At 46.1% G+C, this 71,477-nt stretch overlaps 4 protein-coding genes and 1 non-coding gene across 5 annotated transcripts; 3 read left to right on the forward strand and 2 right to left on the reverse strand.

Moving 5' to 3' along the window:
• Positions 1-406: 406 nt before the first annotated feature.
• On the reverse strand, positions 407-2,332 carry LOC101775275 (protein trichome birefringence-like 19). The gene is made up of 2 exons (XM_022825694.1): positions 1,622-2,332; positions 407-1,377 (listed from the first exon to the last, which is right to left on the reverse strand). The coding sequence occupies exons 1-2, from the start codon at positions 2,198-2,200 to the stop codon at positions 604-606; spliced, it is 1,353 nt and encodes a 450-aa protein (XP_022681429.1). The 5' UTR covers positions 2,201-2,332; the 3' UTR covers positions 407-603.
• A 6,047-nt stretch (positions 2,333-8,379) lies between these two features.
• On the forward strand, positions 8,380-11,535 carry LOC101762972 (F-box/WD-40 repeat-containing protein At5g21040). The gene is made up of 2 exons (XM_004965151.3): positions 8,380-8,530; positions 9,526-11,535. Exon 2 carries the CDS (start codon positions 9,603-9,605, stop codon positions 11,256-11,258), a length of 1,656 nt encoding a protein of 551 aa, XP_004965208.2. The 5' UTR covers positions 8,380-8,530; positions 9,526-9,602; the 3' UTR covers positions 11,259-11,535.
• A 5,123-nt stretch (positions 11,536-16,658) lies between these two features.
• Positions 16,659-17,969, forward strand: LOC101763378 (protein trichome birefringence-like 19). Its single transcript, XM_022826080.1, has 2 exons — positions 16,659-16,799; positions 16,896-17,969. Exons 1-2 carry the CDS (start codon positions 16,659-16,661, stop codon positions 17,967-17,969), a joined length of 1,215 nt encoding a protein of 404 aa, XP_022681815.1.
• A 2,771-nt stretch (positions 17,970-20,740) lies between these two features.
• On the reverse strand, positions 20,741-37,111 carry LOC101776085. Its single transcript, XR_002677472.1, has 5 exons — positions 37,047-37,111; positions 34,867-36,437; positions 21,238-21,725; positions 20,975-21,187; positions 20,741-20,933 (listed from the first exon to the last, which is right to left on the reverse strand). It is a non-coding gene; the product is annotated as an uncharacterized LOC101776085 (transcript).
• Positions 37,112-68,327: 31,216 nt separating this feature from the next.
• LOC101777718 (tetraspanin-8) lies at positions 68,328-69,260 on the forward strand. Its single transcript, XM_022826081.1, has 3 exons — positions 68,328-68,488; positions 68,636-68,846; positions 68,928-69,260. Exons 1-3 carry the CDS (start codon positions 68,328-68,330, stop codon positions 69,258-69,260), a joined length of 705 nt encoding a protein of 234 aa, XP_022681816.1.
• Positions 69,261-71,477: the final 2,217 nt, after the last annotated feature.

The following is a 71,477-nucleotide window of genomic DNA, read 5'->3' on the forward strand; positions in this document are numbered from 1 at the left end:
ACTTGCCCCTCGTCACGGAGCTGGACGATGGCGCTGGTGTCGAGGGCGCGGCTGGGTCCGGCACCCACCTCGCCTCGCCGCTGGCTGATTCAGTGGTTCGTGTCGCAGGCCCCGCCCCGCCGCGCGTGGGACGAAAGCGGCCGGTGATATGAGACGTGCCGGTTCGGGCAGACCAGGGTACAGGTTGGAAAGCGCATGAGCCGCGACGAGTAGGAGAAGACAGGGATGAAACATCTGCCGCTGCTGCTGCTGCAGTGCTTCTTCCTCGGTCGCAGGGGAATTGTTGCACTGGGGATTTAGTCTGCGAAATGCGAGCGTGTACAGGAGAACGTACAAGCGATATGCATCGTTGCGTTTACTTGAGTCAGCCAGCAGTTTGTCGCTTATGCGCATTATCACTTCTGAATTTTTAAGCAAGTTCAGAGTTTAAGTCGTGAAGTAGGATATGTTATCTCTTATCAGACACGCTTGGCTTTGCTAATCCTTCTCTATGTCAAGAACGGATGTGCATCTATTCTTTGGATGCTCAATTAGTTTGGATCAATCAGGAACGGAGAAGAAGCACACGGACCGCAGCAGCGATGTGATGCCGCGTGAAATCAATCAGGACGGATGATCCGGCAGGAGCATCTGGAGCAACATCTCGTTCCAGGCGTCGATGGGTCCCGGCAGGCACCAGTGGACGCAGTCGTTGTACAGCGTCACGTTCTCGTGCGCCCAGTGCCCGTACCGGCTCGGGTGCCCGTCCGGCCGGAGCACCATCGCCGGCGTCGTGTCCATCAGCACCAGCCTCGGCCCCCTCCCGCCGGAGCCGGACGCCTCCACCTCCGCCTTGGCCCTGGCGAACTCCTCCACCTGCGCCGTGTGGTAGTCCAGGTCCAGCCCGCCCATCCGCACCTCCCCCGCCGTAAGCGGCCGCGTCCGCCGGCAGTCGCCGCCGCGGTCCCACGCGCCGCCCTCGAAGTGCGACGTCGGCGACAGTGTCCGCACGATCACCGTCCCGTTGAACCCCGCGACGAGGACCCGGAGCGCCGCCCGGAACGCCATGCGCAGCGAGTGCCTGTGCGTCAGGTCCGGGACGCCCGGGGCGAGGCAGTAGTGGCAGCCCACCACGCGGCCGGACTCGTAGAACATGGCGGGGCGGGTGAACCAGTTGGCCGCCGAGAGGACGACGCGGTCGAAGCCCGCGATCCCGGAGGCCCAGGCGGCGTCCGGCTCGTCCAGGTGGATGTCCCACATGTGCCGCCGGGGGTCCGGCTGGTAGCCCCGGACCAGGAACGGCGACCAGAAGATGGCCACCGTGAAGTTGTGGGACTCGTAGTGCATCGTCCTGAACTCCGGGTGCGTCGTCTTGGAGATGTCCTTGGGGTATGCCACCTGCCAACAAACAATTCGAGCAAATGGCATCAGCAGAGATCATAATCGAATCCCTATTCGGTGATCTGGTCGATTATTAATCGTCGAAATTAGTCGGAGCACAAATTTTTACTACATCGGCCATCACTGTTGCAAGATAAAATCATCGTTGTAAAAAGAAAATAATGCTCCATTGTTTCCTTGCAAGATTCAATAATGCAGAGTAGTTTTGGTCGTTGCGGTAGTAATAATTGACTACTCCTACCTTGGACAGGAGGCACATGAGCGACTGCATGTGGTTCCTGGCGAGCGAGTCCCCGACGAAGGCCATGGACGTGTCCCTGACGGCGTCGAGGAACGCGGCCGCGTCGAACCGCGGGAGCTCGCACCCCGCCGGCCGCCACCGCCACCTTAGGAACCCGGTGTCGGGCCGCCCGTACTTCATGCAGTTCTGGTGCTCCTGGATGAGCGGGCAGGTCAGGTTAGTGTAGTAGGGCGCGTCGTCGTCGGGGACCCACTCGCCCGGCCGGAAGATGTCGCACCCGCGGGGCACCCGCGCGGCGGCCGCGGCGGCGGCGCCCCGAGGGGGTGTCGACGGTGTCGAGACTATATCGACGCCGGAGCGGTAGGCGTCGAGGAAGGACGAGGCCGGCGCGCGGCGCGCGGCGGCGAGGAGGAGGAGGAGCGCGGCGACGGCGAGCGCCGGGAGCAGCGACGCCGCGGCCGGGGTGGCGGCGAGCTGGAGCTTGTGCACCGGCAGGTCCGACGCGATGCCCAGCAGCCGCTGCCGCAGGTGGCCGCCGCCGCCGCGCCGCTGCTGCTCCGCCGCCTTCGCTTGCTGCATCTCGCGTCCGCAGCGGAGTGACCCGAGTGAGCACTGGAGAGTGAAGAGAGCTAGCTAGTGGCGCAACGGGAGTAAGAAAAAGAGTGGCAGGAGGAGTTGGTGTAACAGTAAAAAAAAAAAGGGAGTGGTGCAGTGGTGCTACTGGTCTCGTTGCCGGCTGTCGTCGCGTGGCAGCGAGTAAATTTCTAATATCCAAGGACAGATATGATGGCCCGTTGGGCGCATGTGATGTGTGGCCGGCGTACAGGAGGCCCGGACACGCTTTATTCGGCCTGCTGCCTGCGTCCTCCTGGTCCTGGGCGTGCATTAATCCGTCAATCACGTGGGGGGCCGTGAGATCAAGTGGATAATGCAGCCAGGGATGCCTAAGTTTTGTTTAAACACTCTCGGGAGGCAAACCATCTCTCCCTCTCTCTGTGTGTTGATGGTTTAGAATTTTCGAGAAGCTAGGAGAGCACAAGGCACAAACGCTATGAATGCATGGGACTCATGAGTGATCAGGACGGCCGTGGAGATGAAATAGTATGGTAGCCACAGGTGGCCTGCCGCGTGCGTCCGGGGGTGGGGGGGCCTTTGTGGGCCGTGGCATCTCGATGTGTCACGTAAAGGGAAGCAGTCCCACCGCCGTGTCCCGCCTGGCATGATCAGAATCGCCCGCCGGTAATGATCGGAAGCATTACCGGCCGGCAATGGTCATCAGTGCTTAGTGGCGGCTCCGGCAAAGCGCCCCAAGCCATGACCAACCTGATGCTACCAGAGGAGCTATCAGGACTGCAGGAGCCCCAACGCCGCGCCGCTGCGTCTCGTTCTCATCTTTGTCCCAGAATGCGCCTCGTGCAGCCCAAAAAAGGGGAGGAAAGCCTCCTTCCTCGTGCCGAAATGGAACGGGATCCCAAGCCGGCCCACACATCTGCTAGAAGGCACAGCTGCGCAGCCAAAGCCCAAGTCCGTCCGCAGTTTATCGGCCCATCTGACGAAACCCACGCCATCAAAACTGCATCGGCCGCGGCCCGTGGGCCGGTAAGCCCGCCAGTTCAAGACGTGACCGACCCACACTGCTGCCGTCGCGCGGCTGCTGTGCCGTGTGGCCGCGTCCGTATGTTTCCAGGACAGGTGCTCCAGGTCTAGGGTCTATTTGTGGAAACTGTTTTGGTAAGGGTCTATTTGCAAAAACTTTAGTTTGGCAGCCCAGTTCCCCATGGGGTCCCTGACCTTTTCCCCGTGGAGGAATGCCACGCCGATTGTTTCCACAGGGCTCCCAACCGATGACTTTGGCAGCCCGCTAGAATGGGGACTTCAGCCCAAGCGAGCTCAATTTCCTCGAGGAATTGCACGACCTACGGAGATCAAGCAGTTCTCCCCGTCCACATCTCCCCGTGCTATCGTCTCGCGCACTCCTGCATAAAGCTGCCGTCGGCCGCCTCGCGACTTCCTCCAAGAATCCAGTCCAGATGCGCCTCCTCCAACCCTTCTCTGATCCCCATCTCCTCCGAATCGTCCCCTTCTCATCCCCTTTCCTTTCTTGGCTAGGGTTCTACTCCGGCGCTGGGGAGATGGAGTAGGGGTAGGTGGTGCCGCCCGCTCCTGTCGGAATCTGCCGCCACTGCCGATCGCCACCGTTGCTCCTAGCGTCTAGCTCGCATCTCACTCCTGGTGTTTTCGTCTCCCCCGTCATGCGTCTCGCTCGCGCAAGCGAGAGAGGGGCGCCTGCTCCTGCTCCTGCAGAAGCTGCTATCGCCGTGGCTCCCAGCTCTCGCGTGACCTCCTCCAAGAATCCACGTCCAAGTGCGCCTCTTCCACCCCTTGTTGATAAATGCTTCGTTCATTGTGCTAATTAAGAATATGATTTATATATACATACACTAGATAATATGATATTGGAGGAGCAAGTTAGGCAGTTCTTGTTGGAGGAGGAGGAAAAGGATGATGAGCTATTTTTTGTACTTGTTCCTGCCATAATCTCGTACCTACCAGAAGAGAAAATACCTATGCACACATCTTCTCTTCCTGGTGTCAAAAAGGTTAAGGAAATCCTTGAAGGGCACCCGAGTTGGTGTAAAGTTGAGTTCTGAATGGAGCTTGAAATATTTAAAGCCACAACGAATTTCCTTAGAAGAGAAAATTTGCTCCTTAACACACGAGGTGTTGCTGTTGAGGAGCAGCTTGGGATGTTCAGCTCTCACACAATGCAAGCAACCAAAGGCTACAAAAAAAACTTTTCAACACAGCGGCGAGACCATCCATCGGAAAATAATAGAAGTTTGCAAAAAAAATTCTGCCTTGACTCATCAATTTGTGAGACTTCCAAGTTTATTCCAAACTCATATCAGAATCGCAATAGATCATCATTTTATGCCCTTGTTTTAGGTGGGAATAATCATTTCCCCAATCTTTTCTTTCCTTGCGTACCAAGTCCTTAATTTCTTTCCTTCTGTGCAGAATGGCATTGGTGCAATCGATGGCACTCATATACCAAGTACCATCACAGAAGAGAAGGCCCCTCCCTATTTCCTTGCGTGCCAAGTCCTTAATTTCTTTTCTTCTATACAGAATGACATTGGTGCAATCGATGGGACTCATATACTAATCACCATCACATAAGACAAGGCCCCTCCCTATAGAAATAGGAAAGGAACCCTATCACATAATGTTATATTAGCCTGCAACTTTGATCTTAACTTCACATTCATTTCATGCGGATGGGAAGGGTTAGCATCAGATGCATGAGTCCTTAGATCTGTTGTTAGCAAAGAATTTATTGTGCCAGAGGGGAAGTTCTATCTTGTAGATGGTGGGTACGCAAATACATCATCCTTTATTGCCCCGTATCGAGGAGTTCGGTACCATCCCAGTGAGTTTAGAAGGCATCGTTCGTCTCAAAGTGGTTATGCAAACTAAAAAACTATTCAACCATCGCCATGCATTGCTTTGCAACCATACAAACAGGGCCATTGGTGTTCTAAAGAAGAGGTTCCTGATTCTGAAAGTAGGCATTTTTCATCCCATAGAAAATCAAATCAAGATTGCAGCTCCAGCAGTTGCATTGCACAATATAATTAGAGGGTAAAATGATCAAGAGATGTGGCTGGATGACCAACCAGAGTATATCCTAACAGATCAATATGTTGATGTGCTGGAAGGGGACAACAACTATCCAAGTGAGGCGGAGCCAAATGATGGCAGTACTCTAAGAGATCATATCGCACACCAAATGTGGGATGCTTATAATAATAATAATAATAATTAGTTTAGAATAATATTTTTTAGAGGAGTATGGTTCCTCCAGTTTGTGTATGATTTACTTATGTAATTTTTGGAACTTTCTACTGCAAACATTATTGTAATAAGTACTTTTTAATGCAATTGTTATCTTTATACTTGAATTTCTTTTTTTGAGACACCTTGATCTTACTTATGTTTCTTTGTACTTCATCTTAACATGTTTTGGGAAATGCAGCCATGGTAGGAGAAGCTGATAGAGCTGCTTGGAACTCCGGATCTTGTTGAAATATTGCATGACTACAAAGATAACCCCAAATATAAAGGTTAAAATGGTTGGGTATCGGAGGGCTGGAGGATTATCACCAGCAAGTTCAATGAGAAGTCTCCCGTAGCTCATTTCACAAAGAAGTAGGTGCAGGAGAAGGAGCTCAAAGCTAATTACAAAGCATTAAGAGATGCTAAAAGAGGTAGTGGTAATGGTTGGAATGAATCTTTGTGTATGATACTAACGGAACTAAAAGTATGGGAGAAGCTAATTGCGGTAAGGTATTTGAACTCTATATAAAATATGCTAAAAAATAGCTAAGTTATTATTGTTAACTAATTATCCTTTTCTGTTACATTCAATAGAATCACCCATACCAATTGGAATCACTATATGAAGGTGAAGTTCCCTCACTTGTATATCTTAATTTGTTACTTTCAACATTAAACAATTTATTAGTTCTTTGAAACTCATCTAATCTGAATTCCAATTATATCTATGAATAGGAAGTGTTGCTACAAGCAACTTAAACTTTATGTCATCTGCACCTGCAGCTTCTGCTCCTACTCCTGCTCCTACTCCTACACCTACTCCTGATCTTCCTCCTCCAGCTCCTGCTCTCCCTACTTCAACTCCTGTTGAAAGAAGTAATTCTGAACAAAGCTTTCATAATGATCTCAGTCTCTATGGTACAAATCCCTTTGCCTCCAATTTTGATGTCCAAGAGACCTCGAGTGCACCTAATGAAAATAATGAAGCTCGATCTGCCTCATCAAATCAAGATTCAAGGCAAGGAGAAGGTGGAAAAAAAGTATAAGCAAAGTCATATTGGATCCACTCTTGAGGGACATGTGGAGTACAAAAAGAGCCAAACTAGCTAAACTTTGGAAGCTCTTGAAGAAAAAAAAAGGCAAGCAGAAGAATTTTCAGTTGAGAAGTGTGTTGATCAAGTGGATGCTATGGTTAAATTAACCGATAAGGAGAAGTCATATGCTTTGGATATTTTTGAATCTGAGACACTCAGAAAGACATTCATTACAACTAAGAACCTAATGTTCGATTACTGTAGCTGAAACAAAAAATCAGGTACATTTCTTTGAATATGCTCAGTGTATGGTTCATGAAAAATTTACTTGTCTGATCATGTCTAACCATGTAAAATTTTGCTTTGTATGAACCTTCTACTGCTGACATGGCTAAATTATTTCATTTTTTTATTAATTGCAGAGCCCTTATGGGAAGCACTGCATGATTCGAGAGTCAGTCGCTAAGATCCCAAAGGTAGCTTTTGTGTTGTTTCTTTCATGCTAAGTATCATAGCTTTTTCATCATGTCAGTTTTGCTACAGTTTGCTCCACTGAAATGATAGTTTATTTTTTCTAAACTTGTCATAGACCAACTTATTTGCTAATCCTTGATTTGTTCCATTGATTATTGGTTGGTACAACAAGTTACTATTAATCAACTTGTGCTAGATATTACACTCTTGCTTTGTGTGAATCTTCTGCTGCTGACATGGCTGAATTATTTTAAAATTTTTATTCTTTTGGTAACTACAGTGCCCTTAGTGTGAGCACTACATGATCCTAGTATCCTGTGGATTGTCAAGATCACTAAATAATGAGTATCTGAAAGACCGAAACTCGAATATATAAGTGACTGTGCATGCAGATTTCTAGTTACTTGTGACATTTTTAATCTGGACAGATTGGACAGGCACAATGCATATAAGAAAAGTCATGCCCTGACTGCTTCCTGACAATCTACAAGATCTCGTGATAGATTTTCTTGACTGTCTTTTTTGATAGATTGTTGTGAACCCTTGCGTAAGTAATTCTGGACAAGTACATTTGCTGCAAGATTTTGTTTGCATTGTCGTAACAAAATTATTATGAGCTAAGCTAATCTGATTTTATTTTTAAGCTGAAGCTGAAGCCATATTTTGATCTTGTCTCGTCTAGTAGGAAACTGCAGCGGCGTTGTCTCTCTGGTCTTTGCAAACTTGTGCTAGATATTTACACACTGCAGCAGCGTTGTCTCTCTGGTCTTTGCAAACTTGTGCTAGATATTTACACTTTTGCTTTGTGTGCTACCAATTTGCCACCTTCTACTGCTGATATGGCTGAATTATTTCACAATTTTGACTCTTTTTTATTTACCTGCAGAGTCCTTGGTGGAAGCAATACATGATTTGAGAAAAATGAAACGATTTGTGCTGAATTGACATGCCATTTTACTGGCTCTTGATGCTTGCACATGTGTTTTTTATATGCTGAAGTGCGTTGTATCGTGCCACGATAACAGTTCTGAAAAATTTTGAGCATGTTGTGTAACATAGAAGTCGTATGGTGTGAATCATTTTAGCTGTCTTCTCATTTTAAGTATGTTGGTACTGGTCGAGAAGGGTTAAGCTTATATTTATATGTAATAGCATGTGCCTATTACCTCCGGGGACCATGGAGTAATATTCTGCTATTTTGGATAATATCTTGATAATATATACATTAAGCCTGTATGGACTAGTATAACGTCTAACACTAGATTCTCCGTGTGCCAAGTAAATACCAGCGGGGCTTCGAAATAGTAGAGGAGCATTTTCCCCCGCAGGGTTATCTTCCCCGGAAATTCCCGGTAGGGGCTTTCTTCCCTGGGTTAGTTTGCTCCTGCTGCCAAACTAAGCCTAAAAAGGGCTGAGCGCCTCGCGTTGCCTCCTCTTCCTGTCCGCTCCACGCCTTCGCCTCTCTGTTTCTTTCCTAGCGGCGACGGCGACGGCGACAGGGCGAGCTTCGACGCCCTTGACCAAGTCTTCGTCGGGCCCTTCGCCGATGACCAGCAACCGGCAGGTACGCCCACTCATTCCCTTCCCTTCCCTTCCCTTCCTGCCGTGCGAAATCGAACACCCCAAAGTTCAAAACCCTAATACATGCAATTTGTGTTCGGATCTGAATGCCTGTCGCTGGGGAGGGTTTGGCCACGCCCGTGCTTGCCCACCACAAAATCAATTCATCGATTGCCCCTTCAGCACCCTCCCCAGATTTGCCCATATCCATGTGCCCATTACTTATGTTCCAGCTTTCACAGGCAATTAATCAAGAATAGGCAAACAAATCGTGATCAATTAATTGGCAAACACCCATAGATCGAACGCAGGGAAAATATTTCTTGTTCCTCACGTATCCACGCTCTCAGAAGCAATCCAATTAAGGAATACTGAATCAATTCGTCGCAACAAAAACAAAAAGAAAGAATCGCGCAGGAGCAGCTAGCAATAGGAAAAGCGAATTTGTGGGATTTGTCTGCTTAGTAACCCATGTGCTAGGCCCTTGCCATACCTCTCATCACCGATGGTTTCTTCCAATCCTCTGTACCTGGTGTTTCCTGCTGCTAAATCTCACCTGGAGATGTTGCGATGCTTCCATTGGCGAGATTGCTGCAGCTATGAGCAGGGTGGGGGTCGGCGAGGTTCGGGGAAAGTAAGGGCAATGGCGGTTGCGGCAGATGCGAGTGCTATGTTGATGGGGAGCCTTGCTGGAGTCGCCGCTACTGGCGGCATGCCTCGTCAGAGATGGAATCACGAATGGGTGTGTACAGGGATTACCCTACCCTACCCTCTTATCAAACGGGTATATATCCATACCCTACCCGTCTTCTAATGGCTGCACGGGGATTAAGCACGTGTGGATTTGGGCAATGGACAAGGGTATCGAGTGGCAGTTTATAGATCTGACTATGTATTTACCTGCTAGCTTTTATTTTTTTTGCAAAAATTTATTGGGTGTACATGTGCACCCATGTCCTATACTGGATTTGAGCATTGATCTCTCCTTTTCTTTTTCAGCTGTCTGTGTTCTGATTCTCCTGGATTGAGGGGATTGCTCTTTGGAGATTCATCTCGAAGTTGGATTTCACAATTTTATGGCCTTTGACTGCAACAAGGGAAGAGGAGTTTCTTCGCCTGATAATTGCTCCAGCATTTGCCCTGAGGGTACACTCATCCAGGCAAATCCCTTATCTCACTACTGGAAGGCTAAAGGTTGGAAGAGCCGCAACAAATTAGGGAACCAGAAGTCCAGTTATGAATCAATTCCAAGAGACTCTAATCCAAAGAAAGATGATGAAGTGCGGGGTGAAGCAACTGCCTCGACCTGTGGTCTCAGGTGCTTCACCGATTTGCCAGCTGCATTGGTCTGTGAGGTCCTTGCACGCCTCGATGCAAAGGAGCTTGGAATTGTATCTTGTGTCTCCACCCTTCTGCATACTTTAGCCACAGATCATCACGGATGGAAGAAGTTGTACTGTGAAAGATGGGGGCTTCCAAATCTTCCTGCCACCCTAAATGGGCTTTTGGTTCCAGGTGGTCCCCTAGACGGGAAGTCCTGGAAAACATTTTTTGTGGAGCGGGAGTTTCGAAGTAAATCATTCATGGGGAAATTCAATGTGGATGTTTTTCGTGGCCACAATGAGGATGTACGTGCTGTGTTCCTTCTGGCATCGGCAAATCTGATTTTCAGTGGCGGTCGTGATTCTGTGGTTAGGATGTGGAACATGGAGGAAGGGCTCTTGATTGATACATCCCGCCCACTTGGTGGCACCATCAGGGCGATTGCAGCTGACACTAGGCTTTTAGTGACTGGAGGAACCAATGCCTACATTCAGTGTTGGAGGGCTGTTGAAGGGAATGATCACCTTTTTCACATCTCTGGAAATGGTACTGACCAGAATTCAGAGTTTCGCCTCTGGGGACATGAAGGTCCTCTGACTTGTCTTGCCTTAGATTCATTGAGGATTTACAGTGGTTCTTGGGACATGACTGTTCGTGTTTGGGACAGGACTCGCATGGAGTGTCTGCAAAAGCTCATGCATGCAGACTGGGTCTGGGATCTTGCTCCACATGGAAATACCATTGCTAGTACAGCTGGTAGAGATGTATATGTATGGGATATCAGGAACAGTGAGTTGACAAGCTTAATTTCCAATGCACATGTTGGAAACGCGTATTCTTTGGCTCGGACACACTTGATGGATGTGCTATTTACTGGTGGAGAGGATGGAGCTATTCGCTTGTTTAATATTTCTGATGTCTCTGATGATGAGGATAGTAAACCACTTGCTACTTGGGTGCCACATTCAGGCCCAGTTCATTCTCTTGCTTTTGAGTATCCATGGCTTGTCTCAGCCTCGAGTGATGGTAGGATTGCATTGATTGATTCGAGGAAGCTTCTGACCCCAAAAAAGTCATCAAAGGGCCCTTTCAGTGTTAAGAGCTTTGATGTGAGCACCATAGAGCCTCCACAGAGGATGCTTCATGGCTTTAGATGTGATCTCTTCTCCATTGCCATTGGTGCAGATAGGATTGTATGTGCAGGCGAGGATGGTGCTGTCAGGGTGTGGAACTTCTCAGAAGCACTGGAGATTGAGAGGAGGGCACAGGCTCTAAGGAGTTTGAGGCAGGAGAACCGCATGAGGCGGAGGAAGGCACAAGCAGAGATGAATGCAAATGGTAGAAGGCCCGACCAGTGCTCAATAGCCATGAAAAAGAACCAACTGAAGGGTGATAAGAGTGTCACTTAGCATAACAAGCATTCCATTAACGAGAAGGTCAAGTCTTAGATTAGGATTTGCACTATTCATGCAGTTGCAGTTTATCATGGCTGTACATTTCCATCATTTGATATTTCCTTGTTGGAAATTACGTAGATTTTAATTTCATCCAAGCCAGGTTTACTAAATATGTTGTTCAACATTGGCACATTCAGATTTTCAACTTTTATATGGTTACAAAGCGTTATGATTATCCATTTATGGCCGGTTGTATATTGATGAAATGGAAAAGAAGTTCCTTGCATCTTTGAGTTGTAGTTTCATCTGGTCTTTAACTTTCTATTTGCAGTTATGACAGGAATAATCAACTTTATTTGTTTGTGTAAAATAATTGCATCAAAATTTTCAGTGCCAAGACTACTACCGGATGTCTTATATAACTTTGTGGCCTTCAGCATGAAAATCTTGGGTTGTACTGCAGCCTTCTCAAGGGTAGATTTACAATTTTTGGAGTAAGTTGCTAAGAAGTTAGCTGAAAACAAGTGTTACTACACTAGATATAAAATTGAACTGCACACAGATCCTCTCTTGAGTTCTCATAGAGATTATTGAATGATTAACAAAAAGTTTTTTATTTCACTTTTGTTTGCATAGTAAGCACTGTTTCATAAATTGAGGGATCTTTAAAAAATTTGAGTGTGTTGTGTTCGCCTGGTGGACCAGGAACTTAGTTTTCAGTTGGTTTCGGTACACCATATATGATCAGGGCCGGTTCCAGCAGGTGGTGGGATCTTGAGCCCCCCTTACCGCTGCCTGAAGCATGGATCCCCTCGCATCGTACAGCATGGTGCAATACAGCGGTAGGCCAGCAGCAGTGCAGCACCAGTTTGGGAGCAATCAAGCAAGTGCCTAGGTATATAAATGCAAATATCTCATTCTCTGTAATCAGCTCCTGGAGTAGTTGGAATAGTTTACAGCTTCAATTGAGGATTACTTTGCCTAGTAATATTGAGCTGAACTTGAATCTGCATTTGGTTTGGTTTGAGCTGAATCTGAACCTCAATCTGCATTTGGTTTGGTTTGAGCTGAATCTGAACTTTGCTTAGTAATGTTGCATTTGGTTTGAGCTGAATCTGCTCCAACGATTTAGGAGCCAGAATGGTCAGGGCTCTAGTTTGGCAGTTCCTAGCTTCTGGCCGGATGGTTAATAGCATGAATGATTTTAGTATTGGAGTTTTGTTCAGCTTGTTAATACTTAATAGGTCAGTGTGCCGATTGGCTGGTCTGTTCAGTGTGCTAATTGGCCAATGTGGTCAGTGTGCTGATTGGTAGATGGCGATGTCACATCCCTGAACTTATCTACTGTTCTGAATCATTGGCAATGTCAGGCAGCATAATTTTCGATGCTTGTCAAGTTATGCTTTGTCCCTAATACAATTCTGCACTCTACACCTCCATTGTTTGTGTGTTATACACAACTGTTTGCATCTGACAGGCCATGCACTGGCCACATGCTGCAGGTTTTCACCAGGGACTGGGAATTTGCAGGGCAAGGGAGTTTTGATTCTTGCACAGGAAGCTTACTGGATGCTTCCATCCCAAATTGATCTCAGATTTCCATTTTCCTTCGCCGGTTTCAAGCGATCATTTGAACAGTGGGGTCATGGTCTGATGTGGAAGCCACTCGGATTGTGATTATTTTCTCCTCATGGGTCAAAATCAGGTCTTGGCTCGACTTGAAAAGACAATGTAGCGTTGCCTTTGTTTGAAAATGAAAGTGCAGGCTTCATGTGAGAGGTTGGCACTTGCTCCCTAAGGCCTCATTTAGAAGTCTCAAACTCCTCAAGGATCCCAGACCTTTCCCGGGGAAGGGAGGCCACAGGGGCAGAAGCCGCGGGCCAGCAAACCAGCAGGTTTATGTTCATATATGCATCCACAGATCTTAGATTAGTTTATGATATTCTTGCTTAGGTTGTGCTCAGATTAGATTGGACTATACCTATGCACTTCTTGATTGTGTGGGAGGAAGATGATAGCTTGCAAATTGTAATTATACGGATGCATCACCATTGGTAACCTGCTATCCTCCTAGCTGTGCTTACGTGAAGTTCATAAAAGGATTGATCTACAATAGAGCTTGGTTTATGTGAAGTGTAGAGATTTTCAATCAGTTTGATGAATGATTTAACTTTCATGTAAGACTAGGATAAATTATGCAAATCCTTTATATAGCTTTTCCAGACCAGGTGAAAGGAATCATCTGTAGGGTATATATCTTACTGAGCAGAGATATTGCATTGTTACATATATGTGCTTATTTCACTATATATTGCCATATAGTAGCTATGAAAATAAAATCCTAGATATTATGCAGATTTTTTTTGCTGTTTGGGAATGAAAATACTTTAGTTTAGGGATAAAACCCCCCGAAAAAAGAAACCTGATGAGTGGATAATGTTAATGCTAATTAGTGGAGAGATGAAAGAAATGCAGTAGTGCATATATTGGTTGGTTTCCTTTGTTTTCTTATTTACTGTTTGCTAATGTCACCCTTTTAGCTAGAGGTACTTGTCATCTGAATGCGGCATATAGTTTCAGCTAGTATAAGATTGGATGGTCGTTGAAAGAAAACAGTTATGCAGTTATGTTGGTGGTTGTTCAGTGCTGACAGTATTTGGTAGCAGCTATATCGTTTGCCGTGTTGCTAGAGATTGTTTGGTGCTGATATGTACTCTGTTTCTAGCCCATCCTGAATGTGCAAGTTGAATCAGCTGGCTGGTTGCTTGTTTGTTAGGGGCAGGAGAGGGAGCATCAAGTGATAGTATATTCTGAGCATATCTGGTCTGGTAGAGTGTATTGGCTTTAAAAAGCTACTCGTTCCGTTTCAAATTGTAGGTTATTTTGACTTTTCTAGGTTTATAGATATTATTATACATCTAGACATACACTATATCTAAGTGCATAGCAAAAACTATGCATCTAGAAAAGCCAAAACGACCTACAATTTGGAACGGAGGGAGTACATGTTTTAATATTTTTCCATGATATGTTCCAGTAGATCTCCATATCAAGAACATGTTTGTTTTTTTATCCCCTTATTGCTTGTTTTTAATTTGGCATATGATCATTTCATTGGCCGATTGTGATCTAACTGCAGATCTATCTAGGACCACACTTGCTGCAGGATGTCCCAGTGAACAGGGAAACAAGCAAGTGAAATTGTTTAGGTAGGTAATCAAGATGTTTGATTTTCCTATCTACTCGCTAGTTATTTAGAGCTATAGCCTACAGTTCATCCTGAGGTCCTCATGCCCTTTATAGCTTGCTCCAAAATGACTTTACTCATCTCGATTGAACCAGTACATTTCTTGAGATCGAAATGCAGAATGTGTAAATACAGTAATATCCTTGTCTTGCTTTCTTGTTGAAAAGATCACATAAACCTTTTCTCAATAACATGAAATATAGTGATAGAATCACAAAACAGAGCATTGGTAACCTTTTCTATAACTCACATGAATGAAGAATGATGCATATAGTTACATCTTAGGAATTTAGCTCGTATTCAGTAGTTCATAACTGCATTCCATGTTCTAATTTTGGTTGCCAGAATTGACCTGCACAGTATGAATCATACCTTCTCAATAGTGAGGTCCTTTTGCTGCTTGTATTTTAGAGGGTGTGGCTCAAACTGCTCGTCGTTTCAGAAGTTTCTAGTTGCGACGTGCATGCATCTTGTGATGACGAAAGGAAAGTGAAGCTGTGAGGGGGCAATCCCGTAATGGCAGCTATCACAGGGCACAGGCCGGTGACCTTCCAGCCGTCCTCGTGACCATGTGTTGCTGCACCCGGCATCTATCCCCTTTCTGTTTTAGCCAAGGGCGCGGTGTACTTGTGCTTCTAGGGATTCTAGAGGAGGTAAGTTGCATCAGCGTTGCTGCATTGGTTATTTGGTTTGGTTGGGTGGTGGTGGGCTTGTGGCGATGTCGCCAGCAGTGGACACCGTTTGTTGTAAAGTGACACTAGGTAATGACCTAAAACGTATCTCTACTGCCGCACCGTTAATGTCTACATAATTAAAAGGGTATCATAGTAATTTCTCACTATTTTTTATACTTGGTGTCATCAAATTGTTATTTCTTGATACTTTCTCCTTGCTCCTTAAGAACTTCACGGTACTTCTTTTATTTCCACTGTTTGCGGGATGGACGGATCTTATTTTTTTCAATCACTCTAAAATCGATCTTATTTTAATCCCCATTCCATTTCAAGATGTAGGTCGTTGTAGCTTTTACAGGTATGTAGATTTTACTATGCATCTAACAATCTAGACTTTGCTATGCATCTAACGACCTACATTTTAATTTTAAAACGGAGAGAGTAGATATCATAAGAAAGTGTTTTCCAATATAAATCTGACGATAACAAATTTGAATGACAATATAAGCTACTTCTTAGACGATTAAAGTGTTGTTCAAAGATTAAAATATTTCTTTTATAAAAAAAGATTAAAATAATTGGATTTTCACTTGTATGCGTCCACGCAAAGGGATCAGTAACAAGTGAATTGGCTTGAGGTGGTGTTGGTGATGCTAGCCACGGCCCACGGTATTGGATTATTACACATGGTCACGCTATTACTAAAAAGGGATCTTGATAGCGTTGCTCCGTTAGTAATACACACTAGCTCACGTACATTTTCTTGTATATAAATGGTACTAGCTCACGTACATTGCACTGGCCAAGATCAATAGAGCATACCATTCCCGAATATTGTCACGAGCCACGTCTCCATGGATCAGTCAACCACAGAGCACGTCTTGCTGAGTTGACTTTTTGATGTCAAGTGGGACCCTCCCCACTACTTATGCACTGGTAAACAAATATTTTAGGCCTTGTTTGAATACAAACTCCTAAAGTTTAGTAGTGTACTAAAGTTTAGGACCCTTAAATTGCTAGTCCTAAAGTTTAGTACATGGCTGTTTGGATGGACTACTAATCTTTAGGACCTTAGAGGGAAAATGTCATTTTTACCCCTCAATTACTCGTCTAAACTACCCCTGTACTGTTCACGTCATTAATGCATGCGAGGACAATAGGGGTAAAGGGGGACTTGGGGACCACTTTTAGGAGAAATAGGATCCATTAGGACCCCTTGGCCCTCCTAATGAAAATGACCCTCCTATTAGAAGTGCACTTTTAGGATCCATGTTTGGATGCACAAGTCCTAAAAGTGTCCTAAAAGTGAAATCGTAATCTTTAGGAGGGTGTATTGTTTGGCTTATATGCTTACGTATACGTTGACATTCATCCAAAATTATATTCACGGATAGCATTCTTCCTCCAATTAGCAAATGCACTTGAGCTCCCGTGCACTACGTACAGATCCACATCCACAGCCGCGACACCAGTGCTGTCGGCAGCCCACCCATGACGGCACTCCCGGTGATCCCTTCCCTCCGCGGCCTCCTCCTCACCGGAGCTCGCCGGACCCGCCATGCCGTCCCCAAGATTATCACGTCCGTCCCCGCCCTCGCCGCCTTCCTCATCCTGGCCGCCGCCACGTTCTTGGTCATTTCCCTCGGCCCCTTCCAACGGTCACCCACCTCCTCCTCCTCCTCCCTGTTCTCCGGCTCCGGCGCCGCCTGCGACCTCACGCGAGGCCAGTGGGTGCGCGACCCCGCCGCGCGGCCGTACTACACCAACGCGACGTGCGCCTTCATCGAGGGCTACCAGAACTGCATGAAGCACGGCAGGCCGAGCCTGGAGTTCCTGCGGTGGCGGTGGCGGTCCGAAGGCGCCGGCTGCGGCGACGGCGTGCCGGGCCGCCGCTTCGACGCCGGGCGGTTCCTCCGGCTCGTCCGCGGCAAGTCCATCCTCTTCGTCGGCGACTCGCTGGCCAGCAGCCACGTCCGGTCGCTCGTGTGCACCCTGTCGCAGGTGGATGGCTCCCCGGAGAGGTCGAGCTCCGGGGGGTTCGAGCGCTGGCGGTTCCCGGCGCACGGGTTCACGGTGGCCTTCTTCTGGACGCCGTTCCAGGTGCGGTGGCGCCTGACGCGGGGCCCGCCGGAGCCGGTCGGTCCGGACAGGCAGGGCGAGGTGTTCGCCGGCCCCAGCGACCTCCACCTCGACGAGCCCGACCCGCGGTGGGCGGCGGCGGCCAGGGACCACGACGTCGTGGTCATGTCCGCGTCGCACTGGTTCGCGCGCCCCGCCGTGTACTACCGCGGCGGCCGCGTCGCCGGGTGCCACGGCTGCGGCGCGGCGGCGCTGGCGAACGCCACCGCTCTCATCAAGCCGGAGCAAGCGCAGCGGGCCGCGTTCCGGACCGTGCTCCGGGCGCTGGCCGGGATGGAGGGGTTCAGGGGGACGGCGATCCTGCGGACGGTGGCGCCGACGCACTACGAGAACGGCGGGTGGTTCGACGGCGGGGAGTGCACGGCCACGAAGCCGGCGGACCCCGAGGATCCGGTGGAGATTGCGGAGCCGGAGGGCGAGTTCTACAGGGCGCAGGTGGAGGAGTTCGCGGCGGCGGAGGAGGACGCGAGGAGGAACGGCGTGCGGCTGAGGCTTATGGACGTGACCAAGATGATGCTGCGCCGGCCGGACGGGCACCCCGACCGGTACGGCCACGGCGCCGGCGAGCACGAGGGCTTCGACATCGACTGCCTGCACTGGTGCCTGCCGGGACCGATCGATGTGTGGAACGACCTTCTGTTTCAGATCCTCGCCGGTCGTTAGACGTATTTCGTTGCTTGTCTTGTGATACGCGAAAATTTTCCTCCGATTTTGATGATGTTCCATTGTTTTATTATTGTTCATTCATGATATCATCGATTGATATATGAAACTGACACTTCAATCGTGTGTTCTCTGTTCTCCTTCTACCTTGTAAACTGGCGCGATCTTTTACTGCTCTTTGCCACTAAAGGGCGGTACAACAGAATGCATCATATATATGTTCCCAATGAACTAAATTAAACACCTTTAAACATATAGCGGTAAAATTAGAAAAATATATGCAATCATTCCGTGGACTATTATACACATTTTTTTTAGTCGCTGCCACCCATGGAACAAACCAAAAGAATGGGCGTGTTTGGTTACACCCAGAGAAAGCCGAGCCAAAATTTTATTCACGACCAAACCTTGCACACGGCCAACATCTGTCTAAAATGGTGATGTTTGGATTGCAACCATGTAAAGTCCAAATATGGCAAAAAAGAAAAACAATAGTTGTGGGTATGACATGTGGACCCCACACAAAATTGTAGTTTTTAGCACGAAAACCTATTCAATATGGATCTTGATAGATTGATCGAATTGCAAGGAATAAGATAGTGCAAATAGTTTACAATTTGCTATGGAGGTTTAAGAGATTTGTTTAAGGCTTGATACAAAGCATTGCGTGCATCTGACTTGTCCTGTTGTCATCCAATATTTTTTTTAGGCAAGCTATAATTGGGCCTGGTTTTGACTTCGCCATCTAACGGAGTAAACTGTAAACCACGACCAATCAGGACCAGTAAGTTGTTTCATCTACGTACCAGCTGCTCATAAAACAAGAGAAGAGTATGTACAATGCATGTGAAAGCACGAGTGCCCGAGACCCAACATAGAAATTAAGAGAGAGCCTTTTGGTTATCATGTCATCCACTAAAACTCATAAATTGAGTGGGGGCATTTGCCCTCACTAGGTCGCACATGAGGTACACTCTAGTAAGTTTGAACTATGATTTTCTTTCATGTTTGAATACAAGCTATTTGATATTTTCCTTTACGAAACAATTCTGGTCTTTTAGTAGAACCGATTTTACATGGTGTATCGTCGAGTGTTGGTAAGATTTCACATATATGTTTGTTGGGGACTGCACAAATCGGAGACAATCCCTTAGGTTTGTTTTATTTTCTTTCAGTCTCTTTTTAGTTTTTTATTCTGTCACTTTTGTATGCACTCAAAATTTAAATATTCATTTCAACAGTTGTTCATGTCTTCACCAATTTGCACGCAGGTGAGGACATCTTACTCGTAACTTATTTAAACAACTTATTTATGCATTCAACACTATCTAAAACTTGAGAAACACATGTGAGCATGGCCCATGAGAACCAAGTTTCTCATTTTCCATTCTTTTTCTTTGTTCCGGCTGTTATTAACTTACTGAGAAACCAGGTAATGGCCCGTGCGTTGCTACGGGCTGACATCATGATGATCAGTATTATTATTTTGATTGATACTTGTTCACAATTTACAGCCTTTCAAACATATCTTGCATCACCGAACACATTCAAAAACCTTCATATACTCCTTACAAGAAAGAAAAAAAATTAAAGGAGGCTAATCAGTGCATCACCGAACAGCACAAACTAATTTCCAAAGCTTCGTACATGGCCCTGATCCAGTTCGCACACATCTAATTCCTAATTCCCAATGAATTAAACAGGGACTCGAGATTTCTATACCAAACAAATCATAATCATGAAACAACAAAACAAACCAAGAATTGCCATGAGACAATAGAGGAAAGAGAGGAAGGGGCAGCGTGGAGAGTGGAAGGCCGCTGGCCGCTGTTCCCTACAGAAATCAGCGCGAGGAACATGTTGCGAATCGTTTTCGCTGTTGACCGCGTCCAAAAGCTTCGAGCGGGAAAGATCCTGCGCGCGCGGCGTCAGGCCGCCAGGACTGCGCGACGTGCGAACGTCCGCCCATTCCGGACCAGGTGGAGCTGCCCACGATCGGACTCTCCCGGGATTATCCCCAATTCTTGTTGCTTAAACTAAAAGTCTAAAAAAAATCTTTTCCCAGAACTGACTATTGAGGTCTCTACTAAAAGTTTATTTCCTCAAAATCATATCACTCTATGGCAAATTCCTAACAAATAAACTCACCAATACTTCAAAACTAGCATGTCAGCACGTGCGGGCTCTCAGTGCACACGCGAGGTCAATGGCCTACAGCTCCTCCCGCACGCCCATCCGGCAGAAAGATGGATGTGGACCAACCTTGGTCAGAACTGTATGTGCGTCAGTGTTGAAATTGTTCATCAATGAAATTAACGACTGTTTGGGACTGCTCCGCTAAAAAAACAGCTCCACTCCACCAACTCCATCTTTTTGTAGCTCCACTCCATCAACTCCAGAAAAATAGAGAGCTATATACCTATTTGATTACCGGATGCAAATCCAGCTTTAGGAATTGTAGGAACACGTGAGAATAGTCACTCTTGCCCTTGAGTGATTTTTTCCCGCGCCGCTACCGTACCCGCCGCCGCAGGAACTAGCGCAGCTACAATTTTCACTGATGAATGAGAGAATACAATGGAGAGCCGTTTTATTTTTAGTTCATAAAATGCAATGTTCAGAATCTGACAAGAACATATTCCCTTGAAGCGGTATAACATGTTATAAATAAGGAACGCATTTTACTAGTCGAGGGCTTAGGCATTTCGGTGGCACAACAATAGAACACTGTGGAATACCAGGATCTCGACCGGCACGCACTACTTGAGCTGTCACCGATGGGCGACGACGTGCCGACACGCCCTCGCCAGGACAGCGTCGAACCTGGTGACGTTGAGCCGGATGTCCTGCTCGTTCCAGTAGTGTCTGAACGCGTAGGGCTTCCCCTCCGCGGCGAGGCGCCGGTACACACCCACGGGGTCGCTGATCACCGGGTGCGCCGCGCCGTACCTCTCCAGCAGCGTGCTCTCCTCCGCGGCCACCTCGTAGAGTCGTAGCCGACATACCGGAGCCGCAGCGCCCGCGCCGGCCGCTTGAAGAAGTCCCGGTACGTGAACGCCACCCCGACGAGGCCGTACGGCACCACCTCGAGGACCACGGACCTGGAGCGGAGGAACAGGAGGTGTGTTAGCCCCACGCCGTGCTCGCCCACCAGCACGTCGCACGAGTCCGCGAGGCGGGCCAGCGCTGAGAGCTCCTTCGCGGCGGCACCCTCGCCGCTGCTGGGCCGCGGCTCCACGGTCACCAGATCTCCGGCGTGGTCACGAACCTGCGCGTCTTGTGCCGGTCCACCAGCATCAGCCTCGGCTTCGCCGCCGCCATGGGCGCCGGCGCCAGCGGCAGCGAGCAGGCGGACCACAGGAAGGCGCGGAAGTCAAGCAGGGTATTGTTCCCGTTGTCGATAGCGAGGTCGCCGCGGCCGCGGAGGCCAACGATGGCCCACGGGTAGCAGCGCACCTTCGTGTCCAGGAAGGGCGTCCGCCAGGGGGTGCATGCCTCCGGCCAGGCCCAACTCAGCCAGGCCAGGGGGTGCATGCCTCCGGCCAGGCCGCGCCCGGCCATGAGCGCCGGCAGGTGGAACAGCCGGAGGGAGGGGAGATGTCGGTGGCGACGGAGGGAGAGGGCGGCGGTGAAAGAGGAGACGCGTCGCGAGGGAGGGGGCAGCGGGCGGAACAGGAGAAGCGTCGCGAGTGAGGGGGCGGCGGGCGGAGCAGGAGACGCGTCGTTACTTATGCCGTTTCTTTGACAAGAAGACCACTGTCATGGATATCACGAAGAAGGACGCCATACTTATGCCGTTTCTTTGACAAGAAGACCACTGTCATGGACATCACGAAGAAGGACGCCATAGAGTGCTTCCAGAACGGTCTCTATGACCGCCGGATGTTCCAAGACTTTGGCAAAAGACGCCCGAAGGATATCAAGCCTCTCAAGACCATGATCCAAGACTAGGCAAATGAAGAAGACAAGGAGATCGAGCGGTTTGAATCTAGTCATAACTGGGGCCAGAACAACAATAATCAGAGCAACGGCCAAAATAACGGCAAGAACAGCAACGATCGCCCCAACAACAACCGAGGCAACTATTTGGGTGGTCAAAACCACAAAAAGAAGCCAGACAACACTGTTGCGGCAATGTCTCTGTCCTCCAAAAAGAGTGGTGGAAACTAGGAGAGGACTCCTTTCAAGGAGCTCCTGAAAAAGTAGTGCCCATGGCACCCAAACTCCAAACACTCTGCGATGGACTGCATAAGCCTTCATAGAGTCATGAAAGATCTGCCGGAATCTTCTAGAGCTAAAGACAAGGGAAAGGCTTAAGAAGATGAAGACGGAGACAACAATGGAAAATTCCAGAACTCGTCCAACACCGTCAATGTCATATTCGGCGGCACTTCGGGTACTGCTACTAAGCGGTCCCAGAAATTAACCCTCCGGAAAATCATGTCCATTAAACCATCAACGCCTACATTCCTTAAGTGGTCCGATGTGCCAATCACCTTTTCAAGAAAAGATCAGTGGACTAGTTTCTACGGGATTGTCCTGGGTAACGCGGCTGTACCCATTGGTCAGGTGGTTTTGCCGGTTACTTTTGGGACCAAGGATCATTACCAAATTGAGTACATCCAGTTCGAGGTGGCTAACTTCGAGACTTCGTATCACGTCATCCTCAGAAGACCTGCACTGGTCACGTTCATGGCCATCCTGCATTACGTGTACCTAGTACTCAAGATGCCGGGATCCAAGGGAGTACTTTCCCTACGCGGAGACTTGAAGAGATCATACGACTACGACACAGAAACTATGGAGCTGGCAGCGACTACTCAGGTGCCAAACTCCATGATTCAAGTCTTCGCCGCTTCCAAGAAATTGTCCTCAATAGAACTCAAAATCCCAGAGAAGAAGTCGGGGGCAACCAAGGTTAAGCTGACAGGAGAGGTTGATCTCAAAGCAATTGACCTCGAGACCGGTGACAGCCCCAAGATAGCTCTAATAGGCTCAGGGTTGTATCCAAAATAGGAAGACACGCTCGTCAGCTTCCTTCGGGTCAACAAAGGCATCTTCGCATGGAAGCCATCTGATATACCAGGGGTGCTCAGGGAGTTGATTGAGCACTCACTGAACGTGGATCACAAAGCTACGCCCAAGCGACAACGACTATACCGGTTCACCCAAGACAGAAGATAAGCCATAAAAAAAGAGTTGGCTAAACTATTTGTGGCTGGCTTCATAAAAGAAGCCCTTCATCCAGAGTGGTTAGCTAACTCCATCTTGGTGCAGAAGAAGAACAACAACGAGTGGAGGATGTGTGTCAACTACATGGACCTCAACAAGCACTGTCCAAAGGATCCCTTCGGGCTCCCAAGGATTGATCAAGTCATCGACTCAACTGCTGGGTATGCTCTACTTTGCTTTCTTGTCTGCTACTGGGTGTATCACCAGATTGCACTCAAGGAAGGAGACGAGATCAAGATCGTGTTCATCACCTCGTACGGAGCTTTCTGCTACACTACAATGTTCTTCGGGTTGAAGAACACAGGCGCCACATACCAACGAGCCATCTAAGAGTGCTTCAAGAACCAGCTACACCGCAACGTAGAGGTGCAGGTGGACGATGTGGTCATTAAGATCAGAAATCCCAACGACTTCATTGCGGATCTGGAAGAAACCTTCGCAAGCCTGCGACCATACCAATGGAACTGAACCCAACAAAGTGCGTGTTCGGCGTACCCTCCGAAAAACTACTTAGATTCATCATCAGCCATCAAGGAATCGAGGCTAATCCTAAGAAGATTGCTGCCATCACCAACTTGCATGCTCCATCGTGCATCAAGGACGTCCAGAAGCTGACTGGATGCATGGCGGCCATCAACAGATTCATGTCAAGATTTGGAGAAAAGGGATTACCCTTCTTCAAACTACTGAAGCGGCAAGACAAGTTCTAGTGGACCAAGGAGGCTGAACAAGCCCTTCAACAGTTGAAGGACTTCTTATCAAAGCCACCGGTCCTCACGACGCCTACTCCCAATGAAGGCTTGCTGCTCTAAATCTCCGCGACTACTAACGTTATCAGCACGGCGATCGTGGTCAAAAGACCAGAACAAGGCCATGTATATAAGGTACAGAGGCCCGTCTACTTCATCAGCGAGGTGTTGTCAGATTCGTACCCGCCAATACAGAAGTTGCTATATGCAATACTTCTCACCTCGCGGAAGCTACAACACTACTTCTAGGAACACAACATCTCCGTTGTCACAGACTTCCCCTTGGGAGACACAGTCCACAATAGAGATGCAACTGGAAAAATCTCCAAGTAGGCAATAGAACTCGGAGCCTTGTCCCTGGAATTCAAACCAAGGACTGCCATCAAGTCGCGAGCACTAGTCGATTTCATGGCAGAATGGCGGGAAAATCAAGTACCCGCATCGGTAGAACGACCAGAGCATTGGGTCATATACTTTGATGGGTCACCCAAGCTCAAGGGCACCGGTGTAGGAGTACACTTAATCTCTCCTAGGGGCGAACAACTCAAGTACATCTTGCAAATCTTCTGGGAGGTCTCCAACAACGAAGCAGAATACGAAGCGCTACTACACAGGCTCCACCTGGCAGTCTCGCTGGGAATCAAATGGTTGTTGGTCTACGACGACTCACCGGTAGTCATCAACCAAGTCAACGATGAGTGGGATCGCCTCAAAGACAACATGGATGTGTACTTCCTTGAAGTACGCAAGTTGGAGAATAAGTTCTCTTATCTGGAGTTCCATCACGTGGCTCGTGACAACAACGTAGTCGCAGACGTCTTGTCCAAACTTGGGTCTACTCGTGCCCAAGTTCCAGCTAGGGTCTTCATCCATGAACCACACAAGCCATCCATATTGAAGCTGGCACCATCTAAAAACACTGATCGCGGCAATGATGCGCCAGACTGGGAGGTTATGATGATCGACGTAGATTGGAGAACCCCCTTCATCGACTACATCAAGGAGCACAAGTTGCCTCCCGACAAGACAGAAGTAGAGCAAGTCTCGTGGCGCGGCAAGAACTACATTCTAGTCGGGGACAAGCTCTACAGACGAGGTGCATCATCAGGAGTACTCATGAAGTGCATTTCACGCAAAGACAGCAAGGATATACTGGAGGAGATTCATAAAGGTATCTGCGACAACCACGTATCTTCATGAACGATTATAGGCAAGGCTTTCAGAGCAGGCTTCTACTATCCTACAGCTCTCAAGGATGCTGAAGAACTAGTCCACCAGTGCCAAGGTTATCAATTCTTTGCCAAGCAGCAGCACGTCTCTGCCTAAAAGCTCATCACCATACCGCTCTCCTAGCCCTTCACATGCTGGGGGCTAGACATGATTGGCTCTCTGCCTACAGTGCCCGAGGCTTCAATCGAGTACTCGTGGCAATTTCCCACTTCCGTCGGCTAATCTATATTTATTATCTTTTTACTCTTTCACAGGAACAAGATACCCCCAACAACAGTCTTTTCTCCTTCGCGGTCGCACTTTCCGATGATGAGGAGGTTGCTTCACGTCAAATCACACTGAGCTCAATCCCCGACGACGTCCGCACCAAGCTCAAGAGCATACGGACCCTCCTCCAAGTCGATTAGTGGAGGACGCCTCGCCGATTCGACAACTTCTCAGTGAAATCAGAGGCTGAGTCCCAGAAGAGGCGGAAGAAGCTCTGGCGCCTGCCGCCTACATTGAATCAATGCGGATCCTAGTGTTCAGAGCTTTGCGCCACGTGGCCGATCACGCCAAGCTAGCTAAAGCTCACGAGGAGGAAGATTCCTACAAACATTGAGCCCAAAAGGTACATCATCGAATCAATTTCCTCGAAAGCTCCCGCCCGGATATTGTTGGTGCTATAGATCGCCTTAAACGCCGAAGGGCAGAGCTCGCCAAGGAGATGGAGCAGGTGACCAAGGACATAGCCATTGAAGAGAAAAGACTCCAAGACCTCCCTTCTGTCATCGTCGAGCTGAAGCAAGAGAGACAAAGTCTGGCCCACGAAGCAATCAAGCTCCATCGCCACATGCCAGAAGTCCCAGGATTGGCCGACGATGACCAGCGAACTTTAGACTCAGCCGATCAGGTTAGGCAGCATGCGATTGCGGCTATTAATGCCCTCCTTGGATGAACTGTAAAAGTACTGGCCGCTCTGTAAAAACATTAATGTCTTTTGACCGTTTGACGTGTGGATCCAATCCTGACCCATCCTTCGTGGCGGCCTTTCATTTATTACCCCCTTTTACTCCGATGGGACGCGTCTTGCTAAACTCTTGCTCCTTTTCCTTCGATAAGTATGAGGCCCCGTATTGTTTTCAAAGGCATTCGCATCGTTCGTCCTCTTCTCCTCTAGTAGTTCATACCATCGAACCATTCACTGAGATGTCTTCTTTGTCTTCCTCCTTCTCCTCCTTTCCCATCAACCAGGTACGAAATGTTCCTCCGTCCTCCGTTCCCCCGTGTAACATTTTGATCAATCTGATGTCAAGCGGTTATTTGTTGATTTTCAGCCGAGACACCTTAGTCCTGAACTAGAACGGGCGATCGAGATCATGCACTCCGATGAACTGTTGTCGCAGGCAGACAAAGATTTGATCAGAGCTCATCACGAAGAACTCAGGGATCATGTTCCTACTGAAGTCCAGAAGATCTGGGATCACATCGACGCCAACTGCTCCAGGCGGCCGCCAATCGAAAGGAGTCATCCACTCCCTTGCCCAGTCGCCCTCGAAGACGCTGCAGCAGGAACGTCTCAACCACCACTTGACCAGAGCCACCCCCTTCCTCGTCAAGTTGAGGCTGAAGCCGCGATGAAGGATTTGGAGGAAAAGAGCATCCGCCCCTTGATAGAATTAGGTCCGGTAGAGAGGGAGATTAAGAAAAAGTGTGGTCAATAGATGTGTTGGTACTTTTGTTCTAAGGGTGACTTGTACCATGTCAGCCATGTACCCCGTCGTTTGTACTGAATAATAAATTGGCCAGCTCAGACGAATGTTTTGTTCTTAAGGCGATGTTATCTTTGCATTGGCTATAAAATCTAATAGGAGTTGGCCGCGCCATCTCGATACACTCCATCATTAGTTATGCATCGACCCATATACTAGGATAATACCTCTTCAGATATCTTTCATTCAAGGCCCTTGTGAACTCCTCTCCTTTGATCGTTTCCAGTATATATGCATTTCCCGGAGTGCATCGGCCGATTTTATACAGCCCTTCCCAAGTGGGCGACCATTTACCGAACTTGGGATCCTTAGACCCTATCGGCAGCACCAACTTCCATACCAAATCTCCTTGGAAGAATTGCTTGACCTTGACCTTCTTGTCGTACCACCTGGCCACCCTCTTCTTGTTTTCCTCAATGTTGATTAGGGCCCTCAGTCATTGACCTGCCAAATCATCGAGCTCTCCTTTCATGAGGAAGGAATAGTCGTCGGCCGTTAATTGATCTTGAAGCGATGTGCGTCTTGATCCCGTCCTTAATTCCCAAGGCAACACTGCCTCGTGACCATATACCAACTGATAAGGAGATATTTTAGTGGCCCCGTGGTAGGCCATCCTGTAAGCCCATAAAGCCTCGGTCAAACATAAGTGCCACTTTTTAGGTTGTTCCTCAATCTTCCTCTTGATCAACTTGATTATCCCCTTATTGGACGATTCGGCTTGGCTGTTAGCTTGAGCATAATATGGAGAAGAATTCAACAACTTGATTCCCATATCGGCAGTGAACTCCTAAAACTCTCCTGAAGTGAACATAGTCTCTTGATCAATTGTGATGGTTTGAGGGATACCAAAACGATAAACAATGTGGTCCCTTACGAAATCGACCATAGTGGCCGATGTTACGGCCTTCAACGGAATTGCCTCCACCCATTTGGTAAAGTAGTTGGTGGCTACTAATATGAACTTGTGTCCCTTGCTTGATGGAGGATAAATCTGTCCGATGAGGTCTATTCCCCAACCTTGAACGGCCATGGCTTGATTATCGGATTCATAGCCGATGCTGGCGCTCGTTGCACGTTGCTAAACTTTTGACAGTCCTGACACCCTTTATAATATTTAAAGCAATCTTCGAGTATCGTTGGCCAATAATATCCGTTATTCCTAATCATCCACTTCATTTTATGAGCCGATTGGTGATCTCCGCACACACCTTCATGGATTTCTCCCATCAGGATTTTGCTTCTTCCATCCCCAGGCATTTGAGCAGAACTCCATCAATCATTCGGTAAAAGAAATCATCTTCGAGTAGTACATACTTTGTGGCTTGAAAATGCACCCGCCGATCCACTTTCTTGGATGGATCCTTCAAGTAATCGGCGATCTCCTTTCGCCAATCATCGGCCTCAAGTTCCAGAGTCATGGCGTCTTGAATCGGCCGATACCCGGACGCGTGTTGGGCAAGCCTGTTGGCCTCTTCATTATAGTTTCTGGGAATATGCTCAATAACCGCGGACTTGAATTCTTTTAAAAGTTGGAGGCAATCCTCGTAGTAAATTCTCAAGACATCATCTTTGCATTCAGATCTTCCCATCAATTGATCTACGATGAGCATGGAATCCCCAAAAATCTCCACAACATCGGCTTTGATCTCTCTCAATAATCGAATACCTTTTAGGACGGCTCGGTACTCCGCCTGATTATTGGTCGCGGATGCTTCTATCGGCAAAGAGAAATCATAATTTGCTCCCCGAGGTGATATGAGAATGATGCCGATTCCTGATCCGGCCCTACATGATGAACCATCAAAGTATAGAGTCCATGGAACCGGCTCAATGACAGTGATTTCCGGTCCACAGTGCTGGGCCATGAAATCGGCCATGACTTGACCCTTGACAGCTTTGGCCGATTCGTACCTTAGGTCAAACTCTGACAGAGCTAGGATTCACTTCCCAATCCGTCCTTTCAAAATTGGTAATGATAGTATGTATTTTACCACGTCATCCTTGCACACGACTATGCATTCTGCCGATAACAGGTATTGCCTGAGCTTGGTGCATGAGAAATAAAGACATAGGCATAGCCGTTCTACCGGGGAATATCTTGTCTCGGCGTCCAGAAGTCTTCTGCTAACATAATATATTACCCGTTCCTTTCCTTTGAACTCCTGTACCAGCGCCGATCCGATAGCCCGTTCATCGGCCGATAAGTACAGTCTGAACGGCTTGTCAGCTTGCGGTGGGACTAATACAAGTGGTGAGACCGGATATTGCTTGATGTCTTCCAACGCTTTTTGCTGTTCTTCTTCCCACATGAACTCTTGGTCGGGCTTCAGCTTCAATAACGACGTGAAGGCTTGAATACGCCCGGACAAGTTGGATATGAATATTTTGATAAAGTTAACCTTGCCGATTAGAGACTGCAACTCAGTTTTGTTCTGTGGGGCCACGACTTTATTGATGGCCGCTATGATTTTCCGGTTGACTTCTATCCCGGGCTCATGAACCATGAATATCAAGAATTGCCCGGCCGATACACCAAATGCACACTTGTTCGGGTTCATTTTCAACCCATGCTTCCTTGTGCACTCCAATACTTCTCGCAGATCGGCCAGATGCTCTTGATGCCCTTTTGATTTGACTACGACATCGTCGATGTAGATTTCCACCAGGACGCCAATGAGCTTGTGGTAGATGTAATTCATAGCCCGTTGATATGTAGTGCCGGCGTTCTTTAATCAAAAGGTCATTACTACCCACTCGAATAAACTGAGGTGGCCCGAGCACCTGAAAGCCATTTTCAAAATATCCTCTTCGGCCATTAATATTTGATTGTACCCAGCATTACCGTCCATAAAACTGATGACTTTATGTCCTGCGTCGGCATCTATCAACACATCGGCTGTCGGCATTGGATAAGCATCCATCGGTGTAGCCTGATTAAGGTTCCTGAAGTCAATGCACATGTGCAGCTTTCTGTTTTTCTTATATACGGGTACAATATTAGAGATCAATTCGGCGTAACAGCACTATCGAATAAATTTTGCTTCAATCAGTCTTGTAATCTCGGCCTTTATATCAGGTAGAATTTTAGGATTGCATCGTCATGCGGGCTGCTGATACGGCTAATATCCTAGTTTTATAGGTAACCGGTGTTTGACAATGGACCGGTCTAGACCAGGCATCTCATGGTATTCCCAAGCAAAACAATCTTTAAATTTCTTTAATAAATTCATCAATTTACACTTGTACTAAGGATCTAGGTTAGCACTAATGTACGTCAGCCTTGGTTTGGTGCCATCACCTAAATCTACCATGTCCAATGAATCGGCCGACGTAAACTCGTGCCCCAGCTTCCCATCTTCCCAGACGAACTGATCCATTTAATCTGAATCTTCAGAGCCGACTGCTCGGATCGGCTGTAGGCCAAAATCGGACACTCTCAGGAAATCGGTGTCCCAAGTCCTACCAGATATGCACTTGACGTGTTCGTAGCTCCACTGCTGCGCATCGGCCTCGGCAACACTGTAGGCAGAATCGGCGGAGACTATCTCGATGTTGTCGCCGACCCATTGTACGAGGCATTGGTGCATTGTAGACGGGACGCAGCAATTCGCGTGTATCCAGTCATGACCGAGCAACATATTGTAGGACCCTTTGCCATTAATAATAAAGAAAGTAGTAGGAAGGGTCTTATTGCCAATGGTGAGGTCGAGGCAGAGTGCCCCGCGCGCGGGAGGCACGTTGCCTTCGAAGTCTTTGAGCATCATATCCGTCTTGGTCAGATCTTCATCGCTTTTGCCCAGTTTCCAAAACATGGCATACAGCATGATGTTGACTGCAATGCCTCCATCTACTAGTAACCTGGTGACAGGTCGACCGTTGACGTGTCCTTTGAGGAACAGTGCCTTGAGGTGTTGCTATTTTTCATCTTCGGGTTTCTCAAAAGTGGCTGTCATTGGCTCCAGAGCCAATTGTGCCATCTGTTCCTCCATCTTCGTCGTGTCATCCCGATCGGTGGGAGCCATGAACTCCATCGGCAAGATGAACACCATGCTGACGTCAGCTACCGATTCCTAATTGTCGCCTTCTTTATTGTTGTTTCTTTTGGGGCGCCAGACTTGAGACCTGTCATCCTTCTTATCCACCATCTGCCTCTGCTCTTCTTCTTGCTGTTCCCATTGGCGCAGTCATTGGATCCTTCGTTTTTGGGATTTGGTCAATCCATCAGGGCACCACCTGGGGTTCACCGATTTGGCCGGCGGTCTGGTGCACTCCAAGTCCGGTTCCCATCCTAGGGGATTTTCATCTAGCACCCTGTCGTCGGCCATCTCCTCTAGCTGATCGTGTGCGCTGACTTTGCCCTCCGGTCGCTTGTGCTGGTCAAATCTGCCCCCCGACCGATCATACTGTTCAAGTCTGCCTTTTGGCCGATCATACTGGTCAACTCTGCCCCCCAGCCGATCACGCACTGAAAGGCGCCGATCCTCTTGCTTGTGCCAGTTTCTGCTGATTGGCTCTAATCCTCTGTCTCTGGAGCGAGACCTCTTCAACGGGCGATTGTTTAAATTGTGATATGGACCGCTGCACTCCGGGCAATTATCAGTCGATGGCAACCTGAGGTTATTTTCCCAGCAGTGGATGAAGAACAGACATCGCCAATGATCTTCGTGTCGTCGCATTGCTTCTTCGCGATATCTCAAACTTTCTTGCTGCCGCTGATATTTGTTGAGTAAGAATTGGGAGGTAATAGGTCTACGCGGTCTTTCCGATCCTTCACCCTTTTCGTCAACTCGTCTCTTCCCTTTGACATCTTCGGCCGTAGCTTGATTTCTGGGGTCCACAGCGCTGCTCCTTTTAGCTGATTCTGACGTCAGCACCTTGGTTTGAAGCGCGTTTCTCCCCGTATCAACCATGTTAGTGGGGAAAGGGTGCTGATCAATCTTCATTGGCTTCACTGGCTTTGTCGGGACCTCGAACTTGAGCCTGCCTTGCTCGATGGCCGATTGTATCTGCTGGCAGGAAGATCTTGCACTCGTTTGTGTCGTGGGACGTGGCATTGTACCATTTGCAATACTTCATCTTTTTTAGCTGTTCGGCCGATGGGATCGTATGATAAGGCGAGAGTTTGATCTGCCCCTCTTGGAGAAGTAGATCAAAAATTTTGTCAGCCTTTGACGTGTAAAATTTGAACGCCTCCGGCTCCTTTTTCCCGAAAGGATACGATACCGGCTTTTTACCCTTAACCCATTCTGCTAGGCTGATTTCCGCTTCCTCCTCAGATTCAGATCCCTCTAAGTATGCCACTTTCTTCTGAAAATTCCTTCACTGATCAAAAGGGCGTACTTCTTGACTGGCGAATCGGTGAACGATCTAACTCAGACTCTCGAACTCCTGGGAAGCGTACTTTTCTTTGATGTGTGGCAGGAGGCCTTGGAAGGCGATATCGGCCAGCTGCGCATCGGTCAGGACTATGGTGTAGCATTTGTTCCTGACTTCCCTGAACCTCTACACATAATTGTCACTGGCTCATCGCTCCTCTGCCTGAGGCTAGTCAAATTTGAGAGCTTCATCTCATGGACTCCCGCGTAGAAGTATTTGTGGAACTGCTTCTCCAGGTTGGCCCAAGTAACGATGGAATTGGGCGGTAGCATGGTGAACCATTGGAAAGCCGACCCAAACAAGGATGATGAGAATAGACGTACCCGCAGAGCATCCTGTGTAGCGGCTTCTCCGCATTGGATGATGAATATGTTTACGTGCTCCACAGTTGAGGTGTCATCCAGCCCCGAAAACTTGGTGAAGTCGGGGACTTTGTACCGATGAGGAAACGGTAGTAGATCGTAGGCAGGTGGGTATGGTGTTTTGTACGTGTAGGTATGTACTTTCGGCTTCAAACCAAATTGATCTTGAATCAACTCCGCTATCCTTGCTGTCCAATCCACTTGCTACTGATGAACAACTGGTTGGGGAATCGGCACATGTTGGTGGATCGGCGGCGAGACGACCGGGTGATGAATCAAAGTGTGCGGCGGATTCTGCGGTAACGTGGCCGGCTGAGCGGTTGACAGTTGATGGCGTATCGAATCTGCCGTTCCATCATACATCATCATAGGCACCGTACTTCTGAGAGCTTCTGTAGGATCTGCCCCCCGGCCGATTTCTGTCGTGGCCGGTTGATACTGTAGAACTGTCGGCCGGGTGGCCGATTGGAATGGTGCCTGGATCGGAGAGCCTCCATAGCCGGCCGATTGATCCAGAACGGCCGCTGTCGCCGATGCCCCCCAAGGCACTGAGTTTGACGACGATGATTGCATGGAGGAAATTTGAGCAGGCTGAGGCGGTGCTTGTGATTGAAAGCATGGCGCGCCGTTGTATCCAGGATGCATTGAAGGCAGTGAAGTATTGTGTCCTCCATGCTGTGTCGGCATCAGCTGAGGAGCCGATTGAGATGTGCCTGGTAAGCTCCTGACTAGGGATACAATGGGTGGGGCATATGCTGGCTCCTGATATCCTTGAGACACGCCGTTGGCCAGGGAGCTGATGACGACATTGTACACCATGTTGGTCATCACTGGGGATTGGTCGATTAAAGCCTTGTAGACAGACTGTTGGATCATGTCGGACATCTTGCCCGAGTCCTCAACGATGGTGATCTGGCGGGGAGTTGGAAAAGGAGCTTTCTTGATGGCCTCCCCGCTCCTTGTACGACTGAAAGATTGCAGGTATACCTTCTTGTAGTCTTCGAGGTGTTTTGCCAATTCTTCTTTCTGGTCGTCCTTGAGATCTGCCTCTGTAACCTCGATGACATTGTCTTCGGAGACTTCGGCGGCCTTTGACATGTTGGATGTTGAGGTTGTCCCACCGAGCGTGCCAAAAGTGTGTTGGCGCTAAAACTCAGCCGATTGACCTTCAGCGTCGGACACACGACCCGGGAGAATCTGCTTAACTCCTGTTCGGGTAATCACCCTGGTGCGGTTCGCGCGGCGTGCCAGCCAATCTGACCTGTTGATTGGCAAGGAAGAAAACGTGTCAAATTTCAGGGGCTCCGATCGGCTAAGGTTCTGATCTCGAAAAGCGTATCAGCGAATCGGCCGATTTGCTATATAAAGATAATAGGCTATAATACCGCCGACAATCACTTAGCGATTACGAAGAAAACTACTAGAGTAAACTAGATGAAGCTACAAAAGAAACACTTGAAATAGATCTAATCGGCTATGCAATAATGATGAATGAAAATAACAACAATAGAGTTGATAGTTCAAATCTCAAGCTGGTTAATTGGTTATTAAACTAGAACAATAGATAAAACCTATAATTCTAGTAAATATCGATAACTTGTGAATAAATCTAAATGAAACGACAGCGATGCGCCAGAAGTTAAAGCTTAGATATTACTCGGAAACGGAACTTACAGAATCGGCCGGAGATCATGTCGATGCAGCCCTGCCGACCCGTACGAACTCGTTAAAGATAAAAAGTATTGGTGAAGTCACCGACTTGAAAGTAAAGTACGAGGAAATAGTAGATTGTTGTATTGATTGATGTGTTTCTTACAAATATCTAAAGATGGCTATTTATAGCCTGTTACAACCAACTTCCTAATCGACTAGGATCTATCTCTAATCTCAAACGAAAATGAATATTTACAAACACAACTCGTATCGGAGGTGGTTATTATACCCCACGGGCCAATCTATCTTCTTTCTCTGACCTACTTTAGGCCCATATTGGCCTAATCGCTCCAGCCTTCCAATCGGTCGATCTCTGTCCGCCAAAACACTGTAGCGCCAATCGGCTGATCCCCAACTGTAGCACCAATCGGCCGATTCCCAGTCGTGACCTTTTAATCTGCCGCATCGGCCAATCCTTTCTTCCCTTGACGCCGATTCCGTACATGTCAAAATCTGGCGTCAACAGCAGTCCATCAGCGCATACCCTATACAGGTATGGGTTGTCCCAGAAGTGACATCCGCTTTCATAGATGAGCTTCCTCTTGCTTTCCCTAGGTGGTACATATCCTGAAACCATAAAATTTACAATGTTTGCATACCACGGGTTGGAGTCCGTCACCTTTAGTAGCATGTTGTCGCGTAGGAAGTCTTTATAGGTAAATCCTGCATGTTAGAAATAGGCATATGAGACAAATGATCAACAATTGTATTATCTACTCCTTTTTTATCTATGTCAAGATCAAATTCTTGGTGTAGCAGGATCCATCTTAGCAAGCGAGGTTTAGCATCTTTCTTGGTGAGCAAGTATTTCAAGGCAGCATGATCAGTAAAGACAATAACTTTTGCATCAACCAAGTAAGATCTAAACTTATCAATTGCAAACACAACAGCCAAGAGCTCTTTTTTGGTGGTTGCATAATTTAGTTGAGCTCCTGTCAAAGTTTTGCTTGCATAAGCAATTGCATGATGCTTCTTATGTTTGGTTTGGCCAAGGACTGCCCCAACAGTATAATCACTAGCATCACACATTATTTTGAACGGTAGCTCCCAATCAGGAGGTTGAATGATTGGAGCTGAGATGAGTGCTTCTTTTAGGATATGAAAAGACTTTAAACACTCATTGGTAAACTCAAAAGGCGCATCCTTAGCTTGAAGGCTCGTTAGGGTTCTAGCGATCTGTGAAAAATCCTTAATGAATCGCCGATAGAACCCCACATGACCTAGGAAGCTACGAACGCCTTTTACATTTATGGGAGGTGAAAGCTGTTCTATAAGTTTGATCTTAGCTCTATCCACCTTAATCCCGCTCTCGGACACAAGGTTCCCGAGCACAATGCCCTCTCGGACCATGAAATGGCACTTTTCCCAATTTAGCGCTAGGTCCTTTTCTTGGCATCTCTGCAAGACCTTGTCTTAATTCTCAAGCCAATGATTGAAGGTCTTCCCATAGATGGAAAAGTTGTCCATGAAGACTTCCATGATTTCTTCGATCATGTCTGAGAAATAGACACCATGCACCTTTGGAACGACGAGGGTGCATTGCAAAGCCCAAAAGACATCCTACGGTAAGCGTATGTTCCATAAGGACATGTAAATGTGGTCTTGCTCTAATCATCGGGGTGGATGGGAATTTTATGATAGCCGGAGTACCCATCAAGGAAACAAAAGAAAGAATGCTTCACCAACCACTCTAATATTTCATCAATGAAGGGCAGCGGGAAGTGATATTTCTTAGTTGCCAAGTTAAGTTTCTGGTAATCAATACACTTTCTCCACCCCGTGACGGTTCATTGTGCGATAAGCTTGTTGTTAAGATTCTCAACGACTGTCATTCCTTCCTTCTTCAGCACAATCTGAATGGGGCTAACCCACTCGCTATGTGGCACTGGATAGATTATCCCGATGTGCAAGAGCTTAAGGACCTCCTTCTTAACAATTTCCCTCATCGCCTTGTTTAGCCTACGCTGAGGCTGCCTAGGTGTGCTAGATGGGTCGATAGGGATGCGATTGGTGCAGAGGGCAGGACTGATCCCTTTGAGATCTTGTAGCGAGTAGCTGAAAATAGACCTATGCTTCTGTTGACACTTGTTATTGACACACTTTTAGTGCCATTTAAGTGGTGTTTTCATACATATTCTTATACTAACCCGCCACTTGGCACCTAAAATAACCCCGTTTTTGCATATGCATTGTATTTTGGAGGACATTCTGTTTTTGCAGGAAATTGGACTATATTGGAGCATAATTGGACAAGGTCCTAGACGAGCAACAACCCAGAGAAAGACAAAGGCCAACGGGCCCAAAAAGGGCCTAGGTCGATGAGCCTATAGTGGCCCAGGCCGATCGGCCAAGGGTCCTCAGGGCCTCGATCATGCTCATCTTCGGTGAGGACTCCTCCAAGAATACTTATGGGCTAAGTTTCACAAGATATGGCAAGTTCACTTTAGGCTCAAAGATGGAAACAAGCAGGACTTTGGAAAGATATCAAGATCCATCCTTATCCTGAGGCTATCGATGTGCAATTCCCGCATGCAAGTAAAAATAAGTTATCATCAAAGAAGACTTGGCGACAAAGGAGAGCACAAGAGGCCACAAGGAAGGGCCAGGCTGATCGACCTAGACCCCCTAGGCTGATCGGCCTGAGGCTTTCCTTGCTCTTCTCGCCTTCCAATTTTCGCCACATGCTCCTCGGAGTATAAGTACCCCAAAAATTCACCGAGCCCCGGCATCCATCCATGATAACTCGACGAAATGAAGGGCATCCACCAAAGGGAGCTGAGGTCCGCTTCAAGTCTTCGAAGTTGTCTAGGAGATGGCTTAGTCCGACCCTAGCCACCATGGCCTCCCTGCGCGGTTGTGTCATGGTGGAGTTCAGGAGCTAGTTATGATCATCAATGGTATGTACTCGGTGGTGATGATCTAAATACATCTATTATTATGTCATCCAATCTATTAGTGACTCATTGTCTCCTTTTATGCTTTCTTCTTGTCATGAATATGCTTGTTCCTTAGTCTAGTTTGAGGTTAGACTTCATAGCATGCTTTATGTAATTATGGTGATTAGATCTAGTATATTGACCCTTCATGATATTTAGACATGTTCACTTGTGTTCATGCCCTTAAACTGCCTGAGCTGATAAAGAGGATCGTGACAGGATTTGGCTTGTGTAAGGTGGGGGTTTTTGGGAGGTTGACTAGAGCTAGTAGTTTAAGGATTGCTTTGGATGACATGCATGTTGTGCTTGCTTGTTAGCTATAATGACAACTAGAAGATGATAGGCTCTTACTACCCTTGGTAGTATTTTGTCATATACATATCTGTGGATGTGATCTACTTGTTCTCATGATTTACCTTTACAACAAGGTTACCCTCTTCATATCCAATCTATGCTTCATGTTAGGATTAGATCCGTTAGATTAGATGGAAATGTAGGGATACGAGGTAGGCTACTCTAGCGCAAATCAAAATTTCTACCGCGTAAAACCAGGAATAACTGCCGTATAAGGATCACGGGATTACCACTCGACGCACTACTGGTGCGGAAGATGTAGATATGCGTCGATGCAGTGAAGACGATCACGTAGTCGTACGTAGTCGATCAACGTAGTCGTACGTAGTCGATCACGTCCAGCAGCTCCTCAGCAGATCGTCCACGTGCAGCAAGATCGCCTCCGGTGCCGCGGCTCGTCGTCGGCTCGTCGTGGCTCGTCGGCGGCTCGTCGATGGCTTGTCCAAGTGCTGCAGGCGCAACACCTCCAAGGTATCTACACGTGCAGGGAGGAAGCGTCGCAAGCCGGACTGCTAGATCCGCGAGTTGCAACAGGCGAGGGCGTGGGAGGCGCGGCAGGCGTGTTTCGCCAAAAAGGTGTGAACCCTAGGGCGCCCCTACCCCTCTATTTATAGAGGTTCCTGATGGGCCTCTGGATCCGAGGCCCATTAGTACTCCTAAACCTAATCCAACTCGGATCAGATCCGAATTGGGCTTCCAGCCCCTTAAGTGTGTGACCCTATGGGTTCGGATACGTATAGACATGGCCCGAGTACTCCTACTCGGCCCAATAGTCGGTAGCGGCCTCTAGCAAGACGTGCCAACTCCTATACGCACACGAAGATCATATCAGACGAACCATCACAACATAATATACATGCTATTCCCTTTGCCTCACGATATTTGGTCTAGCTTCAAGCCGACCGCTCTTTCTCGATCCTGTGATTCGGAATCCCTTTGTAGGTTAACTCTTAACCGTACGTAGCATGGCCATGCATTTTCGGATCCGATCACTCGAGGGGCCCAGAGATATCACTCTCAATCAGAGAGGGGCAAATCCCATCTTGACTGACCATGTCTCATAGCATGCTTCTTGACAAACCCGAAAGCTACCTTTATAACTACCCTGTTACGGCGTAGCGTTTGATAGCCCCTAAGTAGGTCGATCCACATCTAGAATACATGCGACAGTCTCAGGTCTAAGGACAAAGCGTATATGTTGTTTAAAGAGAGAACTACTTCTTGTGTTGGGTCAGTCCTAGCACATGTCTCCACATGTGTCCACATTATTAGTTCAACATCTCCATGTCCATGACTTGTGAAACATAGTCATCAACTAATACATGTGCTAGTCTAATATTCATGTGTGTCCTCACATGAACTCCGACTAGGGACAACTTTAGAATAACCATACAAGTAACGAGTTTCACATACAATTCACATAATTGCAAATCAATTCAAGTAGCCTTCAATGGATATTCAATGAACACAACATACAAATCATGGATACAAATGGAATATCATCATCTCTATGATTGCCTCTAGGGCATACCTCCAACAGTCTCCCACTTGCACTAGAGTCAATCTAGAAGGTACCTAATACCCATAGCTCTTACATGCGCATCATGCTTAGCCTGCGGGAGTGGTTTTGTCAACGGATCAGAAATGTTCAGATCCGTGTGTATTTTGCATATCTTGATCTCACCCCGGTTAACGAAGTCTCGAATGAGATGAAATCGCCGTATTACGTGTTTGTTCTTCTGGTGGTTCCTTGGCTCCTTTGCTTGCGCAATTGTCCCATTGTTATCACAGTAGAGATTCAATGGGCTGGACGCATTCGGGAACACACCAAGCTCAATGAGGAAATTCCTTCCGAAGCCGCGATGTACTCGGCTTCTGTCGTAGAATCGGCCACCGTCTCCTGCTTGGAACTCTTCCAACTAACAGCACCACCATTCAGTGTGAACACAAATCCTGATTGTGACTTTGAATCATCTCTGTCGGTTTGGAAACTAGCATCGGTGTAACCTGTTACAACGAGCTCCTCCTCACCTCCATAGACAAGGAACATATCTTTAGTCCTTCTCAAGTACTTAAGAATGTTTTTCACCGCTGTCCAGTGACTCTCACCTGGATCAGATTGGTGTCTGCTTGTCATACTTAGCGCATATGAAACATCTGGGCGAGTACTTATCATTGCATACATGATAGATCCAATAGCCGAGGCATATGGCACTCTACTCATGCGATCCCGCTCATCAGCAGTCGAAGGACACTGAGTCTTGCTGAGATGTATGCCATGTGACATAGGCAAGAACCCTTTCTTTGCCTCTTCCATGCTGAACCGCTTCAACACTTTGTCAATGTAAGTATCTTGGCTTAAACCTATAAGCCTTCTCGATCTATCTCTATAGATCTTAATGCCCAGAATATATGCCGCTTCCCCTAAGTCCTTCATCGAAAAACTATTTTTCAGTGAAGTCTTTACGAACTCAAGCATAGGAATGTTATTTCCAATCAGTAATATGTCATCCACATATAAGATTAGAAATACAACAGAGCTCCCACTAACCTTCTTGTAAACACAAGACTCTTCTTCGTTCTTGGTGAAGTCAAACCCTTTGACCACTTCATCAAAACGAATGTTCCAACTCCTAGACGCTTGCTTCAATCCATAAATGGATCTCTAAAGCTTGCATACCTTTCCAGCATTTTTCGGATCGACAAAACCCTCGGGCTGTATCATATACACGTCCTCAGCTAGGTTTCCATTCAGGAAAGCTGTCTTGACATCCATCTGCCATATCTCATAATCGAAATATGCAGCTATAGCTAGAATAATCCGAATGGACTTAAGCATCACTACGGGCGAGAAGGTCTTGTCGTAGTCAACTCCTTGAACTTATCGAAAACCTTTTGCGACAAGTCGTGCTTTATAGATGTGAACATTTCCATCCATGTCCTTTTTCTTCTTATAGATTCACTTGCACTCTATGGCTTTAACACCATCAGGCGGGTCAACCAAGTTCCAAACTTGATTGTCTCCCATGGACTCTATTTCGGATTGCATGGCACTCTACCATTTTTCGGAGTCTGGGTCCATCATTGCTTCTGCATATGTCGCATGCTCATCATTGTCCAACAATAATATTTCCCGCATTTCGCGGAGCCTTGCCGACCTTCGTGGTTGTGGCGGTGCTTCTCTTGCCATGGGTATCTCAACTTGTTCTGCTACGTTAGCATCACTCATTGATTCTTGCCCGATTGGCTCATCTTGAACTTCTTCAAGATGCACTGTCTTTCCACTCTTTTCTCCTTTGAGAAACTCTTTCTCTAGGAAAACTCCGTTCCGAGCGACAAACACTTTGCCTTCTGATCGGTTGTAGAAATAATATCCCAAAGTTTCCTTTGGATATCCCACGAAAATGCACTTATCCGACTTGGGTGTGATCTTGTTCGACTGAAGTCGCTTGATAAACACTTCACATCCCCAAATCTTTAGAAAAGACAAACTGGGAACCTTTCCAGTCCATATCTCATATGGTGTCTTAACTACGGATTTAGATGGTACCCTATTAAGTGTGAAAGCTGCTGTTTCTAGAGCGTATCCCCAAAATGACAACGGTAGGTCCGACTGGCTCATCATTGATCGAACCATGTCTAACAAAGTTCAATTACGTCGCTCGGACACACCGTTTCTTTGAGGTGTTCCAGGCGGCGTAAGTTGTGGAACAATTCCGCAACTCTTTAGATGATTGCTAAACTCGTGGCTCAAATACTCGCCTCCACGATCAGATCGTAAGGCCTTAATTTTCTTGCCACGCTGATTTTCAACTTCATTCTGAAATTCCTTGAACTTTTCAAAGGTTTCAGACTTGTGCCTCATCAAGTAGACATAGCCATATCTACTAAAATCATCAGTGAAAGTTATGAAGTATTAGAATCCTCCTCTAGCCGTCGTGCTCATTGGTCCGCATACATCACTATGTACGAGTTCCAACAAGTCTACTGCTCTCTCAGGAAATCCTGTGAAAGGCGTCTTGGTCATCTTGCCTAGCAAGCAAGCCTCACATGTCTCGTATGATTCAAAATCAAACGAAGTTAGAAGTCCATCAGAATGGAGCTTCTTCATGCGCTTTTCACTTATATGACCCAAACGACAATGCCACAAGTAGGTAGGACTCAAATCAATAGGCCGAGGCCTTTTAGCACTTACATTACAGACAGGTGAACCATCAAGATTTAAAACAAATAATCCATTCACAATGGGTGCAAAAGCCATAAACATATTATTCTTAGAGATCACACAACCATTGTTTTCACTCGCAAATGAATAACCATCCTTCATCAAACATGAAGGAGACAAAATGTTTCGACTTAGACTAGGAACAAAATAACAATTATTCAACTCCATAATAAATCCTGACGGGAGGTGGAGTTGCATCGTCCCGACGGTCAAAGCAGCAACTCTTGCATTATTGCCCACGCGGAAATCAACTTCTCCTCTTTCCACGCTTCTACTTCTTATCATTCCCTGCATCGAATTGCAAATATGAGCAACCGATCCGGTATCAAATACCCAAGAATTAATAATTGTATCAGCGAGAAATATGTTGTCTATAACATTAACAACAAGCGTACCTGAGGTAGAAGTACTCTTACTTCCGCCATTCTTCAAGGAAGCTAGGTACTGCTTGCAGTTTCTCTTCCAGTGACCAAGTTCATGACAGTAAAAGCACTCTTTGTCTGGAGCAGGTCCAGGTCCAGCTTTAACCTTGGGCGGTGGGTTTGGCTTGGACGTTCCAGCCTTGCCCTTCTTCTTCCAAGAATTGCCCTTCTTCTTAAAGCTGGGCTTGTTCTGTATCGCCATCACATGGCTGGTACTAGCGCTTTTCTTGATGTCAGCCTCTGCTGTTTTAAGCATGCCACACAGCTCATTCAGACCCTTCTCCGTCCCATGCATATGGTAGTTCGAGATGAAGTTCCCATAGCTAGGCGGAAGAGACGAAAGAATGAAATCAGTGGCCAACTCTTGGCCCAGTGGGAAGCCTAGCTTCTCCAACCGTTGAGTGTAACCAACCATCTTGATTACGTGTGGTCCTACTGCTGCGCCTTCTGCTAGCTTGCTCTCAACAAAGGCCTTAGACACATTGAACCTTTCAGTCCTGGCCTGTGTTTGGAACATGTCTCTAAGCGCCACGATCATATCGTGCGCCTCATGGTTTGTTTCAAACTGCATCTGCAGCTCGGGTTCCATGCAAGCAAGCATAAGGCAGCTTACTTCGGGGTTAGCATCACATGCTTTCTTGTAAGCATTCTTAGCAGCAGCGGGTGCATCATCAGCAGGTTCTTCTGGTAGTGGGTTGTCTAGAACATCTTCCTTTTTCTCAGCCCTGAGAACAATTCTCAGGTTACGGATCCAATCCGAGTAGTTTGTTCCATTCAACTTGTCCTTCTCAAGGACCGAACGCAAAGCAAACGGTGTAGTGCTGCTAGGTGCCATTTAATCTACAACAAAGTAATGCAAAATACACTAAGACAAACGTATCCATGATAGAGCAAATTACATTAAACTATTTTAACAGAATCTACTCCCACTAAAATCAATATCCCTCTATTGAAACTTAGTGATTCAGGATCCACAACTAACAAGTCTACTAGTGAGCTTTAGCATCACCGCTAGCAAACGAGGTAGATCGGTAAGCAACTTTTGCTAATCATATCACATATGACTCCTGTTTTTGGGTGACATCTCTATGTCTCGGCGCCCAACCTTTATGCCCCAAGGTCCTTAACCGTTAAGATAACCTCGTTAAGCAAACCAACCCTTATGCGTGTAAGTGTCCGACACAAACCCGTCTAGTCAAGGAAAACTAGTGGCACCCTAATTTCATAGACCCACCACTAATTGTACAAGACATGGGACGGTGCAAGTTTTAGTTGGGAGGGCATACTAACTTAAAATTTGCGAGGGATCGTTCTACTTCTAACATCACAGCATGCAGAAAGTAAAACATAAACAGAATAGCATTCACACAGCTTGTGACACAGTATGGCCCGTTTTCATATGGTGATCTCCATCTCCATAGAACCTGTTCACCATGGTGATCTCCATCTCCATGTTCCATGTGCGCCATCCTCCTGGTGATGAGCCCTCCAAGAACTAGAGCATGCTATTACGCCTAATAGCTAGTAAAGAATCTAGTAATGAAGATTACATAGTTGCTTGGATCATCACAGATTGGTACGCAGACCATTAAATACAATAAAGTGACAACACATATGGCTCCTGCCGTGTTGCCGTACGCGCGACACGCAGGTCACGAAATGAGTTACACACATGCATCACATACACAAGGGGCCATACTGATCACAAGATACATACATACATCCTGCAAAACAGAGTTAGGCGTCCTAACGTTCCAAACTTGGGAGGCCCGAAACTCCATCTTCCAAGCCGAATTTGGGAAATCTAATCTCGCCGAAAACGGCGAAGCGGTTGAAATTCATGTGTAACTTTTTCTGTAGATCAATTTTCGTATAAAAATCGCCCTGATCCGAGATCGTACCGAAAAGTTACGGCTGATTTACCGAAGCATACGCATACGGCAAAATCTCGACCCCGGCAGTAGATCCCATCTACGATTGCACATCTAATGCGCCTGGCGTATGACCCTGGATTTCGATTTGACCAATCATATTGATCTTCCCTCACTGCAACTGGATTTACGTGTATCACTTAACTCCGATGGCGGAAACCGACCGGTAGGAATATGTCGTTACACTACCATTGCAGCAAGGGCACGAAACCAGGACATAGATCAAACAGAAAACTCGCATATCTCCATATGCACACATCCTGAATCCAAAACTAAGCAGCTACGGCTCTGATACCACTGTAGGGATACGAGGTAGGCTACTCTAGCGCAAATCAAAATTTCTACCGCGTACAACCAGGAATAACTGCCGTATAAGGATCACGGGATTACCACTCGACGCACTACTGGTGCGGAAGATGTAGATATGCGTCGATGCAGTGAAGACGATCACGTAGTCGTACGTAGTCGATAATGTCCAGCAGCTCCTCAGCAGATCGTCCACGTGCAGCAAGATCGCCTCCGGTGCCGCGGCTCGTCGTCGGCTCGTCGTGGCTCGTCGGCGGCTCGTCGATGGCTCGTCCAAGTGCTGCAGGCGCAACACCTCCAAGGTATCTACACGTGCAGGGAGGAAGCGTCGCAAGCCGGACTGCTAGATCCGCGAGTTGCAACAGGCGAGGGCGTGGGAGGCGCGGCAGGCGTGTTTCGCCAAAAAGGTGTAAACCCTAGGGCGCCCCCACCCCTCTATTTATAGAGGTTCCTGATGGGCCTCTGGATCCGAGGCCCATTAGTACTCCTAAACCTAATCCAACTCGGATCAGATCCGAATTGGGCTTCCAGCCCCTTAAGTGTGTGACCCTATGGGTTCGGATACGTATAGACATGGCCCGAGTACTCCTACTCGGCCCAATAGTCGGTAGCGGCCTCTAGCAAGACGTGCCAACTCCTATACGCACACGAAGATCATATCAGACGAACCATCACAACATAATATACATGCTATTCCCTTTGCCTCACGATATTTGGTCTAGCTTCAAGCCGACCGCTCTTTCTCGATCCTGTGATTCGGAATCCCTTTGTAGGTTAACTCTTAACCGTACGTAGCATGGCCATGCATTTTCGGATCCGATCACTCGAGGGGCCCAGAGATATCACTCTCAATCAGAGAGGGGCAAATCCCATCTTGACTGACCATGTCTCATAGCATGCTTCTTGACAAACCCGAAAGCTACCTTTATAACTACCCTGTTACGGCATAGCGTTTGATAGCCCCTAAGTAGGTCGATCCACATCTAGAATACATGCGACAGTCTCAGGTCTAAGGACAAAGCGTATATGTTGTTTAAAGAGAGAACTACTTCTCGTGTTGGGTCAGTCCTAGCACATGTCTCCACATGTGTCCACATTATTAGTTCAACATCTCCATGTCCATGACTTGTGAAACATAGTCATCAACTAATACATGTGCTAGTCTAATGTTCATGTGTGTCCTCACATGAACTCCGACTAGGGACAACTTTAGAATAACCATACAAGTAAAGAGTTTCACATACAATTCACATAATTGCAAATCAATTCAAGTAGCCTTCAATGGATATTCAATGAACACAACATACAAATCATGGATACAAATGGAATATCATCATCTCTATGATTGCCTCTAGGGCATACCTCCAACAGGAAAACCCTAGTTAGTTCACTGCCGATCCACGGATTGATAAACTTTAGATGGAATACTCTGAGGGAAAATCTACGATGATCCATGCGCTTGTGGTTCACAAACTAGCGTGCTAACTGCTGTCAATAGCTTCTCTAGAACGGCTAAGAGTTTAGCTGTCTCAGATAGCTTATCGCTAATGATGATGGGGAATTCTGTGTCATCCTCTAAGAAGGCATAGCGATTGCCAGAAGCTAAGGAAGGGGTTTTAGCTCGATTGGTGGTCGTGATGGCTTCTTGTGGGTAGGTAGCTCAAGCGTTTCTCCTAGATCATCCTCTTCGTGAATGAAAAGCTTAGCATCTTTTTCTGAGGACATCTCAGGGGGCTCAAAGGGTCAAACCGCCAACACTTCCTCAACTGGCTCTATTTGGGGGAGATGGTCTAAAATAGAATTCTTCGACCGAGAAATCGAAATAGAAAAGGCATCTCTCCCAAGAGTTATGACGAGGGTTCCTAGTATGGGTGCATCTAGAAACAATTTTTCAATGGGGTGCCCTATCAAAATGTCAAAATCATAGACTTCAAAGATGATTGGAACTCACTAATGTTCTCTTTAAAGAAAACCTTATCAAGAGGCCCTAGAGGGTTGATTGGAACTGGAGGTCTCTTTTGGCAAAATTAATTCAAGGTATTCCCATAATCTTCGAATAACTCTTCCTCGAATTCAATTGGGAACTCCGGAAGTTGAATTTCTTCTTCCTCTAAAGCTCTAGGTTCGAGGGAAGGCTCTGTGGTTGACTGTGGGTAGGTTAGCAGTAAGGGTATAGATTCAACCAAAGGCACTTCCTCATGGCTTGATGGTTTTTCTACTAAGAGGGATTCGGTAAAAGAGGTGTTTTCAAGAATGCGATCTAGAAGCGCCTCTCCTTCGATAGTGGTTTTGTGTGTGAACGATCCTCCAGCAGTGATATTGAGCTGTAGGGAAGACTCCTTGCTAAGCTCTAACCAGAAGTGTTGCAACAACACATGGTTGGGCATAAGCAGGTCAGGGCCGGTATGGGTCAACTTTGAAAACCTTGCGCAAGATGCACGTATGGTTTCCTTCTCGTGCTGGTGAAAGTCGAGAATCTCTTTCCGTAGGGGAGCAATACGAGATATAGGGAAAAAGGCAAGACATAATTTATCCCTAAGCTTATCCCAATCTCCACTTACCTTTCTTACATTATGGGTGTACCATTGCCTCGCTCTCTCATCAAGGGAGAAAGGAAACAACTTCCACCGAAGTGTTTCTTATGCCATGCCTGAGATTGTTAGGCACGAACACAATTGCTCAAACTCTCATAGGTGGTGGTAAGGGTTTTCATCATCAAAACTAGAGAAGGTTTGTTCCCGAACCATGGCAATGAAGCTAGGGCGGAGCTCATAGCTAGAAGCTGTGATTGGCTTCGATGAGGATATAGGCTCTAAGAACTCGCCCTTGGGAGCAGAAAGTTTTTGGACAGAGATATTTTCCATGATAAAAAAGGATAAAATAAAGAGAAAGGTAAAATAAAGGATACATGGGTAGAGTAGGTTCAAAGACAATTACATCAACCGGTCCCCGACAACGGCACCAGAAATACTTGTTGGTATTTCTTAATGTTTACGAATGAATCCACACGCGCACAGATATACCATTGTAGTACTTCACCCAGGGAGTATTTAGGGTATCGTATATTTGTCAGGGAACTTGTTTACCCAAGGATAAGGGATAGACCTGGGTAGTGTGGTTGTCTAAGGATAAGACTCTTGGTAGGTTAAACTCGATTACTACGCATTTACTTCGGGGCACCGGTTCACACCTGGTTTGCCAAGTGCCTCTAGCCTTTAGCTCTACTTTGTACACGAACGGGGAGGACTACAAAAGACAGACAGGGCTGTCACCATCTGCCACCTACCTTATTCTGAACCGTAGAGCACGGAGCAAACAAAGGTAACTTCTAGCCAAGACACCATGTCTATGCTATCGGTTATTACTCTATTGTTGTGCAATATTATCTGTCTTTATCAGGAGTCCTCTACTAGAGCAATCGTTACAAGAACGAACAATGAATCTGTAAACGAATAGGAATAAAAGCTTAGCCCTACCAAAGAACTCACTAACATAGATGAACTTGAATACTTACTCAAAAGGAGGTTCATATCCAACGAGTTACAAGGTAGAGTAAGGCTGACAAGTCTGGCTCTTCTCTTCTCCTTCTTCTTACACACTCCCTATCCTATACCACAAAAGTAGGCTAAGTGGTAGAGTCCCTCTTCTCTTCTCCTTCTTGTGTTGTGTGTTGTTGAATGGAGGAGGGGGTCCTTTATATAGTGGAGAGGGAGCCTTGTGAGAGTGGACATCCTCATGGAATATTCCTTTATTCCCTCCACTTGTGAAGGAACCGATGTCTAGGTACATTGCTTTGGGCCAAACCATCGCAATCGCCTTCTAGAAGGCGGTGGGAGAGTTCACGTGGAAGACGTGCGTGAGTGGGCTCACTGGTGGTTCGACCGACCCCATGGGTTCGGTCGACCCTAGGTCAGGCCTTCTCACGACCGCCTTTCTCTAGTGGGCTGCCAGGTGGGTCTTGGTGCCAGGCCTTCAGGACTGCCTTCGATTTGGCTGATTTATCTTGTCATGTGGACCCTTCTTTCCCTTGGGCTTGTGTAGATTGTTGTGTTGTATGTTCCTTGTTCATTTAAGCTCATTTTCTCCCTCTATACACCTATGGGTTCCTGTATACAACATTTCACCAAAGCTTATGGAAATAGTTAGGATAAGGCTCCTATCTGTAATTTGGTGATTGTTATAGAGTTATTTGATATAGGAGTTGACGGTTGAATTTGGTTATAAGTACCTTCAACAGAGATCTAACTAGCCGATATGATCAGATAATTGGTGAACGCTTAAACAAGGTTAAGGAGTCAATGAAGACAACCTAACTAGATTTTAGCCGTTCGATAACTGTGAGTGCTTGATAAAACTAAGAGATCGATACGAGCAACTTAATAAATCCATGTGTTGGGTATTTTACGATGCGAATAAATCTGCAAGCGCATGGATACTGTTGTAGCTTTCACCTTAGAGTATTGCTAGGTATCGAATCCAAGGGAACGTGTGTGGACTAACATCTATTCTAGTTGGTCCAAGGACACACCAAGATAGGTGGCTAGGGTAGAGAGGATTCCTAAGGATAGCACTAGAGATAAGTTAGAGGTCGATCTCTCAGGTCAGAATACTCGCTTTAGGCACTGGCTTACCCTGAATTAGTCAGGCACCTCCGGCCAACAGCTCTATGCTATATCCGAACATGGAGGATTACGAAGGACCAATAGGTCGATCACCACCTATGGCCTACCTTTGCGGCTCGTGGGATATAAGGCAAATGAAGGATAACCCTTATCCCAGACACCATGTCTACAGAGCGACGAACCCGCGAGTAAGAGAACTGATCTCACTTATATATAAGTACTACTAGTGTATACCGTATCAAGGTATCAAGGCACACATGAGAGCATGCAAGCCTATACTATGATAGCAAGGGTATATGACTAGCATACGAGCATATAAGCCAAACATATAAACTAGCAAGGATAGTAAACTACTCATGCATATAAGAACCAGTATAACACTATAGGAAGGAATCACGAATACGAACTTACTTTACTCAAAGGAAGCTAGCATCCATAGAGGTACAAGCTAGGAGGAAAGTGCTGACACCCTGGCACTCCTCCCAAACTACCCCTTAATCTCTCCCTATTCTAAGCACAAGCTAGGCAAGGCTTTGCCTTTGGAGTGGAGCTCTACTTCTCTCTTGGATGGTGTTTCTCCAAGTGGTGGTGTGTCCTCAAGGGAGGCCCCCCTCTACTATTTATAGAGTGGAGGTGCCTTGGGAAAGTGGAGATGCTCCAAGCATCTTAAGGGAATATTATTACTCCAACCTCTCTCCTTGTGCCACCTAGTAGGATCCGAGGCTTTGAGGTGGTAACTTCTGGTGGAACGGTCATAACCTCCTTTAGGAAGTCACCAGGAGTCGCCACGTGGAAGAAGGGCACGAGGGGTGCCACCACTGGTTCGGCCGAACCCCGAGCACCGCCTTTCGTCTAGGTGCTTGGTGGGCCATCGAGTTGGTGCAAGGTGCACACACCAAATTAAGGCAGTTTACCCCTTGATGTGGGTCCATGGATTCGTGTGCTCTTCTTTGATTGGCTAGAGTTATGTTTCTTTACCTCATGAGTGTGTTTCCTCCTCCTTTCTAAGAATAAGTTATCTGCATACAAATATTCACCAACACTTGTGGAAATAGTTTGTAATAAACTCCTACTACTAGGTTGATGTTCATCTTTCCGATGTTTATGCAGAAGTTGATGGCCTAGAATTGGTACTTAAGAGCCGTCAACAACACCCCCACACTTAGCCTTTGCTCGTCCTCAAGTGAAGGGCAAAGTATAAGGTGGAACATGACTTCTTATGGTAAGGATCAAACATGTAAGATATTCAAAGCCATACCTGTACTTATCAACTTTTGAAGTGTCTATCATGTTACCTTGGGTGGTTGATGGCTGGAACGGTCTTGATTCAAATCCCCTCCACTCTTTCTGTCTTAGTAACCTGGGTTTTTGACAATATGTTTCAAAAGATTTTCAAAAGAAAACCTTACCTAGCTCCTCAAATGATTTTCTCAGATCGCTCAATGTGTATGTTCCTCACCAAGGCATTAACTTACCTTTCTTCACCCTACTTCTAATAAGGCTTATGTGGAGCTCAAGGTAGGGATAAAGATGAGGCATACCTGCATCACATATGTTGCAAAGCCAAAGACTGGATCAAAGTAGGATACAAGTCATACAATCTGATCAAGATGTGCAGGTGTGTGGATGGAATATGGTGGAAAGGTGTATGGACTCCTTCTGTATGATTCCATCTCTCTCCTTTTTCTCTTTCTTTTGGACATGGGCTATCTTTTGGTTTTTCTCTCTTTTCCTCTTTTTTTTTCTTTGTCCTTATTTTCATCATGCTTTGAGCATGGTTTTTTTTTCCTTTCTGCATAGCCCATGTCTCTTTTGCAAGGATACATTTGGAGAGAGAGGTAACAACACATATGGAGCTTTATTTGGTGGATGGGATGTTACTAGCTTCTAGTGTAGAAGTCTAGTATGTGGAAGTGGAGTGTACATGATCTTGATCATGAAAGTATGAAGCATATTCCACAAGGGTCACAACAATTTGGCAAAGCTCAACATGATAGCAAGCAACATATGTGTATAGGTTTTTCAATAAGATCAACATATGACTTTCTTAGGATGGAGGCATATCATTGAGGAGCTAGCTGTTGACGATTGTTAAGTACCAAATATGACCATCAATATACTCAAGGATAAAGGAGGATTGGCATTTCTTGCATGCATATTTGATTTTGAATAATGTAGTTCCACTTGTCCTTGGAGAATATTTGGTTGCAAGTGAATAAGCACAAAAGGATGAAGAAAGCACCCTTTAAGGATCCAAGAAACACGCTTCTGACCAATGGGAGGTTGCCACATGTGCATCCCATGGATTGAAGGGCTCACAAACTACCACAACCACCTCAATCCACCGGAGAACACACATAACCGCCATTGGGACCCACCAAGCAGTCACCCGGAGAAAGGCAATTGTGAGAGGGGCCCACAGGGGGTCGGCCAAACCCTGAACCGCCCTTGCCTCCCCTCGTCTCCATCTTCCACGTGGAGATGGTTTAGGTCGGTTAAGGGATATTCCCTGAAGATTCCCTTGCAGAACCGCCTCGTGGAACCTATAAATATGAGGGGAGAGACTCCATTCTAGGACACACACAACTAGTGATTCTGATGAGGACATCACTCCTATGGCTACACATGACATTCCTCAAGTTACTAAGCAAGGACCAATCACTAGAGCACGAGCACGACAATTAAATCTCCAGGTGAGCTCGTTCCTAAATGCTTCCTTATGTAATATTGAGAATAGATTGCTACCTAATGAAGTCATTATCCTTAGGAACCATGGAGAGGACGAGCAAGCATTGGATGAAAGGTCTGGAGGCTGAGAAGACCGGAAAGGGCGTCCAAGACAAGCGGAGGCCCAATCCGTATCAAACTCGAGGCCCGCCTCGGACTCCAGGAGCAGCTTGCACTAAAATCGACGCCCAAATCGCATACGGACTCCGTTTTTGACGTTCTTTATATGGATGGAAAGATAATTTCATAACTTTTCCAATGGCACTAGTCCCACATCCAAATTCTGTCTGAGTCAACCGGAATCTTCGAAACAAGAGGTTGTCCAGAATCTGCCAAGGTGTTGCGTCACCGTCTTTTGGGCTGTTGGGCCGTGTATCATGTTAGAGTCCATTAGGGATGCGTCCAGGAGACTTGCACACCCCTAAACCTCCATAAACAGTAACCACCACCCCAAATTAGGGTTTGGATTTTCTTAGATTAATCTGTCATCGAACAGTTTCGCCGCTAGTTGGTTTGTGAGACCCCAACTTGTGTTCTTCACCTAAATCATCAATTTAGTTGCATCTTCTATGTTCTTGCTTATGTTCTTCGATTCGCATGCAGGGATTAGCCTTCGTGGCGAGGTCAATCAGATAGTGCACGGTTGATAACCAGAGGAGAAGTGTTGCTGCGATTGCAGGGATTCGATCTCGCTGATCGGAAGTCGGATCGCTTGTGTTTTGTCTCCGCATAATCGGTAGTTACCCTCGTCTGACGGAAGATTGGGACCCCCGTTCCCATCAAGTGGTAATCAGAGCTTCAGGTATTACCGTCAGGTTCACCCTTTCACTTAGTTTGTTTCGCCTTCGTCCTACAGTTCACGAAAAGCCCTAAAAAAATTTAATAGTCATAGTCATCCCGTCCTAAAACCCATTCGTAGCCTTTGCATATTTCAGTTTAGTCCGTAGTGTTGAGTTTGTGTCCTAGGTCAAGGTCTTGTTGCTGGTCTTAGATTTGTTTCCTCACCTTGCATCTCCATACACCTTTCCATACCAGCCACCACATCCATATTCTCTTTTCGGTTTGCAATTCGTTTGCAAATCGGTTGTTACAGAACCCTGACTCGGAGCGCCTTCCTTAAAACGGGCATAACTTTCGCATACGAACTCGAAACGGGGAAATTTTATATCTATGGACATTGCTAGAAAATTTCGCATTCATTGAAAGAAACGTGATTTTAGCAAAATTCCCCTCAAAAGATTGAGTACCCGAGCTCCGAAGTTTTAGCACGCTTTTTAAAGCAATAACATGATTTTCCACAGGTCACGTCTTACATCAGATTGAGCTGAAATTTTTTGAGCTTCTTATTTTTGTGCTCCTAGTGAAGAGAAAAAATAGAAGAAAAATAAAAGAAAAAAAACAGTGTACACAAAAAAAAGAGCAAAAAAAAAACGAAAGGGGAGTACGTTGTGAACACCAGGAAGATACTCGTGCTGATCTGTCTTGTGCTTTACCTTTGTCTACACTCTTTTAATGCCCTTCTTTTACTTGCCTTTCTTGTTTTGCCTTTGATCCCGTCTAGGCCAGCAATTAGGACAAGTACTTTGGACATTTATTCAGCATTACTATCTACTACTGATTTGTGTGCCACGTAATAATATTTTGGCCTTCCCAAGCTCCAGATATATACTTCGGATCAGTGCAGCTTTGACCCTTGCAATCGCCGCTCCACTGCCTCTTGGTGTCATGAACCAGCCGCCGGTTGTGCCGTCCACTGCTGTGCTTTTCGTAGGATCCTTGCAAGAGCGTGGTAAGACGCTTGAGCGAGAGCGATTCCACCTTCACTACCTAGTAGTTGATAGGGATAACTCTTTGTTGTCTTCTGTTTTCTTCTAACCATGTCAGACGCAGGAGATAAGAGGGATCTGACAAACTTCAACAACTGTGTTTCCAAGGGAGAACTTGCAGATTTTCTCACCCGTCACAATGAGCTCGCTGAACAACTAAACATCAGCCTGACCACCATGACAACCAGCATTCAAGCCCTGACTAGAAGGATGGATGAGCTGGAGCGCCGAGGGCAGCACTCAGGAGAGCAAGAGTATGACGACAATTTGGTGTACGACGCCAATGGACAGATTGACCAGCGAGCTAGCAAGACAAGCGACTGCGTCGATGCCTTCGCCAAAATCGTGCAGGTATGGGAGCTAATGACCAGAACTATCATGCCCATGATGATCCTTATGCTAAGGTAAAATTCAGTATACCTTCTTTTCATGGTGAATATGATGCTGAAAAATACTTGGATTGGGATTGACGGTAGAGCAAAAATTTAACTCACACCTTGTTCCTGAGCAACATAGAGTTAGAAAGGCCACAAGTAAGTTTAAAGATTTAGCTATAATATGGTGGAATGAACTAGGTAACACTCAACTGCAACCTGATACATGGGATAGACTAAAACAAGCTATGCATCATAGATTTGTTCCTCCTTCTGATCAACGTGACTTGCGTAAGAAGCTGCAGCATTTGGAACAAGGTAACATGTCTGTGCAAGAATATTATGTAGAGCTTCAGAAGGGGATGATTCGTTGTGGAATAGTGGAGGAAACAGAGGACAAGATTTGTCGCTTCTATGGTGGCTTACGGTGTGAAATTCAGGACATTGTTGATTATAAAGAATATACTACTGTCAACCGTTTGTTCCAGCTTGCTATGCTTGCAGAGAAGGAGCTCCCAAGCAGTGGGAGGGGAAAGTGATCTCTGTTTGAATTGCAGGGACATCAACAGAAGACAAGGAGCAACTTTGGTACCTCCTTCATGCCACGAACGATGACACCAGCGGCACCGACGAAGCCATCCTCTTCTTTGAACGTTCGTATTGCACCAGCACCTACGCCAGCACCAGCGAATGCATGGCGGTCTACCTCCACACGGACTGCCGATTCAGGTAAAAATTCCTCGTAGGTACCCGCCAAGAGTGCTTCACCCGTTGCTGCCACGGGATGCATTTCGGGAATTCAGTGCCACCGCTGCCATGGGATGGGCCACATGCAGAGGAATTGCCCAAGCAAATGGACATACAATTCTACAGATGATGGAGGCTACATTAGCACTTTTGATGTAGAGGACAACGCTGCTGACGTTGATGCCGACACCAACAATGATGAGGACAATGCATTTGGCAACGATGCCACGGTGGCAAATATGAGTGTCATTGTCCAGCAAGTTCTGAGCTCACAGATGGAGCAAGCAGAGAAGCAACAGCACCACAATTTGTTTCAGACTTTCTTTGTCATCAACAATAGACGAGCATGAGTCATTATTGATGGAGGAAGCTGCAACAATTTGGTGAGTTCTGAGCTTGTCAAGAAGCTTGGCTTGACCACACGACCTGATCCAGATCCTTACCACCTTCAGTGGCTTAATGATCATGGCAAAGCTAAGATAACACAAACAGTTCGGGTGCATTTTTCCATTGGTACATATTCTGATTTTGTGGATTGTGATGTGGTACCTATGCAAGCATATTCTCTTTTATTGGGTCATCCTTGGGAATATGATAATGATGCACTCCATCGTGGTAGAAGTAATAAATACACTCTTATGCATAAGGGTAAGAAAATTACTTTGCTACCTTTGACCCCTGACAAAATTGTTAAATCTGATAAGGAGAGAGCTGCTAATGAGGGTAAGCGACAAGATGCTAAATCTGAAAATCAGCAAGTAGCTAAATTGAAAGGGGCTGTTATGCTTGCAACCAAATATGGTCTTGCTGAAATTCATGATGCTGATGTGTGCTATGCTTTGGTCTGCATACATGCTTTCTATTCCATTGATGATATCGCTAGGACTTTGCCTCCTGCGGTCACTAACCTTTTGCAGGAGTTTCGAGATGTTTTCCCACCTGAGATACCTCCAGGACTTCCACCTATTCGAGGGATAGAGCATCAGATTGATTTGATCCCTAGAGCGAGCTTGCCAAATCGAGCTGCCTATAGGACCAACCCTGAGGAGACTAAGGAAATTCAGCGCCAAGTCCAAGACCTTTTGGACCGCGGGTATGTACGTTGCCTTAGTCCTTGTGCTGTTCCTGTTCTTTTGGTTCCAAAGAAAGATGGCAGTTGGCGTATGTGCGTAGATTATAGAGCCATTAACAACATCACCATAAGGTACCGACATCCTATTCCTCGGTTAGATCACATGCTTGATGAGTTAAGTGGTTCTATAATTTTTTCTAAGGTTGACTTGCGTAGTGGATACCACCAAATAAGGATGAAACCAGGTGATGAATGGAAAACTTCTTTTAAAACTAAGTTCGGCTTATATGAGTGGTTAGTAATGCCTTCTGGTTTAACTAATGCACCTAGCACTTTTATGTGTTTAATGAACGAGGTTTTACGGCCTTTCATTGGTAAATTTGTGGTGGTTTATTTTGATGATATTTTGATTTACAGCAAGTCATTACCGTACATCTTGATCATCTACGTGTTGTTTTTGATGCTTTGTGTGCTGCACATTTATTTGGTAACCTCAAGAACTGCACCTTTTGCACTGAATGAGTATCATTTCTTAGCTATGTTGTGACCCTGCAGGGAATTGAGGTCGACGAAGCTAAGGTGCGAGCTATACAGAGTTGGCCAATGCTCGCAACAGTTTCACAAGTGCAGAGTTTTCATGGACTTGCTGGATTTTACTGCCGCTTTTTGAAAGATTTCACCACCATCGCTGCCCCATTGAATCAGTTGATGAAGAAGGGCGTTGTGTTCCATTGGAGCGAGTCACAGGAGAAGTCCTTTAATCTTTTGAAGGACAAGCTTACTCACGCGCCTTTGCTGCAACTCCTTGATTTTGGTAAGACTTTTGAGCTTGAATGTGATGCTAGTGGAGTTGGCATTGGAGGTGTTTTGATGCAAGAAGGTAAACCTGTTGCTTATTTTAGCGAGAAATTAAGTGGGCCTGTTCTTAATTATTCCACGTATGATAAAGAATTGTATGCTCTTGTTTGTTCTTTAGAGACGTGGCAACATTATTTATGGCCTAAGGAATTTGTTATTCATTCTGATCATGAATCACTTAAGCATATTCATAGTCAAAATAAATTGCATCACCGACATGCTAAGTGGGTTGAATTTATTGAATCTTTTCCTTACATAATCAAAGACAAGAAAGGGAAGGATAACGTTATCACTGATGCTTTGTCTAGATGATAAACCATGTTGTCTCAACTTGATTGTCGCATTTTTGGACTTGAATCGATTAACAATATGCGCTTGATGCTGATTTTAAAGATTCGCTTGTGCATTGTAAGGAAGGACATACATGGAATAAACTTGTGCTGAATGAAGGGTTCTTGTTTAGAGCTAACTACCTATGTATTCCCGTTGGATCCGTTCGTCTTTTGTTGTTGCAGGAGGCACATGGAGGAGGATTGATGGGTCATTTTGGTGCCAAGAAGACAGAGGACGTTCTGGCCGCACACTTCTTTTGGCCAAGGATGAGGCGAGATGTAGAGCGGTTCATTGCTCGTTGCACCACATGCTAAAAAGCTAAGTCACGATTGAACCCACATGGTTTGTATATGCCTCTTCCTGTTCCTTCTATTCCTTGGGAAGATATATCTACGGATTTTGTTTTGGAATTGCCTAGGACAAAGAGGGGGAGAGATAGCATTTTTGTTGTGGTCATCAATTTTCTAAGATGGCACACCTTATACCATGTCATAAAAGTGATGATGTTGTTCATATTGCTGACCTTTTCCTCAAAGAAATTGTTCTCTTGCATGGTATGCCTTCTACTATTGTTTCAGATCGTGATGCCAGATTTTTGAGTCACTTTTGACGCACACTTTGGAATAAGTTGGGAACAAAGTTATTGTTTTCTACCACATGTCACCGACGAACTGATGGACAAACTGAGGTAGTGAACAGAACTTTGTCTACCATGTTGCGAGCGGTTTTGAAGAGAAATTTGAAGATGTGAAAAGAGTGTTTGCCGCATGTTGAGTTTGCATATAATCGGGCGGAATACTCCACCACTAAGGTAAGTCCTTTTCAGGTAGTGTATGGATTTAAACCCCGAGCTCCTATTGATCTTTGGCCTTTACCTACTAATGAGCGAACCCATCATGATGCTAAGGAGCGTGCTGAATTTATTCTGAAAATGCATGAATCAACTAAGGCAAACATTGAAAAGATGAATGAAAAATATAGAATTGCTGGTATTAAAGGTAGAAAGGAAGTTAAACTTGAATCGGGTGATTTAGTGTGGCTACATTTGAGAAAAGATAGATTTCCTGAGTTGAGAAAGTCTAAGTTAATGCCAAGAGCTGCTGGGCTGCCTTTTAAAATAATCGAGAAGATTAATGACAATGCATATAAACTTGAGTTGCCTCCCGAGTTTGGGGTTAGTCCCACCTTTAACATTGCAGATTTGAAGCCGTACATGGGAGAAGAAGATGAGCTTGAGTCGAGGGTGACTCCACTTCAAGAGGGGGAGGATGATGAGGACATCACTTCTATGGATACACATGACATTCCTCAAGTTACTATACAAGGACCAATCACTAGAGCGCAAGCACGACAATTAAATCTCCAGGTGAGCTCGTTCCTAAGTGCTTCCTTACCTAATAATGAGAATAGATTGCTACCTAATGAAGTCATTATCCTTTGGAACCATGGAGAGGACCAGCAAGCTTTCTAGCGTCGTTGCCATGGAAAGGTTGTTGTATCTTTCTTCTTACCTAGTCGTCCTCGTATCTTTTGCTTTTCTTTTCTTCTACCTTTTACCCCGCTACCCATGGAGAAGTGTTCCTATCAAAGCCTCTCTATGCCAAAGGGCGAGTTCTATGAGCCACCATCATCTTCTTAATCTTGCTATGAACACCGCCCTGGCTTTATAGCCATGGTTCGGAATCGACCCTTCTCTGGAGCAATTAATGAAGATCCCTATGATCATTTGGAAGAGTTTGAGGAACCGTGTTCATGCTTGGTAATCCCAGGCATGACATAGGAAACATTGAGGTGGAAATTATTTCCTTTCTCTCTCAAAGAGAAGGCAGACCAATGGTACACCCGCACGATAGGAAGTGTGAGTGGTGATTGGGAAGAACATCAAGTTGACTTTTGTTACTCATTCTCCCTTATGGAACGCATAAACTCCCTTCCAGTTGACATTCTCGAATTCGAGCAATTAGATAAGGAGTCCATAGGTGCAGCATGGGCTAGGTTCTTACGCCTTTTGGCATCTAGCCCAGACTTGTCTATACTCGATGATGTATCATTGAACATCTTTTTCTCGTGTTTAGATAGGAAATCTGCCCTGGATCTCGACATCGCCACGGAGGTTCGTTTGCACACAAGACTCCGACGGAAGGAAGAGAAATCCTAAATTGCCTCTTAGAAAACTCTTCCTTCCCTACCGACCATAATGAACCCCGCTAAGAGGAATCTGAGTCGAGCCATGAGAGTCTCTCAACAGCCAAATTCCAGCCTTCACCTTCCACATCCCAAGATTCATCTGTTGAGCCCTATCCCAAACCACGAACAATGAAGGAAGAAGAAATTTATCCTTCGGAGCTCTCTTCCCCATTCGAGGATGATCCTTCTAGAAACATTAGAAATACCTCAAATCATCTTAAGCACGTGAAGCCTACAGCATCGTTGTGTCCTTACGAGGCTCTCGATAAAGTTTCCCACCATGCAACCATAGTGGATTGGTCGAAGGAGGTAAAGCGTACTTCCAAAGCAATTCGGATTAGCTCAACATCCACGACCATCCCTTGTTCTATGAAGGGAAATTCCGTAGAAACCCTTCATGATCCTACTGCCGAGGCTTGTATCATATCTGAGTATCTCATGGATACTCTTGTGGGTAACAAGACTCTAACCCCGATCGACAAATACTTCAGAAGTCCTTCGGGACTCTTCTTTGAATGTCGGGGGATCGCAAGGGACTTGTAGATCATCATAGATAAAATCCTATGAAGGGAAATGCCGCAGAAACCCTTCATGACCCTATTGAATGTCTTAGATTTCCACATCTATGATATCATCGATTTTGATCCCCTACTAGGCTATCCGCTAGAAAAACTTCTCGATACATCTCAAGGGAGCCTGGATGAAAAGATTAGGGAAACTGCTTCTGCCACCGCTACCTCTTGTCTAGAAAATCCTATGGCGAGGCCTCCTCCTGAGCAAAACCCGCTCGAGAAAGTTATGCGTGCATCTCCATTCGTCTCATCGGAGCCCATTCTCTTTGAGGTCACAGAATCTGATGCCCCCGAAGAGTTCAACTCGGAAGAGACCCTTCACCTTTGTGAAGGCAAATGATCATCATCACCCTCGATCAAGTTTGAGCCTCTTCCCACTGGCCCGTACTATGTTGTTTTCGACCATGATCGAGAATCAACATTGATCTTTCACGATGAATCTCTTGAGATAGAGAATTCATGGGCCATGGAATTTCGTGAGGCGCCGACTCTAGAGTTTAAAGGAAAGGATTTCATAGATGAGCATGGGAGCTTCATTCTTGAAATACCACAAGGACCATGCTCGTCCAATGCCTCTCCAGAGTCAGCCACGCTTTGTGCCCCAAGCACATACGAGGACTACAACCACCTTAAGGTTCTCTCTTGGAAAAAGTTTAGAAGGTTGGTTGTAGATGCATGTGTTTATCATAAACATTGCGAATTTCGTGGATGCACTGTGGTGCTAACCTTGCAGCTAAAGCTCCAATGATACATCAAACAATTGGTGGTGAGAAGGGAATGACATCACCAATGATAGCTACAAGAGGAAGTTCCCACGGTTGAGCTTGTGACCATAAACATAGCACTGCCGGGAGATAGCCCGGATGATCATTTATTTTTCCTTTCAATTAAAGCAAGATCATTTCTTTAGGATAAACTCTCCTTCAGGTATTTTTGGTCACTAACCATATTAGGTGGAGATTAAAGAGAATGATGGACAGGCGACGCCTAAGAACATGGGAGCTACACAAACTACAGTACCTTGGTAAGTCTTGGTGAGGGAACGATTACGAAAGGAACCTTGAACTCCACACACTTGAGTTGTGTTGCCTAGCAATGCAAACTCCATGTGTGGGGGAGGTATGCGAGTATCCCGAGTAAAGTTCCTCTCGTGCCAAATCTTATCTTGGTTTGGAGATGGTGTTTGTTCTTGCATCTTGCCCCACTAAAAAAATGAAAAAAAGAAGGAGTTACCACGACAGCAATTCAGAGTTCTTCATCAACAAAATGCCATGGTAAGTACCTATAGGTATGTCCTACTTTTGACTTTAAAAAAGCCCTTCCAGGAGGTCACCCGAAGTTCACCAATCTTATTCTCCTATTTATCTCTCCTTTGGAATATAGCTTGATCATGCTTCCTTTATCTATGCTCGTATGCTCTAGTTTGAATGTACGTATGATCAATGTACGTTGATAGGCTGTTTTAAATTAAGCATGGTGCTTAGGTTAAAATGTCTTCTTCAATCAAACAAGACATGGTGTCGAGTTTGATTGATGAACCTTAGGGTTAATACTTTCATAGATCTTGGTTGTATATGTGGACTAACCCCTGTAGGAGAATCTTCAAACCCAAACGGGTAAGTTATTGAGCTTGATTCAAATAGGAAGATAGACTAAGGCATTGGATTCATGTTGCACAACATAAAAAGGAGGTACATATCACCCTTCAAGGGTCCACGGTAAGTATACCCTCCTTTGCTTGTGATGGTGCAATTTTGATTCAGCCTTGTTTGAGTTAGGTCTCATGGTGAAAACAAAATAAAAACATCCCAAAAATATTTGAGTTCGAATAAATTAAGACTCCCTAGTTCTCAAACCAACAGAGTCTCCCTTTTGTTTCCACCTTTTTGTTTGAATAAAGCATCAGATACAAGCTCAAGTGTGCGGGAGGTCTCTCAAGCTCATCAACATACACACTCGAGATCTCCCACAAAGTTGTCGCACAACATTGACTATGCCAACATGACAAGGGACCAGGTGAGGGCACCAGAAGGAGTCGGCCGTTGGCTGAATCACCACTGATCCACTTCGATCCCGATATACTTCAAGAGCGATGGTATGTGCATCTATTCCTCACTCTCTTTATTCATGAGTTTGAATGAAGTTTAAATCTGATCCACTAAATCAAATTGAGAATAAAATGAGTCAGCATGCTCCACCTGCTCTGCATGTTTTCTATGGTTGGCTTGCATATGTTTTATTCCATGCTATCATCTTGATGCTTGTGAACAAAAATCTTTAGGAAAGCATGCTCATCTAAGTAGTCGATGTTTGTGATATGTTTTGATGATATGATCTTCGCTCTTGATGGTTAAGTTCTTGGGAACTTTATTTGAAAAATTTAGAAAACCGTTTGCAAAGCTCCTCTTTGATATGCTAAAGTCCTACCAAAGGCCTATGATGAGATATCTTGAAAACTTTATGCATATGCTGCTTGTATTTGCATTGAGCTTTGTCAAATTTTTGTGACCCTTGTGAGAATTCTTTTCATGCTTTCATGATCAAGGCTCATGTGTACACCATATACCCCTTGCTATGCTCATATGAGAGTTAGCATTGTACCATCCATCCACTCCACAAAATAAATACTCCACCATATATGTTGGTCTCTCTCCCCAATTATTATTACAAAAGAGACATGGGCTATCCAAAAGAAATATGGACACATTAAGGTCCAAGTATTGAAGAAAAAAGTTGGACACATGAAGGTCCAAGAAAAAGAAAAAGAAGAAAAAGAAGAAGAAAGACAGCCATGTCTCAAAAGAAATTTCAAAGGGGGAGAGATCACACAAAAAGGAGTTTTCATTTCATCCACCATATCCATACACGTGCACATCTTGCTCTGATTGTATGACTTATTTTTCTCCTAGGATCCGATTTTTGACTTTGCAATATATGTGATACAAGTATGCCTTACCCTTGATACCCTACCTTGAGCTCCACATATTGCCATCACTAGAAGTAAGATGAAGAAAGGCAAGTCTAATACCTTGGTGAGGACATATATACATTGAGCGATCTGAGAGAATTAAATGATGAGCTAAGCAAGGTTTGTTTTGAAGACTTATTGAAAAATCTCAAGCTACTAGACATGAGGAGTAGAAGTGACTTAATTCAAGACAATTCCATGCCTCAACTACCCAAGATGGTATGATAGATACTTCAAAGTTCACAAGTGCAAGGTATGACTTGGAATAACTCTTATGACCGCTTCATATCTTTGGAAGACAAGTTTCACCCTAGTTATTTCTCATTCACTCGAGGATGAGCAAAGGCTAAGTGTGGGGGTATTGTTGACGGCTCTTAAGTACCAAATCTACGCCGTCAACTCCTTCATAAACACATAAAAGACAAGCATCAACAGTAGTGGTAGGAGTAATTACTAATTAATTCCACAAGTGTTGGTAAATATTTGTATGCAGGTCCATTAAAGGAGAAAACACACCTCAAGGATCAAGGAAACTCATTCTCAACCAATTAGGAGCAAGCACACGGATTGAAGGGCCCATAAATAGGAGTAAACCAACTAGATACACCGCAAAACACCCCGTACCCAAGGTTTGACCCAACTGGCAGCCAACCAGGCAAAGGCAGTTGCCAGAGGCGGTTACCAGGGGTCGGCCGAACCCATGGTGGGGCCGCTCACCTCCAGCCGCCACGTGTCAGCAGATACCGACCTTGCAATGGCGGTGAGGGAAGATTCCCCAAATATTCCCCTTGGGAACTGACCTCCAAGTGCCTATAAATATGAGGGGATGGATCTCATTTGAGGAGACACCACCACCTTGGGTGAACTCCACTTCCACTCCTATCAAGAGAAGATCTCAATGGCAAAGCGCTGCCTAGCTAGTGCTTAAAATAGGGAGAGAGTGAGGGGTGTTTAGGAGGAGTGGCGGGGTGTCGGCACTCTCCTCCTAGCTTGTACCTCTACAAATGCTGGCTTCCTTAGGACTATAGTAAGCTAGTATTTGTGATTCCTTTCTATAGTGTTATACTTGGTTGCACGAGTAGTCTTATTCCCTTGCTCGTATGCTAATCATATACCCTTGCTATCATAGTTTAGGCTTGAGTGCTCTCGTGTATGCTTATAGTATATACTAGTAGTTCGTATAGTTGAGTGAGATCAGTTCTCTTACTCGCGGGTTCGTCGCTCCATATTTATACGGAGTGTTGTAGTCGGCTACGGGACGTCAGACGCACTTGGGCTGTAGTAATAATCAGTACAGTAGATGCGGTGTCTAGGCTAAGGATTATCCTTCGTTTGCCTTATATCCCACAGGTTGTTAGAGGTAAGCCATAGGTGGTGACAGCCCTATTGGTCCTTTGTAATCCTCCACATTCGGATATAGCGTAGAGCCATTGGCCAGAGGCGCCTGACTAATTCAGGGTAAGCCGATGCCCGAAGCAAGTTCTTTAACCAAGAGATTGACCTTTAACTCACCTATAGAGCTATCCTTAGGAATCCTCTCTACCCTCGCCACCTATCTTGGTGTGTCCTTGGATGAACTAGAATAGAAGTTAGTGCACACACGTTCCCTTAGATTTGATACCCTTGGAATACTCTGAGGTGAAAGCTACAACGGTGTTTGTGCGCTTACGGATTCATTCGCATTCGTTACTTATACCAACATCGCCTATTTCAGGTCGGCATGCCTGCGTGGCCCCACCAGTCCTCATGCTCAGGGGCTGGGTGCTTATTTTAGGTCGGTGTGCCTTCGTGGCTTCACCAGTCCTCGCGCTCAAGGGTTGGTGTATTATCTTAGGTCGGCATGCCTCCTTGGCCCTGCCAGTCCTTGCGCTTGGGGGCTGGGCACCTCATTTTGGTGACTACTGATACAACTACTCCATGATTTACTATATTTCTAGACCCTTAGACTGATTACTTTAATCACTTGAAGCCTCGGGGGCTACTCCATATGGAGTGCATCTTGCAATGCCCTCAATGTACTTCCTTTTGATCTGTTGGATGCTTGACATCCTGCAGCTCGGCAGTCGTTTGTGCCACGCGCATTTGGTCACGCACTTGCTCAAAATCCAAATTTTTTATTACTTTTTTTAGCATTGCGCAGCCTCTTTGTCACTATGATGGAATCATAACTTCAACCGAGTACAGTACAAACTTTGTTGTGCATCCGTCAGGCTCCTGTTTGACTCCACATTGCTCGGGGGCATGAGGGATAAGGGTACAGACGGGTCCCCACCAACCAGGATATTGGCCGACCTGATAAGTGGGCCCCGCCCTACCAATGTGTGCGGGGCAAAGCATGAAGATGCGTGGAGCACAAGCCAGGAGGTCCGGCGAATAAAATTCGCCCGGATATTGCGGGATATAAGTTGTAGTCCAACTCAGATTGCTTTCCATGTACCAACCGACTAGGATTATATCCTATCCAACTTGTAACCCTAGGTCGTCAGCCTATATAAGGCGTCCAGGGATACCCCCATGGGTAAGGGACCCTAACTCAGCAATACAATACACCAGAACACAGGATGTAGGGTATTACTCTCCGGAGGCCCGAACCTGTCTAAACCTTGCGTCTCTGTGATACCATTTGAGTTTATGGTCTTACGATCTCCCCCGCCTACAAATATACCACCTGGGCACCCCTTGGTGGACTGCCGGTCACTAAATCCGACATTAAGAATTTTGGATGGGATTCGAATGGAATTTGACCTTAATGGATTCTGGAGATGAAAATTTAAAGGACACGATGATGAATGGATTTGGCATAAAATCAAGGGTTTGAAATTGAATAATATTCAAAGAGAATTTAGAATGGGGTTCGGGTGGATTTAATATTTGAATAAATTCAAATATTATTCTAGGAAGAATATCATTAAGAAAATATTCCTAGAGCAATCATATGCAACACATATGTTGTTATTTTATGCAAGATTTATTTGTAAAAGGAGTTTTGAATCTTTGGGAAAAGAGAGTAGGTTTAGTTTAAAGAAAAATTTTAAAAAGTCCATATTTTTAAATGCTCTAAAAAGCGGATGTTACAGTCGAGCTCTACAATTTTGATATAAAGCTTGTATTCATCTGAGATCATATGAAAAGTTGTGTATTAAAAAAAATGCATCCTTTTGAACTAATCATTCTAATCCTTGCCACCAAATGAAAAACTTGTTTGTGTTGTATGTTTGTGATCGTAAACGATCTCAAATGAAAAACTTGTCAACTATAAAATTTAAGATCTCATTAAGCACTACCATTTAATATAGAGCTTGTTTACATCGGAGGTCATTTGTAAATTTTAAAAATTCTAGATTTCAATATTAGAGAATTTAAATTAATTTTTGAACTATTGAACGATCTCAAATGAAACAATTGTCAACTACAAAGTTTTAGACCTCGTTGAGCTCTACAATGTTGATATAAAATTTGTCTTCATCCGAGGTCATATAAAAAAGTTATGCATTTATTTGTATGCGACCATTTCTAGGATGAGCCATGTCATCACTCGCCCCTAGAAATTATTTTCGGGAACAGGTGATTGCAAAAATGGTTACTATTTTCAGGGGTGGGTGATGGGGTGACCCGCCCTTGAAAATGAGGGGTGGGTGATGGGGTGATCTGCCCTTGAAAATGATCGTTTCTAGGGGTGGGTCATCCCATCACCTACCCCTAAAAAGATGCACCTCCCTCACCTGCCCCTAAAAAGATGCACCATTTGCAGTTGCAGGGACGGCCCCTGAAATGATGTTTTTTCGTGGATGGGTCAGAAGCTACAATAGCTCGTAACTTTTGTAGCTTTTGTAGGAGCGGGTGATCTTTTGACCTGCCCCTACAGATCTTTTTTGTAGTTGTGTTAATGTGGAATGCTAGGTAGTTTTGTGAATGTCTACCAAACAAGATGCCCCTAAATTATCTGGATTTAGCACAAAATTGTGCTTTTGAAAAGAAGCTGCATTGTTGTATGACGTCTGACTAGTCATTAAGTACTACTATAAAGTACACGTAAACAATAACTGTAATTTTATGAGCATAGTTTTCAAGAGAAATCTAACCGTGCCATTTTTAGAAGTTGAATGAAACTAATCAAAAGACTAATGTGGTTAAAGTTTACTTGTGTTGATTCACCGGTAGAAAAACGAGCATTAGTCCTAGTTGGGAAAACCGAGATATATGAGGTTTCCCAACCGGAACTAATTAATCGGGACTAAATGTCCCCATCTTTTAGTCCCACATGCGCACGTTGCAAGTCACAAGTCATGCGATTTCACGGGAAATATGCGCGTGCGTGGTGTGTGGAATTCGAACCCATGACCTCAAGCCTTGCACGTAGCTTCCTTACCATCTCACCTATAAAGCACATCTGACTAAGTAGGGAATGCAATCTATTTGTAGTAACTCGTGGGAGACCCTTTAGTCCCAGTTGACCCTTGAGTTCCGATTGGTAACACCAACCGGGACTAAGGCCCTCGGAGATTTTAGTCCGGGTTTGTAACACCAACCGGAACTAAAAGATCACCTTTAGTCCCTGTTGATGTTACCAACCGAGACTAAAGGTGTCTTCACAGACTACAAAATTTAAACTCGGGACTAAAACCTCTTTAGTTTCGGGTCAAAAACAATTGAGATTTTTATTGTAATGGAAGGTCGTTTTTCTACTTATTGATTGGGCGCAAGCGCAATCCTAAATGACACCATTTGCGTCTGAAGTGAGTGTTTTGTTTGGTAAATTGTAACCAATATTATAATTCAAAATTTTCAAAATGGATGCATAGTATAAGAGAATGATAAATTGAAATTCCAGATCGTTTTTCTACCACTACGTACTAGCACTTACCAATCGTTGCTTTACATTTCAGCAAGCGATTCAGGATTCTCCATTTGCGTGTGTGATATATGCGCATATATAGCTAGGGAAAACCGAACATCAACCTGCCAAGTTATGAATTTGAAAATGGGATGATGAAAATGTTTATTTTCTTATTATTTGAGCTCAAGTTACCCGTGAAAACCCGATTTCCCTCCGACAAGTCTATTCCACTTGCCGTCAAAAACGGACCAAGAAAGAACAACAGCAACCAAAAGGAAAGCCCCACAGTTTAAGGACAGCCTCCTCTTGCACACACTTGTTCCCCTCGTCGTCTGCCTCTCCTGCGTTCAGTCCTTGACCCCCTCAACTCCAAAACACCCGGACACCAGACAACTGTCAAAGGCCCTTCCTTTCTGCACAAAACCGCATGGAGTTACAGGTTTTCTCAGAAGCTCCCCGTTCGTTCCTCTAAAACCACCAAGAACCGCCTCAGGATCAGCCAGAAAAATCCCATTCTTCCGCGGAGAGATGTATCTGCATCTTTCTGCGTCTAGCAACATCAATTGATCTCTACTACAGATGCAGCGTTCGTGTTTTCCGTTGGCAAGTTTGTAGCACGTAATAACACCGCTGGTGGTGTCATCGTCAATGGCGGCGAGGTTGAGCCACGGCCTCCTGGGCGCGCTGAACGTGGTGACGCTCCTCCTGTCCCTGCCGGTGCTGTGCGCGGGCGTCTACTTCCGCATGCGCGCCGCCACCGAGTGCGAGCGCGCCCTGCAGCTCCCCGTCGTCGCCTTCGGCTGCGCCCTGCTGCTGCTCTCCCTCGTCGGCCTCGCCGGCGCTTGCGGCCGCCGCGGCGCCGCCACGCCGTTCCTATGGGCCTACGTGGTTTTCATGTTCCTGCTCGTCGTCGTCGTATTCGCCTTCACCGTGTTCGCGTTCGTGGTCGTTGCCAGCCGGGGCGCCGCGTCCGGCCGGCACGGGTACCGGGAGTACCGCCTTGGGGACTACTCCGGCTGGCTGCAGGCGCAGGTCGCCGCGCCGGAGACGTGGCGGCGCGTCGAGAGCTGCCTCTCCGAGGCGCGTGTCTGCGGCGTCCGGCCGTTTGACGGCGCCGTGGGGCGAGACGCCATGGAATTCTACAAGCAACACCTCTCGCCCATCCAGGTACACTGTGATCGAGATCAATATTTCTGGCAGAAGTGAAAGGATCGTGAATGCGCGAGAGTTTGATACGTGTTCTTGCAGTCTGGTTGCTGCAAGCCGCCGACGCGGTGCGGGTTCCGGCACGTGAACGCCACGTTCTGGGCGGCCCCGAAGTCGGGGTCGTCTCCATCAGCGGCGCCGGCCGGCGACGGTGACTGCCGGGCATGGAGCAACGACGTGCAGGTGCTGTGCTTCGAGTGCGAGGCGTGCAAGGCCGGCGTGCTGGAGACTGTCAAGACCAAGTGGAAGGCGGTCGCGATCGTGAACGTTGCCCTCCTCGTGCTCCTCATCGTCGTCTACACGCTCGGGTGCTGCGCCCTGCGCGGCAACGGCGGCAGCCGGTACTCCAAACGCTGCGGTGCTGACGAAACCTGAGCCAGCGATCGAATTGAGAGTTGGTCTAGAAACTCAAGATGCTGATCTGGATTCTGGAGTTCGAGTGTGACGACGGGCCGGGTACAGTACATCTACATGTCAGGAGTGAGCGATGAGATTGAGTGCTGAGGTGAAGGTGTATTAGGAGTTTACGTATTGTAAATTGGAAAGCCTTTTTTTCTTGTTTGTTAACCGCCGGGAAAACGTAGATAGAAATAGAAACGGTGTTCCAATGGGTTTGTAGTAGTTCCACTACATATACCACCGCTACACTGGTCATGTCTCCAGTTATGTACTGCCACCGTCTCAAATTGTAAATTGTTTTGACTTTTTTAGATGTATAGTATTTACAATATCTAAACATAACCTATATCTAGATGTATAGCAAAGGCTACGACTATAAAAATCAAAACGACTTACAATTATAAATGGAGGGAGTACATGATAAAGGTGGAAGAGGATCCATTGGGTGGAAGAGGATCCATTGAGAGACTCCCGTCTCATCGATACGTGGAGCAGCCATGGCCAAATTTCAAGAGAAAGATAAATTTCACCGAGATCATTAAACTTGTCACACTTTCTAACTGTCTCTATATTCCTAAAATGCATTTATTTATTTAGGAAAACTTTTATAATTTGTTTTAAACTTTTAGGATTTGAAACCAAGTTCAAATCTCACTCAAATTTGGTCCAAAATTATGATTTATTATTTTTAAAGTTTTTATTTTAACACATTCATTTAGTACTTGATTTTGTTTTAGAGATCAAAAAGGGGATTTGAAAACCATTTGACCTTTGCTCCAAAATTTCCAAAGAGAGTCACAAAAATAACTTTGACGCTCAGTTACAACATTTGAAAAAATAACATAGAAAATAAAAAATCATAATTTTTGATCAAGTTTCAATGCGATTCAAACTTGGTTTGGAACACAAAAAAATTGAAATGAATGGCAAAAGGAAATCTTAAATGAATGACTACATTTTGGGAGTATAGAAAATGGATGAGAGTGTTGGACAAGTTGAAGGATGTTACTATGCATTTTGGGAGTATCCAGATCAGGTTGAGAACGTGGAACAAGCTAAGTTTAAAGACTGTTAGTATGCATTTTGAGAGTACAACCGGCATGAGGACATGAGAGACATTTGAGGACTCCTGGTGAAATATCCTTGACAAATCGACGGTACCAATTGAAAGAGTTCGTAGCAATAATAAAAATCGAAAATATGATTGCCTTAGTCTTATGTGTCCTTAGAGAAAAGGTGCCCTTGATCTTTTTCGCTTCTTTTGCCTCGCAATCTTCTAATGACAACTGTGTTAATAAATTGCAAACTTGTGTGCACTAAGAAAGATAAAAGGCACGCATATACACAGTGTGGAAGATAGTAGCTAGCTATACTTTCAACTTCTGATCCAAGTATATAAACGTGCGCGATTGAGGACCTTTCTGAATTGAAGAAACAGCGCAGCTAAGGCTCCCTTAGGTTGGGCTTCCAAACCTGCTTTTGTTTTTGCAAAAGTCAAAAGCCAACCAAAGGGGTAAAGCCCCATATGTGTTTTTGCTCAAAAACAACTTTCACTCTAGTACAAATCTAAAAGCAGGTTCCCCCAGCTTTCACCTACTTTTGGGCAAAGAAATTACCCACCTGCCAGTTATGGAGGATACCGAATCGTTTTCCCCTTCTATTCCCGTCCGTGACCCTTCCCGTCAACCGCACCCGGCTGTTGCCCCAGCCGGCCCGCCGCACCCGGCCGCCACCCCCACCCAGCTGTTGCCCCAGCCAGAGGAGCCTCCGCCCTCCGCCTCAAGCTTCCGCTAGTGCATGCCTCCGCCCCATGCCTGGCCACTGCCACCGAGCTCACCGCAAGCTCGGCACCTGTGCATGCCCCCGCTGCCCCCGACTCCCCGCCAGCCCCGTGCGTTGCCGCACCACCGTCGTCAGGCGTAAGCCACTGTTGATGCCCGGGCGCCGCCGCTCCCACGCACCATTCGCCACACGGGCTCTAAGCACTGCCTATCGCCCGAGCTCTAGCGCTGCTCGTCCTACCCTGCTGCCATGTTCCACCACTCGGACGCCATTCCCACACCCGTGGGCCTGCTGATGTGCTTCACCGGCGTGCGGCCCGATGGTGTTGCTGGCTTGCGCCGCTGTCACAGGAGATGAGGAGGAAGGAGCAAAACATAAAATTTCGAAAATGTTGGTCATTGATTTGAAAAA

Source organism: Setaria italica, chromosome IV, assembly GCF_000263155.2.
Source record: "Setaria italica strain Yugu1 chromosome IV, Setaria_italica_v2.0, whole genome shotgun sequence".
In the NCBI taxonomy this organism is placed as follows: domain Eukaryota; kingdom Viridiplantae; phylum Streptophyta; class Magnoliopsida; order Poales; family Poaceae; genus Setaria; species Setaria italica.

What these genes read in the sequence shown, in the direction of transcription:
- LOC101775275 (XM_022825694.1), bottom strand. Translation starts at nt 2,200, where the DNA reads ATGCAGCAAGCGAAGGCGGCGGAGCAGCAGCGGCGCGGCGGCGGCGGC. An exon ending in TCATGTGCCTCCTGTCCAAG is followed by an intron (nt 1,378 to 1,621) that starts GTAGGAGTAGTC and finishes GTTTGTTGGCAG; the next exon opens with GTGGCATACCCCAAGGACAT.
- LOC101762972 (XM_004965151.3), top strand. Translation starts at nt 9,603, where the DNA reads ATGGCCTTTGACTGCAACAAGGGAAGAGGAGTTTCTTCGCCTGATAAT.
- LOC101763378 (XM_022826080.1), top strand. Translation starts at nt 16,659, where the DNA reads ATGACGGCACTCCCGGTGATCCCTTCCCTCCGCGGCCTCCTCCTCACC. An exon ending in TGGCCGCCGCCACGTTCTTG is followed by an intron (nt 16,800 to 16,895) that starts GTCATTTCCCTC and finishes ACGCGAGGCCAG; the next exon opens with TGGGTGCGCGACCCCGCCGC.
- LOC101777718 (XM_022826081.1), top strand. Translation starts at nt 68,328, where the DNA reads ATGGCGGCGAGGTTGAGCCACGGCCTCCTGGGCGCGCTGAACGTGGTG. An exon ending in GTCGCCTTCGGCTGCGCCCT is followed by an intron (nt 68,489 to 68,635) that starts GCTGCTGCTCTC and finishes GGTCGTTGCCAG; the next exon opens with CCGGGGCGCCGCGTCCGGCC. An exon ending in AACACCTCTCGCCCATCCAG is followed by an intron (nt 68,847 to 68,927) that starts GTACACTGTGAT and finishes GTGTTCTTGCAG; the next exon opens with TCTGGTTGCTGCAAGCCGCC.